Source organism: Haemorhous mexicanus, chromosome 14 (genome assembly GCF_027477595.1).
Source record: "Haemorhous mexicanus isolate bHaeMex1 chromosome 14, bHaeMex1.pri, whole genome shotgun sequence".
In the NCBI taxonomy this organism is placed as follows: Eukaryota; Metazoa; Chordata; class Aves; order Passeriformes; family Fringillidae; genus Haemorhous; species Haemorhous mexicanus.
Window position 1 is genome coordinate 20,735,096 of NC_082354.1, and position 60,948 is coordinate 20,796,043.

General features: G+C 40.2%; 2 protein-coding genes and 1 non-coding gene across 6 annotated transcripts; 2 read left to right on the top strand and 1 right to left on the bottom strand.

Moving 5' to 3' along the window:
• Positions 1-14,202: 14,202 nt before the first annotated feature.
• On the bottom strand, positions 14,203-41,561 carry LOC132333944 (transmembrane 9 superfamily member 2-like). 2 transcript variants are annotated; one of them, XM_059859538.1, is made up of 17 exons: positions 41,349-41,560; positions 40,907-40,974; positions 39,525-39,618; positions 37,827-37,954; positions 37,500-37,629; positions 36,417-36,544; positions 35,231-35,342; positions 33,339-33,418; positions 32,337-32,445; positions 28,999-29,131; positions 27,892-28,011; positions 27,657-27,714; positions 24,553-24,712; positions 23,745-23,896; positions 22,661-22,772; positions 22,074-22,245; positions 14,203-14,840 (listed from the first exon to the last, which is right to left on the bottom strand). In XM_059859538.1, exons 1-17 carry the CDS (start codon positions 41,463-41,465, stop codon positions 14,773-14,775), a joined length of 1,941 nt encoding a protein of 646 aa, XP_059715521.1. In that variant the 5' UTR covers positions 41,466-41,560; the 3' UTR covers positions 14,203-14,772. The 2 variants fall into 2 exon arrangements, with proteins under 2 accessions (XP_059715521.1, XP_059715520.1); XM_059859537.1 differs by lacking the exon at positions 14,203-14,840 and adding an exon at positions 16,761-18,244 and having other exon boundaries at positions 41,349-41,561.
• A 4,654-nt stretch (positions 41,562-46,215) lies between these two features.
• On the top strand, positions 46,216-56,718 carry RBMX (RNA binding motif protein X-linked). Of its 3 annotated transcripts, none has more exons than XM_059859540.1 (9): positions 46,216-46,325; positions 47,590-47,716; positions 47,914-48,020; positions 53,429-53,600; positions 54,653-54,769; positions 55,121-55,235; positions 55,352-55,477; positions 55,554-55,657; positions 56,163-56,718. In XM_059859540.1, exons 2-9 carry the CDS (start codon positions 47,608-47,610, stop codon positions 56,468-56,470), a joined length of 1,158 nt encoding a protein of 385 aa, XP_059715523.1. In that variant the 5' UTR covers positions 46,216-46,325; positions 47,590-47,607; the 3' UTR covers positions 56,471-56,718. The 3 variants fall into 3 exon arrangements, with proteins under 3 accessions (XP_059715523.1, XP_059715522.1, XP_059715525.1); XM_059859539.1 differs by having other exon boundaries at positions 46,231-46,325; positions 47,587-47,716; XM_059859542.1 differs by having other exon boundaries at positions 46,231-46,325; positions 47,587-47,716; positions 55,569-55,657.
• LOC132334056 (small nucleolar RNA SNORD61) lies at positions 47,769-47,840 on the top strand. Its single transcript, XR_009488329.1, has one exon. It is a non-coding gene; the product is annotated as a small nucleolar RNA SNORD61 (small nucleolar RNA).
• Positions 56,719-60,948: the final 4,230 nt, after the last annotated feature.

Sequence of the window (60,948 nt, forward strand, 5' to 3'; positions counted from 1 at the left end):
AACCCTGACTTCTCACCTTACCCTTGCAGATACAGGGAACAAATTACTTGTGATCCCTGCAGCAGGTTTGGATATTTGACTGCCACGTTCTTCTTGTCTGTGTGACACAGGAGACAGGGTGGCAGGAGAGGGAGAATCGCCATCAATGACAGACAATTTTTTTGGCTGTCAATGCAAAGAGATGAAATTCTGCATTTTTGGCAAAAGTGAACTTTCATTAATTCTCCCAGCTGGAGGTTCACCATTTTCCAGAGGAATTTGGCCATTTTCCCAGTGTGCAAAGCCTCTGTGGGTTAGCACCAGCAGGGTTTCATTTTCATAAGATCAGACTCCAAATACACAACACAGCCTATTGTCTAAATACAGTGTGAGCACAGCTCAAGTCACCTGATCAGGGCCTGGTTTCCTGGCATTTACTTTCCCCATCTGTTGGCTTTTAGCACAAATTGAAGCACAAATGCCTACTAATGCTAGGCTCACATATGAACGTGCTCACAAAGCCATATTCTATCATGCAGAGCATTTTGGACCCAGTTCAGTTTGTGTGAAATGTAAGGCATATCCCAAAGGCAGAACTGGAATCGCTTTGAGGGCGTGCTCCTTGCCCAGACCTCTCTCTGCTGAACATACATATGCTGGAGACTGCTTTTGGAAAGAAGAGAAATGCACATAAATGGAAGCTTCCCTCAGGCTGGCTCTGATCCTGCTTCATTTCTCATCTGACCCCCAAACACGTTCCAAATGAGCTTGGAGAAATATATCCTGTTGTGTGAGAGACACAGAGTTTTGAATGATGATGCCCCAAATTTCCTTGCACGTTAACGACTGGGCTGTGCGAAGAAGTGACGCAGGCCCTGCAGGAGGATGGCTCTTGCACAGCCACATGCTATCCTAAAGCCAGCCTGGCATTTCCAAGCTGCCCATGGCTTTTGTGGCCTCCAAGGATCCTCTCTGCACAAGGGCTGCCATAAACCTGAGCTTCTGGACCACATTAAATACCTACCCTCCTAAAAGTGCAATGGATGGGTGCAGAAACCAAGGCTAGTATTTCACCATCAGTCATTTTCAAAGGATACTCTTTAAGCATTCCAGTACAGTGTTGTTTTGGCAAATTGGGAGTCAGAGCAGGGATTTGTCCTGTGCCCTTGACCATTTCCTTCAGTTTTCTGCCCTGTGTCAAAGCCCTGTGGAGCAGGGCCTCTCGCATGCCACCACCCAGCCGCAGGGATTGCCAGTGCTCATCCCCAAACCAGGTTTCTGAAGGTCAGTTCGCCCATAACCCGGGCAAGGAGGGATCATGCCAATTAAGAAGCTTACCAAAATCAGCACCTAGACCTAACCCACAAGGCTTTTCTGGATTTGTGGGCCTGTAATTTCAATAAAGGAGCTTCTTCCATATGTGCACCTTCTCAGCATCCCAGTTTGCCTTTATCTCTTTGATTCATCCTTAAAAACAGTATAAAGTCTTGTGTCACATTTCATCTTCTCTTTCTCAGAAGCGGCTGAGAAAGCACCAGCTCCCTTCTCAAAGATGGGCAGTGTGTGACTCCTCTGATGGAGCTTGCACATTGCCATATCTACTTTTGGTTATATATCCAAGGGCAGCTTCTGGGCCCCTTCTCTTTGAGCATCCAAGCAGCAGCACTGTGCTCCTGATGGATCATGTTCAGGACATCTTTTTGCTTTCTCCACTCCCAAGAAAGTCCTCTATTTTCTACTTTCTATTCCTTGGCAATTTCAGACAAGGTCTGAACCACATCCTTGCATGTAGACAGCAGACAAAACTCCCTTCTGAGCCCAAATCTCCATTCATCTGCTTCCTCCAGTGCCACATGCAAATTTTGTCCTCTGTCGGTGTTGCATGTACATAAGAAGCCAAGCAGGCACAAAGCCAAATGGGCAACAGAGGCCTCAGCAGGAGGACTGGGAGCAGGTTTGATGTGGTCCCAGGAGAGCTGCAGCAGTCAAGGGACAATGGTGACACACAGACAACAGTGGTGGTTGCATCCGCAAGCCAGTTTTGTGGCACTCCCAGGGCTGGGGCAGATGAAACTTAAACTGGAACTTAAAGGGAGCTCCTTCAGAGACTTTTCCCTCCCTTCCATGCTCCTGCCCATGGAAGTGTTCAGGTGTATTTTTCTAGAGGAATTTTCACACTAAAGCTGGAGCAAAAGGAAAAGGCATAGGTACCTCACATCTCCTGAGCCTCTGGCTAGGCAGCTGCTTGCTCCCAGCACCCAGTGCAGCCTTAGGACAGGGTGTTATTTCCCCAGAGAATAAGGAAGGGAACGTGTTGTTCCTCCAGAGGAGGAACAGAGCGATGTGGGTTGGGATAGTAGCACAGATACCTCCCTGTACAGCCACACACAGCCCTGCCTGCCCTGTGCTGCACGAGGCACAGCCAGGGAACCACCAGGAGCATGCCCAGGGCCCCATAGTGAACTGGGAGAAAGCTCCACGGAGCCAGGACTGTTTCCCAAGCCCAGGCAAGCTGTCCCACAGACTCCAGCCCTGCTTCCACCAAGAGCCGTTCACTAGGTGATGCCACATGGACATTGTGCACAATTCGGCCAAGCATTTCTCCAAGACAAAGCAAAGGGCTTTTTGACCTGCACAGGCCCAGGACAGCTCCCCACAGATGGAGTCTCAGCTCTGCACTTCAGCACTGGCCATATCTGGAAACAATCACTGCTTTGCAATGCCAGGAGATTTGTTCACCAGCAGAACCCACCCTGGGGAGCTTTGCAAGTGGTAAGACCAGCCCTGGGAGCACATACCACTTCTGCCCCTTCCAAACTCCTCCTTTAAAGAAAAAAAATTAAAATTCACCTCTCAAAGTACAAGGAGTTGCTTAACAGTGCATCTAACACTATCTTTAATGTAGGCAAATGGTGTGGCTGGGAGTGTAGCCCCACAGTCTGGCCCCAACACTGGTGAGTTTGGAGATGCTGCTGCTCCACTTCCAGAATGGAGAAGAAACCAATGATTTGACTTCCCTCCAACAAATGGTTTTGGTTGAACTTTGTTGATGTCCACCACCTTTCTGACAGCAAACCGAAATCTCAGCTGCTAAATTATTTTTGTTTTTTCCAATGCTGAAGCCATAAATTCCTCCCTCCTGTGAGTTTCTTATGGCAGGGAAGACTTTGCTGGAGTAAGAAGGGGTAAAAAACCTTGCACCACCTTGCAGCACCCCAGACCTCCTCAACTAGAAGAAAGCCACTTTGTCACTTGTCACTTTGCTATTTCAAGATGAGTGGTTTTCACTCCACAACCCATTGTGACAGCTAATGGGCACCACAGCCCACGCCAAGGGCATAGTCAGAAAGAGAAACAGGCTGGGTTCTGGATGCCTCGGCTGTTTCCCACACAGCAGTCCATGCAAAGCACACCACCTAGCTGTCAGCCCTGAGGATCCCAAGTTCTGGTCCAGTCCTGGAAAAGATGTTCTGAGTGTTGGTAAAGATACCTGTATTACCCTACTATGAACAGTCTCTTCAGACTCTGATGTAACATTTCTTTCCAGCACAGCAGGGGTTGTGCCCTACTCCAAGCACTGGCAAACGTTACATGTTTTTTAAATACAAAGTACAGCATCCAGCCCTCAGGTTGATGTTTTTAAAACAGTCAGTGTGATGTGGGCCAATATGTATTACATTTAGATGTATATGTGTCATTTGATAATCAAGACTAAGCAATGATTTTTTGAGTTTCTGGCTATAAAAACACCTTTCAAAGAGCAGCTTTGTCACAACAGCATCTTTCCACTATGGCATAGAAAGAGGCAGCCAGCAGACATGGGATTGAATACTTGAGAAAGTGCCTTTGCACACATAGCGTGCAGAGAACCCGAGCTCCTGGAAAAGCCTGCCTCAGTCAGACAAATCAGGCTTATAAACTCACCCCTTTTGGGGAGGAGGGAGTGCAGAGAGGGGGCTAATGGCTGCTTTATTGCATTAGGCAATATCTTCATTAAGGCAGAAAAGAGTAACCGAGGGGAATGTGCATGTAGCGTGACTTCTTTGCTAGAACCCCACAAACCACCAACTGGCAGCTCCTTGGCTCCTCGCCACCCAAATCCAAGAGACCATCTGGCAACTGGTTCAGTTATCCCTCCCCAGTTAACAGATGTACACTAGATGGTGTGGGAATGGCATTTTGCAGAAGCAATTAGTTTAATCCTCAGATAAACAGTTTAAATTCCAAGTGGTTTGACGAAAAGAAAAAAACAAAGGGAAAAGAAAATCCAAAAAACAAACCAAGTTGTTTCCACTTTCAGTGAGAATAACTAATGAACAGCCAATTCAGCTGGTTTCACCACCAGCATGTGCTCATGGGGCTTGTTCCTATTTCCAGCTTCATGTGCTGGACAACACAAATCGGAGGCTGCAACTGCATGGCCCCCACTCCCATGGCTGTGCAATAGCTGCACCCACTCTTCCACAGCCAAAACTCAGCTGGGTAGAGGCTGCTCCCAAAAACACAGCTCTTTTCTGACTTCAGCTCTTTTTCTGGCCTTGGGCAAATCATTTAACCTGGTTAAATCAATTTGCCTGGCTCACACACCTCTCTATCTCCAGAAAATGAGGTAAATTATGTGGTCCTGCTGCAGGGAGTACTAAGGTGGAATCAATTAGGGTTTGTGAAGCACTTGGAGAGTCTTGAATTGGAGGAATTACTGAAATAGAGAACATCCTTATTAATTACACTAACTGATTAATTATTATTAAATTAGAATAATTTTGTTCTCTTGAGAGGAGAAAAATATATTTTCCAGCCATTTCTCTTGCTCACATCCTTGGAAAAGTGACTTCCAACTGAAGAAGACTGAATGAGGAGCTTAACCCAAATAAAATAAATTGCCAGTAATTTCTGGTATCCCCTATGCCATTATCGAACAATTTGCATTTGAATCAGGGCTTTTTCTATCACAATCCAGTTTCACCTGATCCTGCTCTATAATCACCATCCCCATTTATGAAATCCCAGCATGTTGCCGTAGAAATTATGTCACAAATTCATCATTATGACTTCCCCAGCAGGAGCAATTGGAGCTGGAGATTGGCTGTAAAAGTTGCCTTCTTACCAGTTGTGCTTTAAAGATATTTTAATTATTTTTTTTTTTTAAGGTAGAGAAGTAAGATTAGCTACCATAGGGAATTAGACAAGCATGCCATGAATATCCCAGCGATACAAGATTACATCCATGAGTCACAGGAACCATAAAATATGATCAAGAGATTTTATGGAGGATGATCTTTGAAATTACTTCCTAATTGCTGAGCAGTTTGCATAAAATCGACTATTAGTTAAAAAAAAAAAAAGTAATTCAAAATTCAAAAGTGAACTCAACTGATAATAGTGAAGTTACACCTATTCCCATCAGGAAGGCTTATCTGTCAAGGCACTCCAAACGCATGGCTTATAGGTTTGCACACTCCTTTGATACCATGATAATTGGTCAGGTACTGTGGCAAGAAACATTCAGAGAATAAACTTTTGAGGTAAATTATTTATATTTAAATATTTTAGACGTTTCTTGCGAGGCTACACTCCTCCTGCTGCTGCTTGTCAAAGGCTGGCATGTGCTGCAATTCCTAATGAGAGCTGAAGAACCTTGACACAGGAAAGCCACAAAACAAACACTATTTCTGCTACAAGCAATGCACTTTGCCAGCAATTGTCTTATTATACCTCTTAATCACTGAAAACAACATCAGACGAAAAGCCTCTTTTTATCAGAGTTAAAACAGAAAATAATTCAGTGAAAAAATAGCACCTTATAGAGAGTGTAACACCCAGTCTGAGGGCCCCACACATGAGCTTGGGTCTTGTCTGGATGCATTCACACTTTCCCTCCTTCCTCCCACACACCCATCCCTCCAGGCAGCTGGAGCCCACCCGCTCCTCTCAGTTTTGGCAGTGAAGCCTGGGTGATTTGAGAAGCGCCTGCTCCTGTGGCTGAGGAGATCAAAGCTACCATGTGCCAGGTCCTCACTGCGTCAGCTATTAACTCAGACTGCCATCAGTTCTCATGGGAGCCGACACAAATTATGGCAGCTGGAAAATTACCCAGCCATAAATCACCACCGCTTGGTTGTCAACCAAGTTCTCCAGTTGGATGCACAGAATTCTCCTCTTCTCCCCACCAGCTTTGCACCTTTTCTAAATTTAAAACAAGCAAACTAGGCAGTAGATATATCCTGTATTTAGTTAGAATAAATGTTTTTGTAATGTTGTTGAGCAGTCTGGCAGGTTAATTAGTTCTCTGAGGTATCCTAGAGAACAAGGTTTGACTGGTAAGGGAGACACCATCCGTTTTAAACCAACTGGAGACATTGAGGATGAGCAAGAAACCCAAAATTTTGCAGAAGAAAAACCCCAACCAACAGAAGAAAAGGAAAAAAAAAGTATAATACTGACAGGAGCTTATGCCTCCCCATGTCCCCTGAAGAGCAACCCTACAAGCAGAGAGCAACCACCAACCTGCAGGTAAATAACAAGATCATTTAGCACCAGTAAGCCTGTTACACTGCAATTGAGCCCTTCCGCTCCTCAGCAGCGTTAGGCAATAATTAATTAGTAGCAAACACTCTGATGGGTACTTGGTCCTTATTCCAGCAACTAGACTCTTTCAGCCAAGATGTCTGTCCCAGTTCAGCATAACTCATTAAGAGAAAGAGCAGGAGGAAACTTTGGAGTCATTCCGGGCTGGAATAAGAGGGAAGAAGCAGAGACACCTGGTTCCACGCGTTCTCTGGCAAGATTCTGAGGAGCTGGGTAACTGGATCACGCCAGTGTGTGGTTTTCTACCCAGGAAGCGTGTGTCTGAAGCCTAGTCACCTCTGGTCTGTATGTAAGGAGTATTTTGTACATAGTACACAGGAAAAGTGGTTTAAATTTATTAACAATGTGGGAAGGCACCCTGTGCTTCCTGAAGGATACCTACATTGGGCCAGGAAAGCATGGCTGGGCTTACAAACTACACACTGAAGTACCTGTCACTCAAAAAGGGACCAGAGGAGAAAGGCTACCACTGAATCTGATCCATGCCATGGACCTATTCAGAACCTCAAAGGAATCTTCCCTAGGGTTGAGTCAGAAATCTGGGGGGGCAAAAGGCATCCTCCTCCCTACATCACATAACACAATGCTGTCCTACAAGGTCTGTAGGAGTTCCTTGTGCCCACAGCCACCCCAGTCAGCCCTTTCACAAACTCCAAACACAATACAAACATGGAGCACAGGCCACAGTGTGACAGCAGAGGAACTGAACAGAATACACGCCCTGAGAGCCTTTCTTGGGCAATCATCGGCTGGCCACCCATGGCAGGGACAAGCCTGTCCTTCCATCCCTGAGGGACAAACATAGCAACCAGGGGACAGGGGCCACCCTCCTGGTTTTATACCCAAGGCACACAAAAACCCCAGCTGATGGAAAGATGACAGGGTCTAATTCCCAGCTTTAAATGTCCCAATTCACCATAAAACACTTTGGTCTCAAGCACAGGATAAGTCATTGCCCCACCTGCAGCACCAGAGTCCTGCTGTTTTCCAGACACCATTTATTTGCCAGCTCTTGGGGAGGTACATGGTCTGTGGAAGACAATAAGCTTGCTGTGACAGCAGCATCACAGCCTAGGGGCACAGCCACCATCCTTCCTAGAGACACTCCCTGTCCCAAGAGAGCCTCAGAAGCCAGCCCACTTCTGCCCAGAAAACCTCTACCCCAAGTCAATGGCATAACAATTACTGCCACAAACACTTCTTTTTCCCCCCTTTTCCCTCAAAGAGGGGAAATGCAAAAACTGTGGATTGTTTAACTCACATCTTTCCCTGCTGTTTGGGATCAAGAAGCAGCAGACACTCCAGCCAACAATCCAGAACACACTCCTATCCCCACCTTCCTCTTCACCCCACCTGAAAGCCCTAACAATCCCAGCAAGTCACCAGTTTTGCTGCTTAACTACCCTCAGCTGCACAGGCAACACCACTCAGTTCCCTCCTTTCTCACTGATGCTGAGGTTAGTGGATCTCCCCAGCCTGTCCTGCAGGAAGCTGCCCATGCATCCTCCTGAGACATGTGCTAGACCTGCTTTTCCTCTACCTCTGCTTCAGCTTCCCCAATCCCCATAAGACTTCTTCCCTGAGCATGAGCTCACCCTGCAGGGCAGCTGTTCTGGATAAGGCATCTGCCTTTTTCTTTTCTTCCTTCTTAACCAAAGCTTTCCTGCTGATGTAGCCTCCAAAGGAGGTGTTTGGAGAGGAGAGACGGGAGGAAGCTGGAAGCCAACTGAGGCTCTATGGAGACCAAGGAATCACAGTCAGCTGTGTGCCCCCACTTCCCTGAGTCTGGTAGGGAGCTTCCAACTGCCATCCCATCCACACCTGTGCCAGAGGCATGCCTGGACAGATGCAGACATTTCACCCTCCTTGAACATCACAGGAGCCTTGCAAATAGTGCTTCTCTTTCTGCTCACAGACCATGGCCACTAAGAAACCTGGTGAGATGCTCCTGCTGCTGCCTGGGAGAATCAGAAAAACTCTATTTGGTGCATCCCACATGTCCATGGCATAAGGATGACTGGTCTAGAAAGAGTAGCTGTAACAGGCAGGATGGAGATGGTCCTGAGACACCCAGTGCCAGCAACAGCAGGAAATTTGTTGGAAAAAGTACTCCATGCTAAGCTCAGGGAAAACCACACTTTGGTTCCTTCCATTCTGATGGATTGCCTCTTAATTGGGACAAAGTCTAATCCCAAGTGCACATTCAGGCTGTACAAATTAACGGCATGAGCATCATCTGCCAGATGAGCTGAGTTAAGTGCAGTTTGGGAAAATCCCCTTCTGCTGGTCACCCCACCTCCAAAGTCACACTATTTCCCTACAACCCCTCCCAAAATGCTCAGATGTTACTCACGCTGGAATTGCAGAAACCCCCAAGAGGCAGGGCTGTGGCAGGCACAGGGATCTCAGGACAGTGGCGGGAAGAGGTCTCCAGGCAGAGGGAATGTCTTACTGAGCCAACCAAAACAGCCAGGACACCTAGCTCTGGGATGTCCTCCCCAGGTCCATTCCACTGGCCAGGCTCAGGCCTATTGCTCCCACCTGCTGGGGTCTGATGTGAGCCACCAAGCTCCAGCTTTCCCTGTATAGCCATTCCTAGCTGCCTTCTAAACAGTTTCTTTAGTTTATCTCTTTTTACCTGCAACCATCATCCTTTGGAATGAGCATTTCTAAGGCTGACATCCCACTGAGAGCTCCAGCACAGTCTGGGAGCACCAACTCTCAATCCATCCACTGGGATTTCCTGTATTGCCTTTCTCCCAACGTTGCAGCCTGATCAAGAGCTCACTTGTATATTGTCTCCTCTCTATTAAGAGAGGGAGATAAACATCCACTGGACATACAAATATAATTCTTCTCCCATAGACTCTAAAACCTTTTAACAAAGCACAAAGGACTTTTCTTCTACTGCTGAGCTTGTCAAAGAGCAGCAGGGAACAAATTCAGAAAATACAGGAGACACTTGCATGTCTGATTAACCCAACTTTCTGTGATAAACAGAACAGCTCAAGTGCCCTCTTGTCTCTGTCCCTGTAATAAATCTCCCAGTTTTACTGTTTTGTGATGTAAAACATCTAAGATCTTTCCCCAAGTTGCAAACAGAACATAAATTACATTGGGTAAACTCTGCAGACACTAATGTTATCTATAAAATCCTGGCACTAATAACTTCATAGAAAGTCTGCAGGCTCCCTGTTTGTACGAACCAAGCTAATTAGTGTGTGCAGCCTGTAACTCAGAGGCATCAAGATTAGGAAGATGAAGCACCAAACTAGGAACTCCTGAACTGTAGCTACTTTGGATACCAAAACAGATGGTGACCCTGTCCCGAAGTTTTTGGTTGGGGGCTGTAGCATCTCAACAGAACATGAAAGAAATCCATTCTGCTTTTATCCCAGCAAAGCTAAAGATATCCCACCCGGATGCAAAGAAACCATTTTAAGAAGGATGAACTGTGCCTCTTGGAGGGCTGCATTACTGCTTATTATCTCAGGGAAAGACTAGACTGTTGTTAAGCCTTTTCCAACTGTCTGCCATAAAAAAGTCCACTCTCCACAAGGAACTCACACTATGGGCAAATTATGACTTCAGCATTAATGAAGAAGCCAAAACAGTTTGACCTCTTCTCACATGCATGAGCCCTCCAACACCTGCAGGGGCTGTGCCCTCCAGGAACTGCTCTGGGCTTGGTTCCCGCAGCAGTGCACTGGAGAGCTCTGGGAAATGAAGTCAGATCCTCTTTTTCACATTTTTCTGGCAAAAGGAGCTCTTCTCAAGGCAAAGGAGTTGCATGAAAGTGAAAGGAGAAATGGAGGCCACAAACCCAAATCTACCCACATGGCCCTAAATATCATTTCTAAAAATAATGTACTCCACATAATTCATATTTAATGAAAAATAGAAATATTGAAATAACTCATCTCCACAACATAAGTTTAGCTGACACTATTTTAAAACTTAGATTATTCTATGACTTAGAAAAATCATAGTTGCAGGTGAAAAGCTACAGCTTCATCTCTCCAATCTTAAGCCTGGAAGCATCGGCAGCTACTCTGTAGAAATTATTTCAGTTCTACTTTGCAAGTGAAAATGCAAAGTGGTATCACACTCAGCAGAGAAACAGCAACACCCGTGCTGAAATTTACTGCTCCATTTCCATTAGAGTTAGTGATACAACTCATGGGGATAAGACTGGACAGCCAAACATCTGATGTAAGACTACGGAAGACACTGCACACCCAAGAATCACCCTTCTCTCTACAGTTTGTGACCAACATGACCCAACTTTTTCCACTTGCTTCAGCAGTCATTGGACTTGGTCCCAACTCTTATGATGCAAAATGTGCAAATATTCTTTTCTTTATGTGTGATTTTCACTGCCAGATCTTCACACGGTGAGTGTTGTTAAAGATCCCACTCACAGGTTCCAGAAGAGATCTCATGTCTGCATTTAACTGCAGGCATGTTTGGTTTAGACCCCCTCTCCCAGTCCTTTGATACAGATCTCTGTAAACATTCAAGCTATTGCCATAGCAGACTTAATCAGGAGACAAATTTTAAATGTGAACTTGGAACCAAACAAAAGCACAGTTGCTATAAGGAACATCAGCAAGCCACTGAAGTCAAGCTTATTGCTGCTCATTAAACAACCTTCCATCACAACCTGTCAATGTGCCATATGTTCCCAGCTCCCCCAGAGCAACACTACTCACAGTCCTCAGGAATGTTCACACAGGTGTGGGTATGGATCCCACACACCACCCCCAACTCCCCTCCTTGCTGCACATGTGTATCTTGTTGACATTTCCTTTCAGGAATGATGCTGTAGCTGTTCAACACTGTTCAAGCAAATGGAATGAAATGTAAAACATTGGCACTGAAATCCCCCCATCCTTTGAGGTTCTGTTGTAACTTGTCAAGTTTTACTTAAAATATGACAAAATCGACATTCTACTAAGTCTGCTGGATTTGGGTGGTTATTACCAGGAGAGTCTCACACTGGAGATGCCTTACCTCATCTATTACTGAAAGCATCACAAAAACACAATGTAGGGAACGCTTTACTAAGTCTGTTGTTCTCACAGGAGTAGATGAAGAATGGTTATTTCCATGTGACAGCTATTATGATAGCTATTATTCATAAAATAGTATGAAAGGGATATCAAGGAATCAGTTGCTGGTATCTAAGTACTCAAAACATTTGTCCCCATAATGACCCTTTCATCTTCAAAACCCATCACTGACTCAACACAGAGTAGACAAGACCTTCAGCCATGCTTGTAAACCTCCCAAAGAGTGCTAAGAATCACTAGAAAAAAATCACATTATTACAGTCCATTCTGTGCTCAATAAAATTAAAACTAAGAAGTTTGTCTATTATTTTCTGCCTAGGGTTTACACCACCTTTAAATGACACGTGCTCAGAACCATTCGTATTTAGCTTACAGCCAAGGGGCTTTCTCTATAAGCACAAAGCCAAATGAGAGCTGGCACCTTTTCCATAGTCAAAAAAAAGATGCCAGAGAACTCTGAGGGCACATATTCAGATTCTCTGCAAAACAGCAGAAATCTTAGATATGTGGAAATATACAGGAGAATTATTTAGATGTAAAGGACCTCAGGAGGAAAAATGAGTGGTTGTCTCTTTGCAGGGGGAGAGCAGCAGCAGTAGCAAATCTCACACATACACACACACGAAAGTTCACTGATAACAGTTTAGGAACAAGCAATTGTACTTCATTACTTTGGCTCTGGACTGACTGGCAAGCTTGAGAAACCTGTTCAACCCACTTTCTATGTTTTAGCTCAGTAGTAGTCAAAGTAAAAGCACCACATATACAATTTTACAACCCATTTTACTTTGCCTCTTGTGAAATGCATATTTATTAATCTGGCAAAATTTCCTGCTGGGAGTTTATGGCAATTGTAGCTCCAAATTCTCTCATGAATTAATTTCCCTTTGAACACATAAAATTTAAAAGCAGCTTCATGCAACGTAAGTATCCAATAAAATCCCCCCCAACTTTAAATACAAAATTTAATAGGAAGGACCTATATAAACAGACCAGCACCAATTCCAAGAGCATGAAATCTCTAATAGAATGGTGCTCTTGAACCAGCTGATAACCAACTACAACCTGATTTCTCTGAGACCAATGCTGCTGTTTCCAACCTCTGTAAGGGAACAGAAGGGAAACAGAGGTTTTTTCTTGGTAGGAGGGGAAAATACTTGTGAGGCCAAGTTGCCATCAAAAGCATATCTGAACCTCATTGGGAACTATGTTTACTGTAGCCAGCTCCTCCTGGTACACCAATGCTTGACACTTTTTAAGTTGTCTAAAGCTTCATTTTTATGCCACAGGCACTGTTCAAAAGATGTGGCCTGGCAGTCATCCCACCTGAGCTAGGTGATCTGTCCCAACATTTCAGTAACCTCAAAGGAACAGCTTCTGTAGAGACCTGAAATACTCATACCAAAGACTACACTTTCGAAAGGATAATAAACATTAACTGCAGTCACCTGGTGTTTACGTGACTATGAAAAGATACACAGTCATTTTGGAACTTGTTAAATTGTGGGTTTAGGTGCTGAAAAGTAGCTTCCAGTGATGAACGTTTCCATATGCCATTTAATAAGCTATGAGTATTTCACCCATTAATCTCAGTGAATATCCCCCTACTCATCTCCAACAGCATCTGTAACACAGCCATTGGAATTACACGTCTGCAGTGACTCTGCTCACCTTCCAGGGCCATTCAAGATTTTGGGGAGCCTCTTTAAAACTTTGACATTCCTTAGAGAAGAGCACTTGCCATCTTATAGCTGAAGAGGCTATTAAGATGTTCCATCTCATGCAATCCAGCATTGAAGCTAAGCTCTGCAGAGGAAGAAAAAGGCTTCACCTTTATGAAACACCCATTTCCAACTCCCTAGATTCATGTCTAAACTTCCCAAACAAGCTCAATTAGTCTTCACAGGATGAAGAATAAGGAGACATATGTATCAGACTGTCGCTCACGTGCCGGGGTCAGGGCAGGAACAGGCGAGAGGCCGGATCGTAGCAAAGGCGAAGAAGCGCTTTATTCAAAAGAACCGCGCGGTTTTTATAGAGAGGTACGATAGATTCTATTCTGTTGGCTAACAAACACAAACATCTTTCTCACACACTGTCCTTGAGAGGAACGGAAAAAACAAGGTGGAAAAACAAGGTAGAAAAACAGCACCTGCAAGTTGTTTGTAGTCAACAGGTTATCACATCTTTCCAACTCCCTAAAATCTCTCACAAGCCGCTGTGAGAAACGCTTGCTGCTTCTCTCTCCCTGTCCCATGGCATCCACATCAGATGGCTACAAGAAGAAATAGGGGGTTAATCTTTGATAGAAAATAATGGTTTGCCCAGCAAAAAGTAATTTGGGGTAACCTGGAGAAAGCACAATGACACAAAGGTCCAGAAGCCCATGCCCATCGACAGCTAGAGATTCAAGTGACCCACCAGTCCTTGTGCAATCTGCACCAAAGACACAATCAAACTCCTTATGAACAATATGAAACTCAAAACCAATCAACTGGTCCAACTAATATGATCTGTGTCCAAGTAGTGAAGACCTAATCAACAAGAAAGGAAACACATCAGCTGGAGTTGTGCAGTTTTATTTGAACAAAAACCAGTGTCGATATTTTTAATAAAGTCTACATTACACTAAATGCATGTACATTTGTAAGAAGATAACCTAGCTGTAAAGAAGGTGCAGGATAATATGTACAATCATAGCTTAGTTTAAAAAATTCACATTTTACATAGATTTACTTGACAGTCCTAGGCTTTCATGGTATATAAATGGTAACCAAAAGAGGTAACAAAAAAACCCAAACCCTAGTCACAAGGAAATTCAGCTGGAGGACTGCATAATGCACTCATTTTTTCAAAAACTGTTTCACAGAATTCTTATTCATCCTAAATCAAATTCTGGATATAATTTTTGAACTATTATAGTTAACATGTTCAATGAATATATTGATGTAAACATTTTTGTTTATATCAAAATGGCAATGGTGCCATTTTCTTCAATAAAAATCTGCATTTTATGTTGTGGTCTGGTCTTCCACTTTTACAAATTAGAATAATTACACAGGATGTTTCTCAATACATGGTAAAAATTATCAAACAGCAAGGAGGATATGTTCAAAAGACACTTTGAAGCTTTTCAGTCCACCTTCACAACACTGTAAATCTTACTTACAAACCAGAAGCAGGCAAAAAATCCAATAGTCCCTGAAAATAGAAAGTAATAATGGTTAGTTTATCTTCCAGTTTGCCCTGCGAGAAAAATCTAACGTACTTCCCAGCAGGACAGAATATAACACTGTAATCCACCTAACTACCCAGAAAAACAACACTTCTTAAATTTAACAACACACATTCATCCTCAAGCTAGGTTATTGATTAGGTCAAAGATGACTTCTAGGGTCGAGGCCACTTTACGTACATTTAAGCCACCAATGACCGTGTGGCCACCACTATGAGCAGGGACACAAGCACCAATTCAGAAACTGACTTTTATAAACATGCCAAGCCAGCCCCTGCCTGACTTTTGTAGGTCTACAATACTTCACTGCCACCCATGAATTATGACACATAACTAGGCCTTGAAAAATTTCACCTGTCCCAGTTTTATATTCATGGTGCTCTATTTATACTTGAGAATAGAAATTTCTTCTTCTGTGTGTCCTGTTAGTTCCTTTTGGCAAAGGAACACTCTGAGTGCTACAGCAGCTGGAAGCAAGCAGCAAGTGAAAGCAGCAGTGACAAATCAAAACACTAAATGAGATTAGTATATAATAATTTTCTGTTTTTAAACTGATGAACAAATTTGCGGTTTTCACCGACAGTCACTATTACCAGGCAACCACAAAGACACTGTCCATCACATTTACTTTTAAATTACTTTAAGAACTTCATATGCAAGGAGATAGAGTCCCAATTAATTTAGTCTTCAGCCTCTAAAGGAGGCAATGCAGTACTCGTCACACTTTTACCTAGTTGTAAACTGTCACAGAGATGCTAACCCTTAACAGACAAAAAAAGGAAAGATCTCAATTGCACTGAGTTCCCTCTCAAAAACACAGCTACATGCCAGCCCCAGGACAGCCCTTCCCAGCTCCACTGCAGGCACTCACAAGATCATGCACTCAGCTCCCTCCAGTTTTATATAATCCTTTTTTGTCTGTACAGCCCACATTTAACATCAGCTCCAATCTCTTTCACTACTGTGACTGACTTAATAACTAGAAGATTCTTTATGAAGCATTCGGCTTTTTTACATGAGTTACATTTCTGTCTTTCAGACCACATCTACACATTTCCCAAGCAAGCAACTCATCTTGGGATGCTTATTGTCTGTATGTCAATTCTTACATTCCTCATGCTACCATGTATATTTTCAATTAAAGGCTTTTTGACAGACTATTACCACATGCCACAGATTACCCTTTCCTTCGAAGTTTGCAGTTGTTGTTCTCTGAAACAGTAGGAGACAGCAGATTTATGGCTGTTGATAGGAGATGAGACAGCAACCACACAAGGAATGTAATTCCTTCGTAGGCTTGACATCACTAAGTCTCTGCAGTTCATGGTCATATCCCACTCCTTCCTACTGTGCCAGATATTCCAATACCAGCATTATTACTCTAAGCCTTACTCTCACAGTTTTGTTCTAATAATAGTTCTCAGTCTCTGCTTCCTGGTTGTTTTTATAAAATAGCCAACTCCAAGCTTTTTATGGCTTTGAAAGCAGTGTCTTACAAATGTTTAACAGATTAAATACCTTAAAAATTTATCTGCTGTTCTAGAACAACAGTGTACTATCATAACAAAAATGTACAACTATCCCAAGAATGACAGCTACTGTAGCTTTCTGAGCATGCCACAACTTAATATGGGAACACACTCTAAATCCACATATTTTCCTCCGATCCTTATTAGTCTGAATCTTTATAATACATCAGTTTTCTATAAAACATTGCCTCAGTCATAACAGAACTTGAAGACTTCACACTGTGAACAAGCATTTTATCTATAAACAGATTTTCACAAGTTTCAGTAACATTGATTTTAAACTCTCCCTCTTAAAAAAGTCTGTTTAGCAGATCAAAGACCAAGCACACCCCGCTCATTTTTCAAACTTTATCAAAATTTTTGCCGATGTACTGGAAGCTTTTTAAGTAGTAATGTTTGTCTGATACCAGATTTGAATCATAAATTCAGGAGAGAAAGGCAACACTCATCACCAAGACACAGACTTAGGTAATCAGAACCTTCTCTGGTGAGCACAGATTCCTTCTGTTGCTACCTCTGCATCAATAATTGGGGCTAACCACCACTGTAATTTCTTCTTCCCTCCCATGAACAAATATATACTACAAACTCCATATGTGGATAGCCCTAAGGACTAGAAATATCAAAACCAGAACATCAAACTAAAGACTCCATCGTCTGTTAAAGGTACCTCTCCTAAAGAGCCACTTGATGCGCTAAGATCAGAATGGTTTAAAGGTACTGCCACAAACTAGGTTGAAAACTGGTTTTCAACTAGGTTAGAAATCCAACTGCAGATTTAGGAGTGCAAATGAATCACACCAAATCAACTAGGGGTTTTAGTGCCTTTTTTTTTTTTTTTCCCTAATAACATGGGCCAAATAGACTAGAAGCTTCTAAAGGCTCAGGTCAGCAGAGTTGTGTTGACATTGCAACCAGTATTACTGGACAGAAATTAATATAAGGTAAGAGAACATTATTTATAAGGTTCTCCTGAACAGTAGCTTTACCTACATGATTGCTTATGTTAGTACAAAAAAAAAAAAAAATTGCACAATTTTTGCCTCTATTTTTAAGAACATGAACCACAGCACAGCACCTGGTTCCACTGAAATTCAGTGTGTTTTCCCCCTCAGCCCTTGGGATGCTTGTGATTCCACGAACACTATAAGGCCCAAAAAAGGTAAAGCAGTAAAAATGTTTCTGGTTTCCTACACAGCAATAAATATCCCAGTCAAAGGGATCTGCAAATGAGTAGCAACTGGGGAAAAAAATATCTCAGAACTACTGTGGCTTATTTGAAAATTCTAGCCAGAATGTCTTCCACATTTTCTGTGTTTTAACCCATTTTACAAATTTGTCCCTTGTTCCAGATTTGAGCACTTCATACTGGATCTTTAGACTGGTGCTAACAAGTATCACAGGTTTTCAGATTATCCTTTTAACTACTTTGACTAAAGCCTATCTTAAAATACAGATAACTGCACACTCTGTTTCCTACACCTGTACCTCTACCCAGTAGAATTGCTATTATTAGAGGCACTAGTTAAAATCCAACCTTGCCATATCACATTGCATGGCTTGAAATGTATTTTCTTGAAGAGCATAGGTAGCACTTCAATCTAGACAATTTTTCTAAGCTCATCTTGCACCAAAACGAAAATCAACCCTTATTAAAATGAGCCTCTCATTAGAACAGGAGAAGTATTTAGGTAAGGTTTAGATAAGACCATACCAGGATGTTGCTTTTATTTGTCTCTTCCAAAGCACATTCAAACTGAAACTATCAACAAGAAGCACACCTCTGCAGCTCAGGCTTTTCGGAAGACACTGATGAACACAACATGACAGAGAACAGATTCCTAAAGGTGTTTTTGGAAAAGCTGTTAAAAAAATTCTAACACTAAATACTTAAAAAAAAAAAAAAAACCCACAGCAAAAAACCACAACAACAAAAAAGACCCAAACAAAGCAGCAAACAAACTAAAACCACAAACAAGTAAAATACCGCACTAGTTGCAAGAGTTGAGCCCATTACATTTATTTTCTGATTAGTCTAAACTCCTTCACATTTTAAGGTTTTTACATCTTTCACATGCACATCTCTATCAAATGACCCAGCACCAAGCCTAACACCAATTCCTCCAATGAGCCTTTATAATCTGATTGTTTGGTTTAATCCAATATAACAAATTAGTTGGCTAGTGTTTACTTTACCCAATCCTAACCATTCCCCAACTTAAACTGCATGAAAAAAACACCTGAATGGTTTGCATTGGAGAGCTCACTATTGTGGGATAGATCCTTATTTTTCCCCTAAGCAGGTGACCTGCATATTCTAAGATTCTACCTTTTAAAATAATCCCTACTATACCAGGAAAGTGATGCCATCCCAGTGTACAGCAGCTCACTGCATGTCACTGAACATTCTAGGGAGGTAGAGGTAAAGGATCTTTTGCAGGAGCCATTTAAAACTCACAAATCCAGATATGAAGATGACTCAAGACACTTCTTTATCCAAGAAGCAAGATATGTCCAAAAATCCCTTTATACTTCGTGGGAAGACACTGACACCTTCACTGTTTTTTGATGATATTCTGCTGAATAGTCTGGTCCACAATATATATACTACCACTTTCTGATACAGAGAAACAAGATGCTATACACAAAGCCATCATCTAACTGAGTAAGGGATAGTTATTAGTAAACCAGGTTAAATTCAAAATTAAAAGCAAAGATTATTGCAAAAAATAATGTCTAAATACATTAGGCAGACTCTTCTCCTCTACTCATCTCCTCTAGCTTTATAGTTTAATGAAGAAAGAAGAATTCAAAGCACGAGCAGATTCTAAGAAAGCAAATAAAAAAGCACCCTGCACTTGGCTGATACTTCTCATGTACCTTAAAAGCTCTCTGTATCATACTGGTTTCAATCACCGCACAGTGGTGGGTGCTTCAGAATCCCAGATTCTAAACACAATCTATCCAGAAGATCAAAACTCAATTTTGAAAATGGCATTAACTCACAAGTGAAAATGATGTTCAAAACCAGAGGTCACTGTAAAGAAACATGCTTTGACTATGTTCAGGATTTTTTTGCCTCCACAAATAAAATACATGTAATAATGTAGCTACCCCCATCCAACCACACTTGTTATTTCTTCAAAGATTAGCTGCACTTTGTATGTTAAAATCAAATTGTCTGGTTTGTGTGTGCACACAATCAGATTTCACTGGTCAGATTATATTGCTGTCAGTGTTGGTACACAAGCATTCAGTTCCTATTTACTTATTCATTATGATCCCTTTTGAAATGCCCTGGGTAACGCAATGTGCTGCCGTGGAGGAGGCATTAACACCATCCCTTGTATTTCTGTCAGAATTGCTGAGACCGAGTAGGCAAGAATAGAGAAAACAAAACTACCTAGAGCTAACTTAAGTGGAACAGATCAAGGTCCCATTTTTGGAAGGCTATTAATGCAAGCCATGTGTAACATTACATTAGCGAACTCCTTCACCTCCAGAAACTGTGAAGGACTGAACCCTTATTTTCTAAAATAATGCCTGTTAAGGAGTATTTTACAAAACAAAGCAAAGTTACTGTCTACTGTTTGTGCCATTTCTCTAGAACAGCTTACACTTCAGGCCCAAAATCTATCACCTAACTAAATATGAAAAAGAAAGTTATCACAGCATTTTACATTAGCAAGGATTTATTCTGCACTCCGTGCATCTGTTGTACCCATTAGCCTTCTAGTGACTAGCTGTTCTATTAAATGTGGGAAAAAAAAAAAAAAGGAGGGCCATGTAGTAGCTTTCCTCATGAGCTACAAAAACAGCATAGGGAGCACCACTGTGGGTTTTTTTCAAAAGAAAAAGACGACACCGCAAAAATAACTGCAGCACAGTTTATTATTGTACTTCAGGGACCTCACTGGCCTTCATATCAAGAACTTCAGGATGAGCATAACTGAAGCTTTGAATACCATTTTGGCAGCTGCCATGACAATTTCAATTATCATTTTATGAAAGGGACATTTTAAATTCTATCAATTTGCATATTTTATAAGAGATATTGAAATTGGCAGGATAGCAACTAACCTATGCTAAAACTCAGACACATATTAAAATATGCTTTAGCATAAAAATAATTAAAACATTTTAGACTATCATTTTTGGGGTTTTTAAAAGACAGATCGATAGATATCATAGAAGACATCTGAAGCTTGTCTGTTTCACCACAATTTAAGCAGAGGTTTAACTGGAAATATGCAAATTTCCAAGTTTGCCTTCTAATAATTAAAAACAGAAAAATTAAATCCTCCTTGTTTTATTCCCCTGCTTCTTTTTAGAACTTTTATTGTCCTTCTAAGAAGAAACACATTTCTAAAGAACAAAAATCAGCAATAAGTGACAGCTACTCTTATTTAATATCATTTCTACAGCATAACTGCTTTCCTCAAACACATACAGGAATTTTCTTCAGGTTTTTATGAAGAGTGGTTTTTTTGCCTTGTGTCAACCAGTACTAGGAAAATTAAATACATAAGGATGAAAGAGGTCCTTACACTGACAAACTTGAAGTCCAACATTAAGACTTACCTATTTCAGCCACTCTTTTTCAACTGCATTTAACTAAAACATGCATTTCACAAAGTGAACACAAAGTAATCACAGCAGCTTTCAACAAACAGGCAGAAGAAGTTAAAAAGTAACAATATAAACTACCATGCCATCCGCAGAGAAATCCTCTATTACAAATCTTTGGAGTGACTGTCATGGCTGTTTTTATCAACAGCCCATCATATGTGAACAAGCATTTTCTCTAGTTCTGTCATTGCAGTATTTCATGAAGCCAAGCAGTGACACCTAAAAGATCTGACTTCATGTGTTAAATCTACATATTCAACAGCAGCAGTATGATGAACACCAAGATAAAACACTCATGGCTATTTTTCAAGGCCAGTATCCTTCGAAGAGCTTCTTATTTCACTAACACATGGTATATTTGGCACAGATTTCTCATCAAGTCAGCCTCAAAATTATTGTTTCAGTCAAGTGACTATGAACATTAAAATAATCCTCTGGAAGATACTTTGTTTGAATGAGTTACACCAGAAAAGTTGGACAACACTGGAGAGCCATATTTCAAATCGTTTCCTCCAGTTAAGGTACATTTCTATCATTATGAAGTGGTTTAACGAGCAAGACAACTGCAACAGTACTAGAACTATCTTGTCAACATTCACTTCTTCCCCAGCACCAGCCTCCTTCACTTGCTGATAGTGAAAGCTGAAAATATCTTTTATCCTCTGTGCAGAGTGAAATTATCTTTAACTACAGAACTTGTAGAACCAATTATGAAATCCAGAATCAAGTTAATACTTGATATTACATAAAATTATAATACTTGATAAAATGAACAAAAACAGGCCTTTGAAAATATAATGGCTTGATATTCAACAAAGGAAAATTAATTCTACCATAAATAAATGTAATTTCAAGTTAGGAAGAAAATGTAAAAAAAAAAAAAAAATCTTACTGTGCTGTTTGTGTCAAACCATGTAAGTAACACAGCCTAAAGAATCATAAATTGTATTTAATATTTCATGTAATCTAAATTTCACCTAATGTTTCTCATTTCAAAACCAGAGCCCTCAATATTAATTTTAGTTTAAACATTGTACTTACCTGTGAAAAGGAAAAAAATCAAGACCATGATCATTGTGTAACCAAAGTATAAAATGGTGCTGGCAGTTCCTGTTATCTGGAGTTTGGAGAAGAAGTAATGGACTGCATAGATAAAGAGATAAACTGCTGTAAAGCTGCTGGTCAAGAATGACCTCCACCACCAGTGATAGTCCTGAAAGAAACAATAAACCGCTCGCTAAAAATCATCATATAGGAAATGGAATATAGATAAGATGGTGAAAAATTAACATTGTCTTATGAACTCATTCAATTCTGTAAAATTTAGCTCAGAAAAATTCCAACATGGCATGTAGATATTTTCTTTTTTGCAAGTCAGCTGTATAGCTTCCACTACAAAGATAAAACTACTCTAAGATCAAAGCTGTTTGGTTTTGCTTATCTGTTGCCAGCAGATGATTTTGAAGCAAAAGGCATATTTTAGAAGAGTGGCTAAGACAGGCATGCCAAGGCTGAAAATGCAATCAGTTCATAGTGTCCAGCACTTCACAGTGTATGTGAATACCTCACCTGTATTTCTAACATCTTCCAGCTACAAGTCATATCTACATCAGAACTGCAACTTTTACCTCTGCACACAGGTGGAAGTAGCACAGCAAAACTGTAGCCTCTGAACATGTAATTAGAAGAATTATAAAAACGAGGAACAGGAATCCAAACATATAATACATCTGATGAGACCTAAAATTAAAAACATATAAAAACACAAGTCTCATTTTTGGTTAAAGTTCTGCGTTAATTCACAGTGTCACATTACCAGATTCTGAGACAATTTTATTGAGTTAAGGTGACAATTACTGCAGTACAGGATTTGACAGAGGGAGTATTAGTTACATATTCCCTCCATGCTTCCCTTTCATAGGATAAAGAATGAGGAAATTTAAGAATTTGCTAACTTCAACTACGAAAGTCCACAATATACCTGTTTGTCAGCTGATTATATTTTTCAGCACAGTTACATTACACATTTTTTGAGGACTGATAGAAAAAGTCAATCTAATGTATTTGCATTTAAGAACTGCTTTAGAAAACTGTTCTGTAAGATCTCTCAACCTATACAGATGACACCATAAAAACCTGGCACCTTCAGGATAATACTTCCCATTGAACAACAATGTATTAGACATTTCACGTTTACATTGTGAAAGTAATGAAAGATTGCACTGGTTTAATTTTTCACACACTGCTTGATTAGGTTTTACAAGATTTAGGAGTGGAGTGGATTGTTCATGGGCAGTGGAGCCTTTGTTTTGCAGAACATGGAATCCCAAGATCTTGACCTGATTCTGATCTACACAGTTTAAACTGCTAGGTCACATTAGTTCCATAAATCATAATATAGTTACACAATGGATTAGGCTCTACCTAATGACAACAGCATGCAACCACATCTATGATGTACAGAGCCAGATGTAAAAGGTAAAACAAGGCAACAGGACTCTCGTATAATACTTTGAAGTTCTCCTTAAGAAGAATTAGGTTGGTAAATTCTAAGCACAGAAATAAAGAGTCCTGAAATTCCATAAAATCTACAAAATAATCCAGAACTTTCAAAATTGGTTTATTCCTTATGTTATGTGATTTGGGATGTTCAAACTCACCGTGTGTATTATCAAACCTGTACAAATAGAGGGGAAAAAAAGCGATACTCACCAAATGCTATTCAGAATGAAAAAAAGTTGAATAAAAATACAGCCAAAAGGCAAGATACCACCCATGATGATACCAGGCAATGGCTTTGTGAAAAATGACTGCTCTGGGATTTGGCGAGGAATCTGGTTTGTACGCACTGGATGCTCAATAGGCTGCAGAAAAAAAAAATAATTAAAAGATTAATTATTACATCAAAAAGAAGATTACTTTTCCCTAGTATTACCATATAAATATTTGATAAACATAACTATATTTTCATTCATAAGCCATCACAAGTTATCAAACAAAAAAACCTACAAACTTGATATCCATGACTAGGAAAAAGCAAGTGTGCTTAAGACATTCTAACTATGGGCCAGTAATCAAAGCAGAATGCAAAGAAAATAAATCTGTTCAGTCCTTAACTAAAAACAAAATAAAATTTAAAAAATCAAATAACATCGCCTTTTTCTTAGCTGTCTGGCATTACTTCAAACTAGTAAAGTACAAAACGGAAGCCTCTCTGAAGCACTACTTTAAAACTCAGTAATACTACCAGCAATACTACTACTATTGCTGAAGCACAAAAAGCAAGTAAGAGCTCCAAGAACATAATCAAAACCTGATTCTAGTGAAAAGACAGAAAAAACCAGTTTGGTATGACATTATAAATACATACTCTGTTTCAATATCAAGACAGTAAAATGTCGTTTTACAATCATGGGATCATAGATGTTTCAATCCAACCAGATCCTGTCTAGAACTCTTGCTTCAATGGCTCAATTACAGAGGACAGGTGTATTTCAAATCTGTATTCAAAGGGTCCTACCTTCTCTTTGAAGCCAAAATAGGCACCAACAAAGGTTAGTGGGACTGAAATTCCAAACCACATAGCAAGGATAGCAACTAAAGTGCCAAATGGGATGGCAGCTGAGGAACCTTTCACCCACAGAATGAGATTCATAATGAAGAAATCAGCAAAGACAATCCTGAAAAATAAGATCATAAAATGCATTAAAATATTCAAGAAAGAATGAATATCACTTAGTATTACAAAATGTAAATTAGCTAAAATAAATGTAGCTTCTTTCAATTTTCCAATTTCCCAACAGTCCTAGTTTCTTTCCCCACTGCTGCAGGTAAAGTAAAGATACCTGCACCACCCAATGCTTTTAATGTAGGTACCTATGGCAAAGCTATTATCTAAACAAAGACTCCGTACAGAACATCAAAATGTAAGAGAAACAAAACACTGAAAAAATCTAAACAAAGAATGGAAAAATACAGAATAAATGCAAAAACTTCTTATCTGGACCTTGTTTCCTATTAAAACCATAAATATTTTCTTTATGTCCCTTATATATAGTAAAGTCCTTCTGAATAAATAGAGTGATAGCAAAATCTCCTATTTAGGAAGCCCCATGGACTCTAATGTGCTGCTGCAGTTTGTGTCACAAGGGGAAGGAGGGATTAAAGAGGGCTCTGCTCTACAACAGAAATATTTGTATAAGCATGATAAGCATGAAGTTACACATACTAAATAGCCTGTGCTTCTGGAGAATTTAAATAAAGATTTTAAATAAATTTGTCTCCAGACCTGCTTTTCACTCCCCTCTTAAACACATCTGCCTCATTTTCTAAACATCCTGGACAAAAACTAGAAACAACTCAGAGATGAGAATCAAGGTGCTGCTGAATCAAGGTGAGATGAAGATTCCAAATATCCCATTCTGAAAAAAAAGCAGAATGTTCATTCTACAACGGAACTCCATATAAAACAAGCTTGTACTAATTGCCATTATTTCTGGATTCAAATATACACCACAGAAAATTCAGCCTCAGAAAGGGTCCTATAAAGTGCACCAGTGTCTGGGTTTTGTTAAAAAAGTGTTCCTGAGACAAAATTTAAGCTGCCCTGAAGTGAACACGCACCCTGTATTTAATTTAAAAAGGAAGGAGGAAGGATTGGAGCAATAGACAGACTCCTTTTTTTCCTAGGAGAGGCCTGACACTTGCCAAAACTGCTTGGGGGAACAGACTTGTTCAAGAAGCACATCCCAGCGACCCCTGGTGTAAGCATCTTGTTGAACAAAAAATAAAAATCAAATCCATTTTAGAAGTCTTTCTAATCTTTATCATCTACCCAGGCTCATAACACAGATCTCACTTACCCCCTCCACAATTATAAAAAATACTGCAAATATGAACTCCTCTTAGTCTACTGAGATTAAAAAGGCCTTGGGCTGTTTATGATATTATGCAAATTCACTGAACTAGCACAGTGTAATCAGGGCATCTGTTCATATTCTGTCAGCCTCAGTCATTTTACTTCCTCTGTGAAACTCAATTTATTTGGGAGTTTAAGTGACTAGCACAGTATTCTTTCCATCAATATATATTTTCTTCTCTCTCCTGATAACTTCTAAATGACAGCAAGGAGACTGAAGCACATTCTGTTAAGAAGTAAGATTTCTCATGGAAATACTAGACTTGGTTGTTATCAAGTACATTACCCTTAATTTGATGAAATTCTGCTTTACTTGAACCAAGTCATATTTTATTCATTCTGAGGTTTTGGGGGGTGAAAAAATACCTTAAGAAACTTATAATCTTTTCTTCCACTTTTGCCAAAAATATTTGCCAAGGGATGACTTCATGTACTCCAAGTTGCAACCAAGACACATGAAAGACTTGCAGAAGAAATCAACTTCTGTTCCCTCTCCCCATTAAATCTCAAAAAAGGTCATAAGAGCTATGAGAAAACAAAAGGTTGAAGCGCTGTTGCCTTTCCCAAGCAGGACAGTATTGCCCACACTATAGAGTACAATACACCCTACAGCCACATCCCAAACTGGACACCATCTACATTCATGTAACATTATAGATATATATTATAATATTGGCTTTTTGCAAATATTAAAATGGATTCTATATGTGTGGTGCTAAAGTAACTTTGCTGTAAAGACATCGTTTTTATTTCTGTTGTTAATTAAGCTTAGACATAGTAGTGAAATAGCTGATATAGGTATGAAATAGTGAAATAGCTGATATAGGTATGAAATAGTAGTGAAATAGCTGATATAGGTATGCTTGTGTTAAAATGCCTGCTGGGATGGGATAACATCCAATGCACACAGGATGAGGACACCTGTACAGATCTGCCAACTATCAGCACTCACCATCTGAAGGCAGAGTGGACCAAGGCCCAAACTGGAAGTGATAAAGAGAAGGAGCCAAAACCACAGCCAAGAAACACATATGCTCTAAAAAAGGAGGACCCAAGGAAGGGCCATGTAGAATAGTTTCTGGAACATGTAAACTAGTTTGGGGAAATGTTTACTATGCATAATTGTTTATGAATATGTAACAAGCTGATGCAATAGTAATGGTATATAAAGGGTGTTTTCCAAAATACCAGGTGTGCTCTTGGCTGAGTGCCAAGACACACCCAGCCATAACATCTTTGCTTTATTGTCTTTGTCTCCTACTGTCATCTATTAAACTTTCTAAATTTTTACAGGAAAGTGAACCGTGTTTTTCACATATAAGAAGACTACAACCAAAATTACCCGGTATTGCAGTACCAAACTGGAATTACCCCAGCACTGTGCCCAATGTTCTGGCGCAGTGATTCCCAAAGGCTGTGACACAACCTTGCAAGAGAATTGCCCCATTCCTCCTATCCCTGCACCTGACAACAAAACAAGAAGCCAAGAAGCTGTGTTCTAGCTGCACCAGGCTCCAGCTCCTCAGAATTCACTTTTCTTTATAGTCACAGATAGGCAATGCACAAAAGGAACAGCAGCTTGGGAGTACCATAAACAAAATCACACAGGCAAGCATCATAACAATTGGCTTTTCCCCAACTCCTTCCCACTTCTGATTCGTTTATACTTAAGAATAAAAGAAAGAATAAGGGGAAACAATACTAACCCAGGGCAGAGCAGAGCTGTAAGCAAGACATTGGTCTTCCACTTCTCACCTCTGAATGCTTAGGAGAAAAAGTAAAAACAATTTCAAGGTCAAGACTTTTTCCAACTGTTTTGCAGAATGGCAGCAAGAAGCAGATACATTGTCTGAGACACCAGCCCCAATTGGAGGTATATATTCAGCCCAGCAATTCTGAATTTAACACTTTGTTTCACATGAAATAAATGCATGGACTTACTCTTGTACATTCTAGCAGACACATAACCAGCTGGAGTTCCCAGTAAGACCCACAATACAACTGCACAGGTCATCAGAGCACCACGGTTGGCAGGAGAAAGGAAACCAAGGCAAGCTAGGACTAAAGAAACAAAAAGATTTAGTTATTTGTGGACACATGCCAAAATATCCCCGTAACAGATCACTGTGAGGGTTTATCCCTTTCACTACCACATATTTAAATGAAGGCTGAGTGCCTAAGCTCTTGTACAACCTCATCACATAAACATACCCCTAATGGCACTGTTTCATTCAAAAGCATTATTTTCACCTCATCTCTTGAGCAGAAAACTTCTCATAGCCAAAACGCTGAAAAATAAAATGCTATGATTCATAAAAGCATTTTCTCTTGCCACCAATTTCTTTCTATACTACCAAACTGATTGCACAGGAAGCTATCATTGCTAAGCAAGATACAGAGATCAACACTGACAAACAAGCCTATCAAGAAAATTGTAGTAATCTTAAAGTATCATTCAATAAATAGAAAAAAGCAGCTCCCCTATGAAAGACCAAAATCTGAGTTAAACCTGGATAACAAAATTTGAAAGATTCTTCTTTTGTACTAAGTATCATTCTACTTTCCAATTCTACTGTACAGTAAAAAAAGGAATGCTCACAAACTTTACAGATAACCAGTAATGAAATACCATCTTGTGACAGGTTACAAAATCACATGCATATCCAGCTATTTATGGTAGGCTATCATTATCTCAACATTGTGTTGGTACTACTTCACCAGTGTGCACTCTTGCTCATATTTCTGTATGGCTGCGGCCTCATGTCAAACATATTGGACAGAAAGGGTTGCCAGAACAAAGAAACTTGTAAGAAGAAAGTTTGATTTCTGAATTCATGAAGAATCAGCATTAGCCCAAATATCACAAAGTTTTCAATGGCAACGCTTACAACAGCCTTACTAAAGCCAACTACTGTTATGAAATTGCCTGAATATTTTACACTACTAAAAGAAGAACTTTATTTCCAAAAGAAGGCTTTTATATAATAATATTGCATCTTTCTTACTACTATTACACTACATACACATCACCTTAATGAAGTTACTTACATAAAGTAATAAACGTCATAATGAAAATTTGGGTTCCTTGGCCCAAAAAGACAGACAGTAACATTCCCTTCCTGGGAGGTCTAAACACATCTCCATGAACCAGCTTCCAGCCAAATTCCTCTTGGGCATCTTCCTGTATAAAATCAACAATGTCTTTAGCAGCAATACATAATGCAGTAGTGAATTAACACAAACAAGATGCAAAATACATATTTAAATTTTGATTAGCTTCCAGTTAAGATCCAAAGCCAGACTAATTGCATCTGATTCATCACTCATTGATTTTATAATCCCCTAATGGTTCAGTGAAAAAGGCAGGATTTGTCAAGAAAATTCTCATCTCCTAAAGCAAGGAAAAGAAAATGTAATTAGTCAAACCATAGAACATCGTTCTAAATTTAAACTAAAACAAAGCATTCAGTTTAGTTTTAACTTCAATCTAGTTCATGCATTTATTTTTTTCTGTTTTGATTTCCAAGTCCATTGCTCTCAGTGACAATACTGGAAAAGAACGAAACTGTCTCTGTACTCCAGAAGGAAGTTTGCACCCTGGAATCATGAGGGACAAGTACAAACACTCTGGCCCACTGCCAGAGGCGAATGGATGAAAGGATGGAATGGGGAGGGGGACGCCTCAGTCCAGTGGCTCTAAGGAACCATTGCTGAAGAACAAAACTTTTCAATAAAGTAACTCAAAACAGACCCCTCCCCTGACAAAAAGCAACCAAACAACAAAACTAACACACACAACCCACAGATAATCAACCACACAAGAAGACCCTCTACTCCTCATGAAGTTAAAGCTATAGGTTCCATTCAGTGTGATAGTGAGTTCAGTTCAAAGGTCTGCTTATCAGTAGCATTAAAGCCTGCCAAAAAACAGGGTAAGAAAGAAAGAAGACCACACTAGTGAATGACATAGAGCACCTTAAATTGCAACAGATGATGTAACTTTTCTTTTTCTGGAAGACTGTCTTTGCTTTCCCCACACTGATACCTCTGCTTGCTAGAAATGACTCTTAGAAGGCTGATATATTAATGCAAAAATTGAAAACTATTAAACACAAGATAACACTGATTAAAATACAAAACCGCACCCCAAACCTGATAGAAAATGATACCAGATATCCAGGTATAATTCCAACACATCAGTGTTCTTCCAGTAAAGAAAGATTTGTTTGGTCAAAGAAGCATAAATACAAAACTTCCTGAAAGTCTGAACTTGAACTAATAGTGATAATAACGAGAAAACTGTTGAGGTAAGACAGAAGAAAGGCTTTTCCCAGCTAGTTGTAAGTAAGGAATGAAAGAGTTGCAAAGGTTACCACATGAAGCAAATTTGTTTCCAAAATGGTAAACACTAAGCAGGAATAAATGCTTAGTACTTCACTACCTGACAGAACACAGAAAATGTTTACAGATTTGAAATGACTCGTACAGAACCCTTGTCAACAACTCATCTGGGAAATGCACTCAGAAGACACCTTCTGGTTCTAATGTGAACTTTAAAACAAAAAGCTACATGGTAATTATCTTCATTTAAGAAATAAAAGGAAACCAAGTCTGGCAGATGGAGACCCTTGATTTATCCTGTATAAGCCTATGCTCCACAGTTTGTCTCAAAGCTTTGTTTTTAATTAAGTTATTTTATTACTGGCTAATTAGCTGTGAGTCAGAGTATTTTTTAGACTTCTGTTCAAAAAATTCAGCAGTACTTCATACTGCTAACCTTACAACAAAATGATAAGACCTATACAACTAAACCAAGTAGTAAGCTATATTTTAGAGTTTCAAAAAATATTAGAGCAAAATTACTCTAAAATTTTCAAAGGTGCAGTAATCCTCATATCCTCATCTTACCCATTAATTTAGCTTAGTGCTCAAAACATTCTAACAAAGATTTAAGTCCCCTACATTCAAGCAGTCATTATCAAAGAGATTTTAGGGGCCAAAAAAAAAAAAAGAAAAAAAAAAAAAAGAGTGCTTTACTTCTCACCAGTGAAAACATACTGACATGAGTTCTCTTCAGTTCAGGAATCCTCCTCTCTTAGTCATAAGACCCTAAAAGTAATCTAATGATTTCTGAACACTTCATTAATGAATGTCTCACTAAAGAAGCCACATCACACTAAAAGCCAGCCAGCATCAGCTGAAACATTAAATGCACATTCTAAGACCACAGTCACTGGCTGGTGCATCAATCTCTTGAAGTACAATCACCAGCATCCCCTAAATGTGAGATACTACTTTGCTTCCCTGCATATTCTTCAGCCGACGTCCTCTTTTGCACAATTATTTCACACCTTTTTAAATAAGCTCCTTGAGCTGCAACAGAGCTGTAAGTCTCTCACACCTGGCAAGAAAATAAAAAACTGTGGCTTTCTGAAAGTCACACCTATCCCTGATGTTACTCAAAAAATCTAATCAAGCTTCTACAAGTCTTGCTCTTTATCACATTAAGAATGATCAACTAATAAAGACAACACAGTATAAAATACTGAACACAATTTAATTGAAAGATCAAATAGAAGCCTCACAAAAACTATCAGTTAAAAGATGCGAGAAAAATCATTCCTCTTTAAATCACTGTCTGGATTTACATTAACAAAAAATATTCAATATTAAAACCACAAAGAAGAACAGGAGTATTTTCACACAGAATTCACAGTCAATATGAAACATTTTTGTGCATTTTGAAGTATTTCTTTAACCAGATGGAGAGCAACAAAAGTGAAAATTCAAACCTTTGTTGCATCTGACATTACTTCTCATCTTTGAGTTGCAGATACCACTTTTACCAATGAGAAAAAGGCTGAGTAAAAATTACTCTTGGTCTACTGGTCAAGTCTTTCCGACTTACGATCAGTTATATTCTCTTCCACTATAGAAACCTGCAGCTTTCCCATTTTACGGAGTACATATCTCAAAAGAACTCACAACAGGTTCAGTCGGATGGCAATTTAAACAAACTAGACTCAGTTTAACACAGTGATTACCATGGGAACTGTATTTTCAAATAAAATAAAATATCACTTATGCACATACCAAGTAGCTCTAACACAGCTAGAGGTCAGAAGTTGTGTTGCACACGAACTGCAACATTATGATCTCCTAACTAAACAAAGTGATTCCACCACAGTTTCCAGCCACAGGTAACATCAATTTGTATCAGCCTATGTTAATCAGAATATCTCCAATAATTTTTAACCCCCAGAGATATTAGCATGCATCAAACTCATCATAATTATATATCTCTCTAGACTGCACTCAAAACTAAGAGACAGACATCACTACGGTCAGAAAAATGTGCTCATGTAAAAGCAGTTAATTTTACTCACAGAAGAGTCAATCTGGTTGTATCTTGCAATATCTTTATGCAGAGTCCTCAGAATGATCATAGCCACCATGCCAGATAAGAACAGAACAATTACGAGGGAATTCATTATACTGCAAATAAAGAAAACATCAAACTTTGATTCCAGTTATTCAGGTTTCAGGAGATGTACCAGTTCACACTACATGTACAGCTCAGATCTGAGGAAATTCTTCAGACCTTTCAGAATTTTCCCATTCAGAGAAGATAAAGGTACCTAACTTAAAAGTCTGTGACTTCTTAGGAGACAGAAGTGAGGAAAACAGTATTTCATGATACCTTGCTAATTCTGAATACAGTTACACATTGCTTTTCTTTATTTTCCTCCTTATATAGCTAAGAAGTACTTAACCTGGTGAAACAGCTACAGTTCTTAAAGCAGACTGTCAAGTAGGTTTAATATCTATCAACCAATGAAATTGATTTTGTGCCATTTAATATTTTGTAGAGAATAATTTATTTGGATTAGCCTTTTCAAGATTTACATTGCAAAACATTAATACTTCAACACAAATTATATACTTACTTAGTATAATTCCCATGCTCTGGAGGGAAATAAAATAAGCAAGAGCTTTTCACATACATCTTTTACTCATAAAAAAAGACCTTTTTACTGTAAGCAGCTGCTGAGTACAAAACACGCATTATATATATGTACCCCTCACTTGGCAGTCAAAGCCAGACAGTAACAGAAAGAACACTGCAGAGCTGCAATGACTCAAAACTTCTCCAGAATGGAGATGATAAAGTAAAAAAATGCAAGCTGTTTTCCTTTTGGATACTGTTGATGTATTCCTTTCACAAAATGCAGTAACAATTGCTCCCAAGAGATGAAAACTTAATTCATGTATGAAAGCAAAAAGTTTTCTTGACTGAAAACCTACAGACATTGTTCTATCTCCCTAGAAGTACAACTAAGAAATCTTTGTGATCCCCTGCAAGGTTACTCAATAAATGCAAATCTCACCTAAACCACTGGATGTTTGTATGCGGCATGGACTCCAAAATGTAGTCCCACCTGGAAGCCCACTTAATATTATTCTTTTCCTATAAGGAAATGAAATAGTAATTAATAGAAGCAAGCACAAGTTTGCTGCAGTCTCCAAGAGGAGATAAGCATACCACATCTCTTCCCAAACCTTCCAGTCAGCATTCACTTCTAAGCTTGGAATCAACCCTGGATGTAAGACCTCTCCCTTGCATTAATTCATCTCTAGAGACTAAAGAGTAAATTTTCAATATTTTATATTGAAATCTCCTATCCACATCTTCTAACCTTAAATTAGGCTTCACTAAGCCTCATCTTTCCATGATTTGAGATGTAGCTGCCTGCAGATCCCAACTGTTGAAAAACAATTATGCCATCAGTACAAGATTTTCCCAGCATAGCACACTAATCTTGAAATTTCAACTTTGTCAAACATACTCCAGAGAAAAATTCCAGGGGAAACTAGAAATATGTTTTTCTAATCACTTTTAATGGATTTAGCACAGGCTTCTTCGCTCTCTGCCATAGTGTTGGCTGATACAGACTATTTTCCACTCTGATTCCTGGCACACAACTTTCATTCCCAGATATTCCTGTGATGGACCTTCATGTCTACAACTGAGGACTCTCTGACCCACAAGCCTTGTCCTCTCCATTTACTTAAACTGATGCTTTCCTATTTAAAAACCACTTCTCACTGATAAACACTCCACTTTCAAGTTATTTTGAAACTACTAATAAAAAGTAAAACACACAAGGTATTATTTCAAACCAAGGCTTATGGATGAGAGAGAAAATAAGCAGTTTTGAAGTGCCACCTGCTGGAAGTATCCAAATGCACAGGATGTGAGCCTTACCTGCTCCACATCAGGGAGAAAGCTTGTGGGTACCCAAACACCTCACCCATTGCGTGAGTAACCAGACAAAGTTCACACTGAAGTTCTGAATAACAATTTCCCTCAAGATTTAAACACGAATGTTAATGAAAGAAGGCTCATTCATGTAGGAAAATCAGAGTTGAAAGAGGTTTGGGTGTCTCAGGGGAAAAGTAAAAGGCTACCAAGCCTTGCACCTCAAGGTCACTGGTTCAAATCAAATTCAGTTTGGCAGGATGAAAGCTGTTGCCATATCATGGCTGCTTCACTGTCTGTACAAAACAAGCTTGTGGTCTCAAGCCAAACCCTCTAAGACTGGTGTCTTACATTAGAAAAACAACCACGATTTCAGGACAGACTGGAATAGAGGTACCAAGATTTGAAGTACCTTGAATCAAATTATAGCTACACCCACAGGAGGCTCACTTTCCATGCTGGGGTAAAGACTCATTTGCCAAAAAGCAACTTCCTCCTAACTCATTACAGGCTGAATAAAGCATTAGTGTATTAGTAAACATTAGAGTATTAATTGTAAAAAATAAATTATCACCTACTCAAGAAAAAGCCGGTGAACAAAATAAAAACCACCCAAAATGAGACAAACCCTGCAACTTATGAGATAAAACTTTACAGTAAACATTTAACAAAGAAAATGTCCCCAAATATAAACTGTTCTTTAACATACGACTCTCAGCAGCCTGACTGAAATCTGAAAGCAGAGTTACCTCAAAGACGACAACTCTTCCAGTTATTCAATCTGCTAATTTTTTAATAAAACACAGAGGGGAAAAAAGGCCTTCATTTATATTTTCATAGTGTCACTTAAGTTACAGGAAGAAAAAAACCTGTTAAGATTTTCAGAAAAATACTTCACAAGACTATTGTTACAGAATTTACACTGCTGTAATCCACTTACGGCTATTAGAAAGTTATCCAATTGCTCTGATTTAATTCTTTTGTAGAATTACATATTCATGTAACAGATTTAATACTTACTTCAAATGTCACAGAGTAGGTGTAAACCAAATTGAGTTTATTGGTGAATTCTCCAGGAATCTCCATAGGTGGGCCTTCACAGCTTAAGTTGTTCTCATCTGTATGCTTGTAGCTAATGGGGAAAAGAAGTTACATAAAATTTTTAAAAACTTAAATTTTCTTTTAAAAAAAATAGCATTGTGCTCCAACCACAAATACTCCCCATCAGGAGAGCTTCAAGGTTGAAGCAAAGCACCTGGTCAGAGAATGACAAAATTAAGGTTATGTGCAACCTAACTGCCCCCTCGTGGTCTGCACTGCCAGGGAAAAGGGAAATTCTCATTTTTCAGCCATTCAGGATGCTACTGATAAAGCATTTACGAAAAAATGAATAAGATTGGTAGAATCTTCCTGGCACTCATGGAAGGAATAAACTTGCATAGTAAGTATAATTCACTAAAAAAAACACTCTACCTTCTCAAGAGAAAAACCAAGTACAATCAAATCATGTTGTATCAAGCAGATCCATATGACTTTGGAAACTGTAGTAGTGTAATTTATTAACTTACTTAACCTCTATAGAAAAGAGAGAAAAGTTTAGCTATAAAAAAAAAAAAAGTCTACTTTGAAATTTTATAACTGGGCTGCAATTTTCAAATATAGATAAATATGAACTGTGTATTAACAGATTGACCAGAGGCCAAAGTAGTTATAGCAGTGTTAACATGGTATTTCAACTATACCTCTGCATACAAACTTACACAGGAAAAAGTACACCTGTACATTCAACCAAAGTACAAGTACATTTGGGAGACAGGTAACAGATCTGACATGGGAAACTGTTACTCAGTGAAAGGATGTTTCTCAGCGTATCTGAAAACATGCACACCCAGATACAAATCAACCAAAACATGAAAAAGGCTCCACTGTTTGGGTCAGGTTCTAAAAGTCTGCATAAGCAGCTTTTCTATCACAACGCACTTCAGGAAACACTTTAAAAGCAAAGCTAAATGATATTTACAGTTGTGGAACTGTCCTTGTAAACAGCTCCAGACATAAACCAGCACACTGAAAGCTTTACCAGAAGTCAGAATAACAAGTTCCTCAGAATTTATCAACTCAAATAACATCTCTAAGGAAGTGCTCTCTCTGGAACTGCTGTTAGGACTCCAGAGTACCAGAACCTGATGCTTTAATGCACAATTACCTCTGTGGTCTCAGTCTTGCCATCACCAGTCTTGCACCAGGCCAGTTTTCATCCTTCCCGCTGTGGTACATGATTGTTATGTCAACATGGTTGAAGAGGTAGAAAGTGTTCTTCTTGTTAAACTCTGACTACAAAACATGATCAGGAGACTGAGCAACTTCTCCAACAGGAGAGGGCGCAAGAAGTCAAGAACCTTATCATGAGACTGGTGTTGTATGAAGGAGCAACAAAGGCAAACACTTCAACATTAATATACCTGTATAAAAGATCACCTTCAACAGTCTGGGGAGCCTGAGGAGTAACTGAGTTGGAGGATCACTGTAGACAGAGTAAACTGAACGTGCATGATAAATGAAACACTTCAAAGAAGCATCACACCCGCTGCATACAAATGAACTGACTGCACCGCACGCAAGAAGCAGGTCAACTGGTAGAGCAGAGTCATGGAAAGCTCTCTCCTCACCAAGAAGAGTGCTGTCCCTCACCCAGGAGGGATAAAACTATCACTGTTATCTGTAATTGTACTAGTTCACAATGGAACTCCCAGGATGACTGACACATTTCCAACTGTCAACATAATTTTCTCTGTCACAGCTGTGTTTGTAATCCTTCAGCCACCTGGGAAAACCCTGACACATTTAACTTGTAAACTGTGCTAGACATGACTTTTGCAACTAGAACACAAAGCTCATTTCTAGGACTTCACCAGAAAGCCTCTATCTGATACTGATAAAAGAACATCTTGCACATGAACATGACATAGAAAAAAAATGAACAGGTACTAGAATGGATACACATGAAATTTCAGAATAAAACCTCAATTTTTTTAAGGCTTTTAAACACCCACACCATTCTTTTATAGCTTTATAGAACATATATTAGTCAAAGACCTGTAAGAACACTATTTGGAAAACTATCACTGAATCACTGCACACACTAGCAGCACTCAGCTCTGTCAGTGCCCACAGTCTGAACATTAAGCATGTTTACAAACACATCTGTTCTTTCTCAGGAAAAGAAAGCTTGAAAGTAAAACCACAAATGAAACCACCCTATACTAACGAAGAAAGTTCCACCACTTACATTTATAACACAAGCATCTTTAACTCTACCATCTGGAGTAACAAAACATCCTATTGGAAATCCTGGATTACAGTATTTTTGTCCATCTTCCACATCATAACACCACGTTACAGGCATGTTATCGATAATCCTAGACAGAAATCATCAAAGAACACATCCTCAGAAAGGGGTGCACCTCACTTCACAGTGACATTTCACATTCATGTAATGCACACACTTTTCAGTAGTGCCTACAACATGCACAGTAGAGAGACAAACTTAAAACACAGGTAACAAATGTCCAAAAGCAGAAAATAAACCCAACCTCAAGCGTATGTCTTGGCTTACCAGTGATGCTGATAATTCAATTGCATTCCTTTCTTCAAAAAAGCCAGTTTGCTTTTATCAGCACTGTTTCCTGGGTCATATGATCTTGTACAAACCTTCTTGCAAATTTCTTGCTTTTTAAAAGTGAACTGTTAAAAAAAAGCATACAAAAAAAGTCATTTCAATTTTGCTTGAAAGATTTTTGAGCATTATGGGGTTTTTTAAGGTAAAGTAGGGAGGGTTTTTTTTAGCTACTTTAGCTCCTTACTGTAAGTTTCTGAAGAATAAACCCTGAGGACTGAAAATTGAAAAATAGTAGAAAAGGTATTGCTTTTTATTTTACCAGTTTGTTTTATTTTGATAATTTCATCATGGGCTAAAACAGACTTTCACTACACCATTCTTGAATGTTTCATGTTAACTTTAGCTGGTTTTCTCCACGATAACCAAGTAAGATAAGGCTGCCAAAAGCACAAGCCAAAAGCTTCAAGCACAGACATCAGCTAACACAAACACACTCAAATTTGTATCTCCAACTTCTAACCTGGTTAGTATTTACCTGTTAGTGAGCTTAAAGCATTACTGAAAATTCTAATATTATCAAGGCCCAAATGCTAACCAGGAACAGCACTTCCTAATTACTGTTGTGTACAGCCATTTCAAACAGCTGTTATAACACTTAATCTATTCAATATGTATCCAGTCCAAATAACCCATCATGCTACATATTTAAAAGCTTCTTGCACCCACTAGTCATAAGACTTAAAATTACATTAGCTCAGACAATCAAGGAGATTTCTAAGAGCAGTTCATATAAGGGAGAGGGCATCACCTACTTAACAGACTAATGAAAAGATGTGATCAGGTCCCTTAAGACTGAGCAGCAGCAGACTCAGAAACTGCTGCCACTTTTTCTCACAGAGATTTGGATTATCTAGCAACCATCACACACACATAGCACAATCTTCAGCTTCACTGGCAAATCCAAGTCTGGAAACTGTATTTGAACACCATACAGCTCTCAAAAACCAAGAGCCACTGTTTGACCACAGCTCCTCCACTGCTAATAACTGTCCCAAGTTGATGGCACAACTTTTTGGACATGCTACATTTGGTCATTGCTAATGCAGGGCGTGATAGAGAAAAATACCACATACCCAATCCACAAAATATTTCCATACATTTATTTTACAGAAGGTTCCAAGTGATAGGCATCAACACTGAAAAATTTGGTTTCTGACAGCAGATGATAAGTATGTACAAGCAGAGAAAAGCTCCAAGAGAGCCATAACCTAATTTCCCCTCCGAACTCCGGAAGTTGCCCGATACTACAACCAAGAATACAAAACAGTTCCTGAACTATCACTTTATAGTCTCCAATGTTACATTTAATAAACCAATTATTTCACATCATCTAGCACAACTTACATCCAGCAATTAAATAACGACCTAAGAGATAGTTTCTGGACTCCTCTACCACAGAGCAATAGGCAAGATCACTAGCTCAGTTTCCTAACTGTAATTAACCAACCTAAGATGTCTTTGGGTTGGGAGGAGTTTTATTGGGATTTATTACATGAACTCCACAGTAGCTATATTAAAAAATACAAACAAAAATAATCACCCAGTCATCAAACCTTCAGCTGTCTCTATGGATTACAGCCATCAGAACAACGGCTATCAAATCTAAACAGGATCAACTTCAAGGGATAAAATAACCTTATATGGCGACGATGCTATTCTCTCCCCAAACAGCACTTGTCCAAGATTTTCTGATGGTCTTTTCTCTTCCTTATCTTGACAGAAGTCAAAACTGGAAAAAAGTAACAAAGGTTCACTTTTACTTTTACTTGACATATAACTGTAAATACCAGCCTAAAACAAATTCTTAAATTATATCCTTAGTAGTTTTCATGATTTTTTAAACAGTTTAGCCACCGGTAGTTAAAAATCTGAGACCCTTTGCAAAGAAAGCTGGTATCTATATTAATATAAATTTCAACCAATACACATTCCAGCATATCTTTAACAAAATGCACAATGATTACTTCACCCACCCTTTTGAAATGACAATTTAAACAAACAATAGAATGTTTTATTTTGTGGGAAAAAAAGGCACTGTGCTACAGACTTTTCATTTCTCCTGCAAAAAGTTTCTGAAAAACTACACTCCTTTCTTAAAGGAATATTTCCAAACAGCATTTAACATGAAACACATTTCAAAGAAGGAAAGTGCTTTTAGTCTTACAGTGCCACACTGCCAAACAGCATTCACCAATTCTTTTCAGCTACATACAGCCCGAAAGTGCTGAATACAGGAGTATGAAAAGCCAGAATGGTTACATTAAACATAGGTAGCAGCACGTTATGTTAAAAAACGCAAACATAACAACAAAGAAATCCATACTTATCTTTGGTACATAAGTACTTTCCCTCAATCCATGGTCCTAAATTCACCAGCTTCCATAAAGTTTAATGGAAATAGAGACGGGGGATTTCTCAGTCTTTGGTCTTACTTCTACTGCTGCACTGCCCAGGGAAAGAACTGAAACACCTGCAAGTTTTCTTTTCTGTGCCCAACAGCAAAACTGCAAATCATATTGTTTATCATTGCTTTGTAGGCCTATAAATACCTGCAAAAGCAGGTAGAAGTTTTCATATAAAAGAATCAAAATTAAACAAAACCAAAACCCGCAAACCAAGAATTAGCTACAGAGTTTTGGCAAAAAAAAAGGAAAGTTAACAGTGACTGGTCTCCGAGTTTCTTTTAATTATCAGGGAAAAAAAAGGAACTCAAAGCATCTTATGTCCTAGATTTGCCTAGCAGAAAGAATTTTCAAATATGTCAGTCAATACTAAATCTTGGACTCAGCTTAAAAAAATGCACCCATAAGAAACCCTAAATCCTTTTTTTAAACAATAACTTAGGACGGTCAGGTGGCACAGGTGTGGCCTTCATCCTTCCCACCTTCTTGTACTTCATTCCTGCCACTAAGCACTAGATTCAGTCTTCTATCCCTACAGCCAAAATACTGATACCCTTACAGTAACAGAAAAGCATACTTCCAAACACTTCTGGGAAAGTATTGGGATATACTTACGCATCATATTCGTAAGGCAGAACTGATTCAACAGAGTCCAGCCGGTTCACGAAGAGCTCAATTAGTGACTGAAACAGGAAAGGAGGACAAAAAGCATGAAAATACGGACTTCCAGAAACAAACGCGTGGCCGGTATGAAACGCGAGGCTAACTAGCAAACGCTGCGACCCCATGGCGGAATTACCCTTGGCTGCTGACGGGCCCTGGCCACGCCAGGAACAAGGAGCTAAGCGTCCTCCCAGCGCTGGCTGTGAAGTTCAGTGGGAAAAGGGAATACCAGCTAGGGGTGCCTGGCTTCCTGGAGCAGAGGTTGCAGCCCGCGAGAGGACACCCATGAGCAGCGGGATTGGGAATACCCCGCGGAGCCCCCTCGCCGCGGGAGCCCCGCGTGGGGCAGAGCGAGGGGACGGCCCACGTCGGGCCCGCCCGTGCGGGCTCTCACCTTGCAGCTCTCGGTCTGCTCGCTCTCCTCACAGAAGCTGACAGGCGCCAACCCGGGCAAGTAGAAGGCGGCGACGAGAGGCGCCACCAGCAAGAGTACGGCAACCAGCAGCCTCATCTTGCAGCCTGGACGGGCAAAGGCACCATGAGGCGCAGCTGCAGCCCTTACCGCCCCGAGCAGCGCCTTACGGAGGCGGCCCCAGCACAGTCGGAGGCGGAGGCAGCCGCGTCACGGCCGGGTCGGGGCCACAGCGGCTGCGCGGTGAAGGCGGAGACGCGGCAGGCGCCATCTTAGGGGAGGGCACCCTGAAGAACAGGAGGCGACAGGACAAGGGGGAACGGCTGCCAGAGGACGGGCTTAGATGGGTATAGGGGGAAAATTCCTGCCTAGGAGGGTGGGTGTGCGGCCTGGGGCCCTGGCGCAGGTTGGAAAGAGAAGCTGTGGATGCTCCATCACTGGAAGTGTTCAAGGCCAGACTGAACGGGGCTTGGAGCATCCTGGTCTTGGGGAAGGTTTCCCTGCCCATGGCGAGCGGCGTGGGGGTAGTGAAAACAGGTGATTTTGAACGTCCCTTCCAACCCAAACAATTCTAGGATTCTGTGATACCAGAATCTCTTTTCAGGTTTTAGCCCCCAGCAAAAAGCACAGAATCAATTCGGTTGGAAAATACCTCTGAGATCATCGAGTTTAACACAGGACTGAACACCACCACGTTAACCAGACCACGGCACTGGGTGCTACATCCAGTCTTTCCTTAAACACCCCCAGGACAGTGATTCTACCACCTCCCAGGGCAGCCCATTCCAATGTCTAAGTACCTTTTTCGTGAAGAAATTCCTGCTAATGTCCAACCTAAACCTTCCCCTGCACGACTCTGTGTCCTCTCATCCTGTCACTTGATACCTGAGAGCTGTCAGACCTATTCACCTGGCTACATCCTCCTTTCAGGGAGTTGTAGAGAGTGAGTGAGAAAGGTTTAAGTCAGATATTACCAGCTCAGAAATTAGGGGTGGAAATCCAAGTTTTCATATAGCAATCTGGAAGAATTACATTTGGTGGTTTTTTGATGTAGCCTGTAATGTTTGCAGCCACAACATGGCCTCTTGGTTCAACACAGTCACAGTGTTGCCACAAACATGATGCCAAGCTCCAGTGTCAGCTGTTCAGGTGGTGATGGCAGGAGCAATGCTCTGGGACAGCTGCAAAACCTGTCTGAGGAGCAGGGTAAGTGCAAGTGATGGCTGCAAGCTCTGTGCTGCCACGGCAAGATGGGTGCTAAAGGCATTCCTGTCAATGATACAGAAAGTATCGAGTAGCAAACACCTCAATCTCTCTGTATTTTCCATTTTGGCAAGCTGTTGCCACTCATGTTTCCAGACAATGACACTACATTTGTATTGCCCTGCAAAACATCCATGACCATTAGTTTTAACCAATTCATCAATCTATAGTGAATTGCCCTTACCATAGAACAGCAACAGGCGAAAGGAAAAAGAATAAAGGGATGCACAAGAATTCTCATGTCTTTTCAGCTGAGCCTGAAAATTAGAGTTGTCATTTCAGGCAGGTTCAGCTATGTCTTAGGAACCTATGACCCACTTTGTATGGCTAAACTGAAAGGAGCCACAATGAGATCCCAAATAGGTGATTTGGGAGATGCACAATAGGGACTTCCAGTTTAGAAATGGTTGACAAAGTCTGTGCCATAAACAGTTATTTTGCGCTGTTCTCATCTACTCTAGTCTGAGTTTTACAGAGGAAAATTCCTGAATTTCTATAAACACCCATCAACTGACAGTGCCTAGAAAATTGCTCCTTTTTATAAAACTATTACGCTGATTTTTCAGTTATTAGTTTTTGATTGCATATCTAGAGTGACTAACATTCCCTTTTTTATTAATTCTGAATGAATCCTTTGTGATCAGATTACTTATGTATTCATTAGTCCCCATCCCTCAGCTCTCCTAAACTCTTTATCCAGTTTAAAACTGAAGCATGATGAACTTGGTAAAAGGCCAATATGTTTGATAAAAATGTGCAGCATGGTACATAGTACTTGCATGAACAAGTTTGCAGTGTAAATTGAACAACACTGTTAAACACGCAGGGATTCATTTAAGAGAGTGACATTTTAGTTCAAAGCTGTCACAAAAATCCATAAAATATTACCCTCATTGAATGTTGTCTACCTCTCCCATCTACTAGACTTTTTAGGGTTTTCAATGAAAAGGTAGAAAGAGATCGGCTTATATGTATGTGGGTTTGTAAGTAACATACTTAATTGCATTTCTTCTACTCTCAAAAATGTGATAATGCAAGGGCAAGTATATCTATGCTAGTTAGGGAGTAATTGTCCTCTGTGTAAAGGTTGGTGAAGTTTCCCTGGTCTCTGTTTGCCCAGCTGTCCCATCCAAGTCTGTTTAATATTCCATAGGATTTAGTATAGGACCTCTTATTACTACCTAATTTTCTATCAGAAAATTCAAAGTTTAGAGGTCATCTGCAAAAAAAAGTCATAGCTCTTCAGCCTTGAACTTCTTACTGAAGAGGAATTAGTTTCAATTAATCAGTTCCCTAATGATTTCTGTAGTTTTTCTTCAAAATTTCAAAGTTACAGGGGAAAAAAAAAAAAAAAAGAGGAGAGAAGAGAATTAGAAGAACTAAAGAATTATATATCCTTTAATCCTCTAGGAAAAGATCTGACTGAATTTGGAGCCAGACCATGCATACACTGTGTCGTGAGAGACTGTAAAATACTGTTCCAGTTTGCAATGAAGATGCAACTAAGTTCTGATGAGAAGCCTCATGAAGATACCTTTTAGAACAACAGGCAGAAGAATTTTTGGAACAATGGGTGGCCCTGATACAATTACAGAACTTATGTTCAATGCTGTTTCAAATGTCATTATGTTCATGCTAATCCCACCTAACTACATGTTCAGTACATGTTAACAAAATGTTACTAAAATGAAGCCTGGAGTCATCAATTAAATATTTCAGTCTTTAAATCAGAGGCGACAGAAAAAGAGGCTTTTGTTTGCCTTTGCTTATTTTTCCAGTTGTGTGGCAGTCAATAAATACACCATGGGTGAGAGAAGCACAGAGACCCTACCTTGATGGAGGCCATTTTTAGCATATTTCTTACAGGACTAACAATTTGCTTTAGTTTTCATGATCCATCCCAGGGAGGGTCCTAACTTTAAATTCTTTTGTATTGAAACTAGAATTAGAAACTTTTCTTCATATGATAATTGAATGAGTATCTGGTAATGCCATTCTTTGGCAACTGCATTGATACCACAGGCCGTGCTGTTCCACCTCCTTATAAAGGTCATCTTTCCCTTTCCTCTTCACAGTAACAGCATCCAGAAACTCTGAGCATCCACTCTAGTAAGGTGACATCTTCAGGTACATACTGGAGTTTACAGTAGAGTTTGAGAGCTCCCCTCCTTTGTGTTCTTAACACTTCTATGAGCTTCTCTGAGGCAATGTTGCCTTCTGCTTCCCACAGCACAAACAGCAGCTGAATATCAGTATCTGACAGACTGAAAAACTGAAGATAAGGAGAGTCTGATGTTCTCTTATCAGAAGGTAGAAATTATGCAGCTGTACAACTGCAACAGCAGCGGGCAGTGCCCTTAGAGTCCATAGACTCTGTAGCATCTCCCAGAAATGAAGGTCTGGAGAACTGCAAGCAAGAACTGCAAGGTAGAACTTATAAGACTGTACAGTGGTTAGACTGGGTGGCACTAAGAAAATAGGCCTTGATAACTGATTAATATAAATTTAGATAATCTACAGGTTCAAATAATGAAAGTTTAGCCATTTTTTGCATGCGCAGATTTCCTCCTAACTTTTCCGCTATCAGGTTTAGCCAGCCAAAGAAAATCACAGTTGAACTTCAAGTACAAATAATTAACAAATCGAGTTAGTTGAACGAAAATGGCAAAACTTTGTGCCATCAACAACACATTTAATTTTAAATCACACTTGTTTTAGTTTGCTGTTATTCTCCAAGGAAGGGGTGCTGCCATGCACATCTATTAATCAAACTAATTAAAAATGCCTTTAAGGCTGCTTTAGCCAACTGGGTTAAGCTCCTGCAAACCCCAAAGTTAAACTGATACTACTGTGATTTTCCTTCCAAAGAAGTGATAGATCTGCTGCTTCACAAAATCAGTTAGCACTGGAAGGGACCTCTGGGAGATCATCCAGTCCAATCCCCCTGACAAGGCAGGGTCACCTGGAGCAGGTGACACAGGAACATCTCGAGAGAGGGAGACTCCATGACCTCACTGGGCAGCTGTTCCAGGGTTGTGCTACCCTCAATGCAAAGTTCTTTCTCATGCTGAGGCGGAACATCTAGTATTTTAATTTATAACCATTGCTCCTGTCACTGGGCACCACTGAAAAGACTCTGGCACCATCTGCTTGGCACCTGGTTTTGGGATATTGGAATGCATTAGTGAGATCTGTTATTCTTCTCTTCTTTAGACTGAACAGCCCCAGCTCCCATATCTCTCCTCATAAGAGGGATGCTCCAGACAGCTAATCATCTTTGTGATTATTACTATCTCCCGTAGCTCCTTTCTCGTGTTCAGGAGTCCAGAACTGGACACAGCACTACACATGGGGCCTCAATCCTTCGGGACGAGGCGCAGCCAGCAAACAAAGCTCTAGCCCTCCTTTCCTAGGCCCACTCCCGCTGTTTTCCCGCCCCTCGCCGTCCCCGGCCCGCTCCCGGTCCTGGCAGGACGGGACTCTCCGCCCCTGTGGCCACCGTCCCCTCCGAGCCCCGCTGTCCCTCGGCCGCGGCGGGAGCCTCGCACCGGCCCCGGGGGGACCGCGGGCGCCCCCTACCGGGCTCGGCGCTGCCGCCGCATCCGGGGCTCCGTCCGGCGGGTGACGTAAAGCTATAAAGGCCCGCAGCGCCTTTGTTCGCCCCCATTGCGCAGTTGCAGATCGGCGCGGGCGGAGGTGAGAGCTGCTGCGGGCTAGGGCTCTGCGGGCGGCACCGCGGGACGCTGCGGGGACCCGCGGCGAAAGGTCCGCGGAGTGGGGGCCGCGTGGCGCGCCGCTCGCGGCGGAGCGGAGGCACGGCAGAGCCGGGCCCGGCCCTCAATCCCACCCTGCCCGGCTCCGGTTAGGACGGCGGGACCCGCGCCGTTGCGGTGGGGCGAGGAGGGTCCTGGCGGTGTGAGGCGCGGTGTCCGCCATTTTATGTGCGGGGGTTCTTGAGCATCCCGGGGCACGGCGAAGGAGGCATGGCGGTCGCGCCGCGCCGATGTGTCCGGACGGGCTTGAGTCGCGCGGTGGGTGAGTGCCGAGGAGGCCGCCAGCGCGGGGACGGAGCGGAGCCGCTGCCAGAGGTGGCCGCCATTTTGTGGCGGTGCCTGAGTCCGCGGAGGGTCCGGCGCCCCCCGCGCTCACCGTGCCCGGAGCGCGGCTGAACCCACGGCCCGGCTCGGCCCCGGCGCGGCTCCCTCGGCGGTGCTTTGTCCGCGCTCCCGCGTGTGCCGGAGCTGGCGCGGGCCTTCCCGCCATCGCGCTGGAGACACGCGGGCAGCGCTTGTCCGCAGGCGCCGGGCGGCCTGCCAGGCGCGAGGGGGATTGGCTTTGTCTTCAGCTCTTGGGCATTTTTCTTTTTAAGCCCTCCCGCCCCCGCGACTGTATCTGTGACATTGCTGTGTAGAACTGCAGTGGTGGTCTGGTGTCAGTTAAGTCTCACATGTTGTGTAGGCCAGGAATTTAGCATAGGCTCCATGTACTTTAAACAAAGAATGAACTTAATTTCAAAAACACTGACCAAAGATGCTCTGAAGAGTTAACAATTTTGTATTACATTGACATATTAAGCAAATTACTTGAAACATCCGGATTTAAAGGAAAGGTGTGCTAGGATGGCTATTCAGCACAAAAGGAACAGCACTTCTGGAAGAGTTTTCGCATTCACCAATATTGCTTCATTTTAACAGAGCCTTGTTCCACTGTTCAAAGTTCTATTTAGTGTATTTTAAATGCACTATATAATGTGAAGAAGTAACTGTTAATACTACTTCCAGTTGCCTCCATTGCAAAAAAATTGTAATTACTTGATGTTTTTTTATACCTCATATTTCTTACCTAATACCTTTCTAAAGAAAATTTGGTTGTACATTTGAGGACAGAAGTAATTTATATACCATGAAGTCTCTATTGCAGTCTGATGTTTTGTTAATAATGGCCTCATTCTTTTTAGTAGGTCATTTACAGAATCAAAATGGTTGAAGCAGATCGTCCTGGGAAGCTGTTCATTGGGGGCCTGAACACAGAGACTAATGAAAAAGCCCTTGAGGCTGTATTTGGCAAATATGGACGCATTGTGGAAGGTAAAGAGAACTTTTATTAAGATGGTGATAGTATAAAACAAACAACAACATAGCTGTGATGACTTTTTGGTGTTGATCATCTGAAATGATGGTGCTTACATGTCCTCTAAGAAGTTCTGAGCTTAAAAGGGTAAATAAAGGTTAAGTGTTCCTTAAAGGGAATTACAGGGAAGGCTGATGTGACTTTGTTTCTACAGTCCTTTTGATGAAAGATCGGGAAACAAACAAGTCCAGAGGATTTGCATTCGTCACGTTTGAGAGTCCAGCAGATGCAAAAGATGCTGCCAGGGATATGAATGGAAAGGTAGGAATTAAGATCATGTATATGTTGCAGTTGCTACTGACCAGGACAATTAATCTTTGGGGTAAATCAACTGGTAATAAAAGTTTGAAAGAGAATGGATTAGAAGATTGTGGAGACAAGTTGTAACTTTAAATTTGACAAAATCTCTCTGTCTCCATGAAGCTGAAATCTTTCTCCTGTTCATGGATTTGCTGATAGAAAATGAAGTCTGGCTGGCAATCAGCTATGCTCTTTTCTTATTGTTCCTTAATCGGTGATGGAGGAATCAGCTCTTCATTCTTGCATGCTTCAATAGTGATTTTTGGGTTGGATTTTCCTTTTTGATCATATTTGAATGCAGTACTGTGTAAATTACACTTCAGGGAAGTGACTTTCCTAAAAATTAGTAACTGTTCCTTTAATATGGGTTGACTGTGATTTCCCTTGAGTGCTGGAGCATTGATGAGCTATCTGGTATTCTGTCGATAATCTCATACATTTGTGACTTGCATCATTGATCTGCTTGGTCTGTGAGGGGCATCTTTCCAGTTAATGTGCAATGGCTTTGCTGTTAGCTGGCAACTGAATTTTTTCATTTATGCCCTAAAACACAATGGTCTAGCTTTAAGAGCAATAGGATGTGTAATGTTTTTAAACATAAAAATACAGGAATTTGCAGCACAAGTTCCAAGATAATACCAGGATAGTTTGTCAGAGAATTGTAGGCTGCTGTAATCTGTATCTGTTGTGGCATGTGTTTGATAAGGTAGATATAAGTTGGCAATTTTTTGGTGAACAACTGCTTATTTTCATAGAGGTGCTGTCTCTTCAGGCAGTGAAAGCCATCTTAGGCCACTTGAATTGCAGACTCTGGTTTTCCCTGCATTGTGTGAATGGTTGTGTTTAGGTCACACTGCACTGGCCTTGTAAACAGTGTCTCTTGAGATGCTGTTCAAGTAAAGTGAAGAAACATCAAGTGATTGTGATTAATTGACACTTGGGATTTTGATATGTTTGTCTTGTTAGTTTAAGAAGTTGAAGTGAAAGAAAAGTGTCAGTTACTGCAGTCAGTAAGTGAAACAACTTTAGGAATAAGTGAGCTTTGTGTAGTGTTTGTGAACAAAAATAGTAGAACTTCTTGTATTTGTGCTATAGCAGGGTATGTGTTGTAGAAGGATAGTGGGGTTTCTGCTCCATGTACTGATGTTTCTGGATGCTTCATGACAACCTTATCACAATTAGCATTATTCTCTTAGAAAACTTCCTTCCCTTTTAAGCAAGCTAGTAGTTTTGTCAAGGCAGAGGGTGGCAAATTCAGATTACGTTCTTTCTATACCAGCCTAAACATCTGTCAAGGTGCTCCTTTTATTGAATTTTATTTCTCCACTGTCTAGTTTGCCACAGTTCTGAAGACTTGTTTACTGCCGTGCTTAAATAATTTATTTTTTCTGAAATGGTCATGGAGTCCTCACATAAGGTAATTTCAAGGACCAGTAGGCAATTGTCAGACTGAAAGGAACTCTGTCAGTAATCGGCGTGTTTGTGGAGTGCAGCTTGCAAATCAAAATCCCTCTGAAAATAATCACCAACCGTTCTGCATCTTTACTGTTGAGGCCCGTGTTTGGTCACACTGGAAACATTTGGGAGAATACTGCTTGGTAAAGTAGCTAAATATTTGTGGCTGAGGTTATGTCTGCTTGTTCTGGAATGCACAATCTGCATTATTGGCAAGAAGTGCTAGAAAGGACAGCCTTGTGGATCATCGTTCTCATGGGTTTGTCTTCACTATAAATCTAGAAGGACCTACATCTGCTTTGAAATTGGAAGAGCAAGTAGTGTATGAAAAGAACATCCTCAGATGAGATTTTGCCTAGAATGTCTTCTGGTCCAACTTGCTTTGACCATGGATATGAAAGATACTCATGCGGTAGTCTCTCATTCTCATCTTCAGAAAGCCTTCTGGACAACAGGTACTGCTTGTATTCCAAAAAGACTGCGTTCAAGGTCTGAGGGAAGAGCTGTGTTTGAGGCCTGGTGTGAGAAGAGGCAATTGTCATAATTGGCAATTTGAATTTCTCTTTGTCCGTTTGGAAAAGATGTATTGGAACATTCTTGAGATTTTAATGCAGCTGAGAAGCAGCAGCAGAAGCACTGTGCAGACTGCAGTTCAAGCAGTCTGTAAGGAGTTAGGTGATCTGTCTGGCCGGGGGAAGGATTCTGCATTGCCTGTCTGTTGCTCATTTTGTCATCCCAAAGGAATTTGAAGTTGTAGCCAGTAGAAGAGTCTTGACTCCATTAGATTCTGCAAGAATGAATTTGCATTTGATTTTTTATTTTGCAAATATTTATGAAAATATATGCTGAATTTTGCACCAGTTTGGGTGAGGGCTAGTACGTGAACAACTATATTTCACTCTATATTGGGACAAGCATAGACTAGTCAAAGCTTGCTTGTTGAAGATAAGTTTGTCCTGCAGAAAGAGACCACAAGATAATTGCTTTAGAGTTGGGATGGAGATTTCTCGCTTCAGTTACTTTGTCTTCTAGATTGAATCAATGCTATCATGTCTGAGTAATGCAAAAGAAATGTAGAAGTACTTTATAGCAGCTTACCAGCCTTCCTTAAGAAGAATCTTAATTCATGGCTGTCAAGTCTACATCCTGATGCCACAAAATGCACATGCTTACCTGGACATAAATGTAGATACTCCCCAGTCTGTAATGGTTGTTCGGTGCAGTGGGCTGTTCTCATGACCTTCTGATTCTACATCCTTAAGATGGAATGGATAATTAAAGAGAGGATATGACCTTAAGCAAAGGGTCAGGACAAACCAAAGATTTTATTCCAGTGTAGACCTGCCAAGCCAGCTGGTCTATGTTAAGAGGATGGAAGCAAATGCTGCAATCCCTACAGCATAAACTGTACTCAGCACTATAGAAGATTGTCTGATTGACAGAAAGTGCTTCCTGTTCTTTGGGAAGAAGTGATACAATGTACGGAAGCTTGACCTCTTGAGAAATGGATCTTCATTTCTTGGATATATATGGCAAAAGCAAACTCACTTACTGTGCCATCAAGGAACATGGAGAAATGGAGTCATTGCAGCATCAACAGCAAAGTGATCCATTGAAGAGGAAAGCCCTGTGCGGTGCTAGGACCAGCTTCATGCAAATTATTGTAACAGTTTTTTTAAAATACTTGATTTCTTGCCCCGCTCCCAAAATTAAGCAAATTTCATTCATCTTTTCTATTGAAATGTGGAACAGCTTGCAGGATAGTTCTCTAATTGTGTTTAGTTAAAGTTTTCTATCTCACTTTACAAATATGTACAGATAATTCATTCCACACATAGGAGACTTTGACTGCCAAACTATTACTGTCCTAAATTACTTGTAGCTTAAATTATTTCCATGCTTTTTAGCACCAGGGTGACTTAATTTCTGGTGCTCATATCATATTAAACATGCTTCTATAACACTCTGAATCAAGGTTATAAAAAAAAACTGAGTGTTCATGTTGACAGCTTGTGCTTTGAGCTCATTGAAAAAACTTCCTTATTCTGAGATGGGTTGTGTGACTTTTATGTTTGGCGAGGTAAGACCTTTCTTTGAGCTAAGAAACCATAAAATGTCCCCTCTGCTTTGAAATCAGACTAACTTTGACAAATATTTTCTGGTTAGCAAAAAATATGTTCTTGTATCTAGTGGAAGGTCTTTCTGGACCTATGGAATAGCTTTTTAAGACTGCTTTTGTAAAGCAGTCTGCAAAGAAACAATCTTTTGCCAAGGTAAGATGCTTAAGTGCGAGGCAGAAGAAAATAGGAGGAGAAATTACAAGGAAAACTGTACCTCCTACCTAACAGAAATAAAAGAATTTAAACCTAGCATCCAGGTTTTCAGAACCCATGTTAGCAGAAGGGGACAGTGTTTGCTTTCTAAACTTAAAACAAGCTGTCAAGATTCTACCATGAAATTAAGGACGGCAGTGGCCATAGCAAAGCTTAAGGCTTCACGCCCTCTGTTCCTGCTTGAGAAGGATGAAACTGAGAGATTAATTACAATGGCAAATCAATATGATGCAAGCTGAGAAGTTCCAGTCATTAGAGTGGATATTTCAGTTTGTCATGCCAAAAGGCTTTTTGAGAAACCTTTCATAAGTCAAATATTGCACAGTCAAAGCCAAGACCAATGTGATTTTGCAGGTATTTCTTACTTTTTTCCCCTCACAATGGATCAAATTGAACCTATGTATGTACACACAGGTTTTCAAACAGTCACTACCACTCTGAGCTGGCAAAATACATCCACCACTACAGTGAATTTTCAGAGAGCTAGATTTTGACAGAGGACAAAAAATGTTCAATACTTCAATAAAATACTATTACTAGTAGTCATTACTAGCAGTCTAGCAGTTATGTTTGTTCATTTATTGCAGCAAAGAAGTGCAATGAACAACAGTTTCTGCCTGATAATTAATTAGTTGTCATGGCAGAGTTAAAAATTTAACTGCTAAAAAAGGCAAATAAACCATGTTTGCCAGGTTAGGCACAGAATAACCTAATTTTAGCAGAGCTTGTGATCTTGATTCTGCTATGATATCCTAACATGTGGCATACAGACATTTGATTAACTAGGTTGAATTACTCAGCTTGTTAGTACCTGCTCATGTTTGAGGTATATTAGTTGGCTGCAGAGTTCCTGGTATTGCAGATCTATATTCCAGCAGAAGCTTCTACCTTTTTCATTCCACAAAAAAAAATAAACAACCACACAACAGAACCCACAAGCAAAAATACCCCAACCACAAAGTACCTTCCCTGTGGAAAAGCAAGTAATAAGAGTAAATTGTGACAGTCACCTTGATTGAAAACCCAGCTTGAAACACTAGAAAAAAGGGGTGAATTGTCATACTCAGTCTGCTGTGTAGATGCTGAAATAGCTTCTAAATACTTCAGCGATCACCGTTTTATCAGGACGTCAAGAAAATGTGCTAAACGGCCTCCCCATTGCCAGAAATACCGACTGAAGCTGTTACCTTCAGCTTAATCTTGTAACTACAGGTGCACTCCTAGTTTGGTACAAAACATGGCAATTGAAAGTAAATTGTAGATCATATATCATGTTTCATTTACAGAATAAATGACGTGGGGCTGCTGTAATCATTGGACGCTTGTGTTTTCACTGAAAGTCCTTTCTGATGCTGCTCTGTGGTTTTTTTGCCATCAATACCACAAGAATGAAGTACTGTAGAAATTGAAATTAGGCCCAACATGCTGCTGAGTACTTGGGGACTAATACTGAAGACTGAAATCAGTTCTAGAGTTGCTCTAACTTATAAAATGGAAGCCCTATAAATAGTGAAGCAAGAGGGGCTTGATTTAAGAAATACAAACATGAATGAGCAGTAAGTAAAGCAGCTTCTTCTTTAGTCATTAGATGGGAAGGCAATTAAAGTGGAACAAGCAACCAAGCCATCCTTTGAAAGTGGTGGTAGGCGTGGGCCACCACCCCCTCCCCGAAGCAGAGGTCCTCCCAGGGGCCTTAGAGGCGCAAGAGGCGGAAGTGGCGCGAGAGGACCACCTTCAAGAGGGAGTCACTTGGGTATGTATTGACCTCTCTCATTATACACTTCGACAACACAAGACAATTCCATTGGAAGATGACAATAATCCTACTGGAAAAAAAAAAAAGTCAAACACCTGAATAGTGCACTCCTTGTTCTTTATTAAAATGATGAAATACGATCTCGGCAGTTTAGTCAAATTTTTGATTAGGCAAGTACACCTTAAGAAAAGGCTTTCAGATGTGAAGATTCCTTTCTACAACTAACACTCCACTTGACTTTTGCCTATGAAAGAAAAGCAGAACTCCTGACTTGCACGTGAGAAAGGAAGCTTTCTGGTATTCAAGTTGAAAAAGTGATTCGCTACCACCAGGGAAAGGGAACTGCCTTTCATTCTTTATAGCAAGAGGTCTAAACTGAGAAAGTTGTAGGGCTGATCCTTCCAGATCAGAGTGAGAGTTAGGGCAGCTAAACCTTTTTTGTTAAGTTGAAGCTTTCTAAAGTACATTACTTGATACTGGATATTCATTAAGATACAGCTATTTATTCAGACTTTACAGTATCAAAACAAACTCACTTAACTAGCAAACAGTACCTGAAGTGTAACAGTAAAAGCTGTAATGCAGGAAAAAACCCCCTGGAAATAGTGAAACTTCTGTCTTGAAGAGTCTGTGTAGTAGGTTCTGCAGACTCGGTAGTAGTACCTCTGTTCCCTCTTTGTAGGCTCTTCTCTAGTACATCCTCCCAAGTGGCTCTTCTGAGAACAGTAACTTGTTAAGTATTTAAGCTGTGACTGATTACAGGTATCAGCTGTCTTTTTCCCTTGTGTCACACCCTGTAGCTTTTGGAAAAGCTCTAAAAGACAGTTCTTGACAGGAATTTAGGCTGTGGGAAGTTTGGCTCTTAATTCTGCCAGTAGCATTTAATAGTGGCTAGAAGACAAGAGAAGGCTTTGAAGTCTAGTTTTAGAGGTTTACGGTTGATCATGTAGTGGTAATAATGGCACCTTTAGGTTGTCGTAGTTCAGGCTTTAAGAAAATGCAGGTGAGTATCACAGAAATAATAATTGGTTCATGGCTTCTCCTTCTAGGGTCTTCTCGAGGGCCACTTCCCATGAAGAGGGGTCCACCTCCACGAAGTGGAGGCCCTCCACCTAAGAGATCGGCACCTTCAGGACCAGTGCGTAGCAGTAGCATGGGAGGACGAGGTAAGGACTTCCTGACTAAATTAATTGCTTGTTCAGCTCTAGCACCTTAGTCTTTCCTTAGGAACTGGTGCAAATCATTGATTCTAACTTCAGTCCGCTGTGGGATGGTGTACTGTTTTTCTAACCTTTGGTTCCTTTCATACCAGTATAATTTTGTAGCTGTTGGGAGCAATTTGGTGCAATTTGAATATATTTTGTCTAGTGCTGCTTTAAAACTGTGCAAGCAGAAATGTAAAGTGTTCTAAGTGTAGGCTCCGGAGATACTATTAAATTGCTTTAAACTATTTCCTAGCACTTGCCTTGAATGTTCTGCATGGCTAAATGCTAATTAAATGGACTGTTTCTTTGAAGCTCCTGTGTCACGTGGAAGAGATGGTTATGGTGGGCCTCCGCGCAGAGAGCCAATGCCATCACGGAGAGATGTCTACATGTCTCCAAGAGATGATGGCTACAGCACTAAAGACGGGTAAATTCTTCTACTGTTTCGCTATAGTGAAGTGTTTTTTGTTTAGAGAAGGATCTTGATTCCAGACCTTCTGTATTAGGACATATGGCTAACATCTCAGTTTTTGTTCTTTGTAGTTATTCAAGCAGAGATTATCCCAGTTCCAGGGATACCCGGGACTACGCACCACCTCCCCGAGACTACGCATATCGTGATTATGGTCATTCCAGTTCACGTGATGAATACCCCTCCAGGGGATATAGGTACCTACTGTTGGAGTTTTCTCCCTGTCACTTTATTTTTGCTGTAATGTTAGTGATTTGTACTAAGTCTTAGTAGTCTTTCCTCCTATAGTGATCGTGATGGATACGGTGGTGGACGTGACAGAGACTACTCGGATCATCCAAGTGGAGGCTCCTACAGAGATTCATATGAGAGTTACGGTGAGAATCCATTTTGAGGATCATATGGATGTACAGATGTCATAACATCTGACTTCCACTAGGTTGCTTGTGTTTTAGGGGAAAGTGGCACAATTTTTTTTCCCCTACAGTGAAAGTGCAGTTGTTGGTTTTCATTTGATCGTCTTGTTAATAAGCTATAAACTAAAGAAGCAAAGTCTACAGTTCAGAATGACAGCTGTCTCTGGAAAGTATGGCCAAGTTTCTTCTCTAAAATAACAAGCTGTACTGGAATACCCAGTTAAAGAGCCTGCCTGAATAAACAAACACCGTCTTCATTCCTTCAGAGTCTTTAAATCCACTCACTGCCTGATACGAAATCCCCACTTAAAATACCATTAGTGTGGCAGATTTTATTAAGCCCATCTCAATACATATAAAAAGAGTAGCAGTAAACATTTTAATACAGCAGTTCTGTAAATTCAGATTTGAAATTGTTCTATATAACTTATGGTGTTGCCATATTACCTGACCATTGACCCTGCAGGTAACTCACGTAGTGCTCCACCTGCTCGAGGGCCCCCGCCATCATATGGTGGAAGCAGTCGCTATGATGATTACGGCAGCACACGAGATGGATATGGAAGCCGAGAAAGTTACTCAAGCAGCAGAAGTGATGTCTACTCAAGTGGCCGTGATCGTGTTGGAAGACAAGACAGGGGTCTTCCCCCATCCATGGAAAGGGGCTATCCACCTCCTCGGGATTCTTACAGTAGTTCAAGCCGCGGGGCGCCCAGAGGTGGCGGCCGTGGTGGAAGCAGATCCGATAGAGGTGGAGGCAGAAGCAGATACTAAAAACACTCTTAAACTTTTGGACCAAGACAGATTATTTCTCAAATGTGGAAGCTGTTCTATCTTTACTACCAGAGGACTACTAAAAGGAAAAGTTGTTTTTAACCTTTTTTTATTGTTGCCTGTTAAGTTTTTCCCTCCATGACTTTTATGCTTTTGTGAGAAAAAGTTGAAACAATGTTTAATATCATTTCAAAATTGTTAACATTTCTTTCAGAAAGCAGATGTTAAATGTATAAGCTTGAGCTGTGTACTAGTGTTGTAATTTTCAAAGTAAAGTTTCCCTGAAATGCCACACTTCCATCTGATTTTCGTCATGAATGGAACAAGCTGTTCTTAAGATCTGCACAATATCCAACCATCTAACATGGAGATGGATTGCTCTACATGTTCAGCATCTAATTCTGAAAGTATTGCGTGTGATTTTGGAGGGTGGTGGGAATCATTCCACATAAAGCTCAGTTGTGCCTAGAATTTAAAGTCTCAGTATTCCCAGTTCAAAATGCCTTCAGATCTTTGTGTAAAGAAAAATAGAGGATTTCATTCATTTAAGCCGAAAAAGCAAGTGGATAATACTGTATTCTGCCTTCCTACTGTTTCATGGGGAGTTTTAAAAAGATCTCCCTTGCAAAAAAATCATGTTAATGTAAGTCAGCTATAAAATACTGTTAAAAAAACAACAATCCGCCAACCATTGACCAATTCCATCAAAGAAGCTGCAAATCGATGCTTACTCACACTGTTTCAAATTTTTGCAACTCTGTAGTGTTTCACTTTTAAAGGAACATCTTTGATTCCAAAGGAGAAAATAAGATAAGCAAAGAAGTCTTTCTCTCCAACTTCTGAAAGGCTTATGGCTTCCTAAAATAAGTGAATCTTTCAGCATTCCACAGCTGATTAAGAGCATCAAATGCCTGTGAAACAGCAAAGATGGTAAGCAAAGCAAACTAGTTTTTCAGTCTAAGTCAAAATTGAAAAAAGTTACCTTCTTCTAGTACAGTAAGACAAGCTGCATGTCATGGCAATGGAAGTGCTGTCTAGATTAAAGAAAAAAATGGAAAATAAATTCCCCAATACATTAGAAATTCTCCAAATTCAACAATCCTCGGATAAAAGCATTTATGGCACCAGCTTTGAAACTAAAGCTGTAATGCAGCTCACTGTAGACACAGTATTGCCATGTAGTGTGGGGAGGGAGTATTTTGTGACCAGTATCTCTCAGTGAAGATGCTTAAAGAGGCTGCATATGCAGCATATTGACAAAATTTAAGCCTTGTGAAGTCAGGAATTGGTTTAGATTGAGAAATCTCGGCTCAGCTATTGGGAGTTGGAAGCAAGAAGTGCAGACTTGATGTTTAGTTCGATGCCTAACTATTTAGTTTGACACTGCATTGCAGGGATACCCAGGGATGCATGTGGCAGAGCCTGTGGCAAGTTGTTATAACTTGGGTGAAGCCATGAAGTTCAAAAGATACTCTTGAATATGGTAAACATGAAGACTTCCAACTAAAAAAAAAAAACCAAACCACAAACCCAAAACCTTTGTACTACTGTTTAGTCCTCAGTAAATTTTGTCGTTCCAATTTATGGATTTAACATGGCAGTGCACCATTGAAAAGGAATGAGAATCCATAAGCCATGCAACCTTTCTCTAAGCCATTCCAGTCCATTCCAAGCCAGTGAGTGAATCCTCCACCATTTAAAGAAGTAGTAAAAACTTGCAACTGAATAATCTGCAAACCAGACTTGTGCCATTGTTTTAAAATGGGGGCAATTACTGTAGTTTAGCTTGTGCTGTAAAACATATTTTTCTCAATTTGTTGTATCTTTTCTTAATTGCAGGGGGATGACTTCTAGAAGATACCACTGAAATAGTCCTGGTTCATCTGTTGATGGAAGACGTGAGTGGTGCCTGTACCAATACGTAAGGTAAATATTACAGCAGTGTAATAGCTGCAAGGAAGTTCCCTGGTCATTGTGTTCGTAGGTTTGAATGGATGTTCTGTATGGCTAAGTGTTGTTTTTGACTTCTGTTTAAATTTTGGAGGAGGAGGCTTAAGAAGGCTTGTAAACCGACCAGTTTAGGAATGGTGGCAAGACACTACTTACCTGCAAAAACAGGGCCAATTTGGGTACAGCTAAAGAAAAACATGTTTACAACTGCACTTCAAGTCATGTGGCAGAAAGTGCTGAGTATGAATTTTTATAAGAGCAGACCATAAACATCAGATTTGTAATAATAAATGTTAGTATCAATATTTAATCAGGCTTGTTAAATGTGCAAGATTAGCAATTAGAGTGAGTATAATCTTGGACTGGGAATTGATCTCTGCAGAGGTCCTGGGATTAAGCTGCAGACTTCAGGGGCCTCCAGAATGGTTTGAGACTGTAGAACAGCCGTGTTTCGTGGCTCTAAAGCCTGCGCTATTAAAATAATTTTTCAAGAAGATTCAAGAGCAGCTGTCTTTGGATTTTATGTGAAAGTGTGACTTGCTCCTGTTTCTCTGAAAACTCAGAAGAAAAAAAATGGTAGTGGCTGTCATGTTAATCGAGCTTTCTGGAAAATAAAATTTATCTAATAAATAATTGCTAGTAAAAGAATGGAAGTAACTTAGAGTGTGTGCAGAACTTGATGAAATCTAGTACAGATTAAAGGAAAAGGACAACTACCTTTTCTGAGAGAAGCATTTATGTAAAGAAGCATGTGTACTCTCTTATGTAATTCTTTATTGTCACTGTAAATGTAAGAACCTATTTTGCTGTTAGTTTCAAATTCTGCTTTCAAGAACCAACTTTAAAATTATGAAAAAGAAAAAGCTGTAGTTTGTATAGTTGGTTTTTCTGACAGCTGGTCACTGTTACCAGGGAGATTCTATTTTGTGGGAAGGATAGGTTCTGTTGTATACTGTGTGATGTTTGTAGTCTCAGTTGGGTTACAATTCATTCTCCCTATACAGTGTCAGTAACAGCAATTCAGTAACTGCAATGCCCTTGTCAGAACATGCTAATAATGTTTTATAAATACTCCTGATGAATTGCTGCTGTTACCTTGATATTAAAGGAAAAATATGCTTAGTTTCATGCTACTGGAATGTGTTTCAGTTAAAATACAGAATCATCATGAGTGTTTTCTGTTCAGGAGATGCATGTAGTTAAGCAAAACAGAAGCTACTGCCCTGCCAGATTTTTATTTTTCTGACACTTGATAAAATTTCAAACAGCAAATGCTGTCCTTGTCTTTGTTTCCCTTTTAAGACATGACTGTTGAAATATTTAAATTAGAGTCTTACTGGAAGGACACTTCACAATAGGTTCAGTTTTCTTAACTTTTAGAAACACCTTTTTCATTCAAAAATCGCTGATGTCACTAGTGTGCCTCTAAAGTGGATTAGGGAAGCAGGTCTAAAAGTAGCATTTCCCTTTCATTTTCCCACCCACCTGCAAAAAACCATCAGGAGTCAGTTTTAGAATTTATACTTTGACCCAGATGTGTGTCTTAAATTCTCTAATGAAGAGATGAGATGCTGTCTTTAATGCAGCGTTCCAAGAGACGAGACTTCAAAAGATACTGACCAGTCATCATGTAGGTTGTGTCAGAACGTTTTAAACTTCATGTGTGTACACCTCAGTTCTCTCTGTTGGCTGGGAAGCTGAAGCTTAATTATTCTTGAAAAGTGAAAAAGTTTCCCTTTATAAAAAAAAAAGGTGCTTTTTTTTCAATTTAGTAAATCTGTTGTGACCAAGTTGTAATAAACACAGGTATTAGAGACAAAAGCGCACTCTATCAGCCTTCTCTTCAGTTTCTAAATGTTTCCTGATTCTTAACAGGCATGGTACCAATGTTAAGGGAGCAGTAAATAGATCTTGTGGCATGGAAGGTAACAATAGCCTTGTGGAAAATCAGGGTGCAAATGGAATTGCCAGCTCTATACCTTCCCTTGATTACAAGTTTGATTTTATTTATAGCACATTATTACTTACAGATTAATATCAGTATGTATACTAGTGTATTACAGAACTCGTGAGTAGCATGGTGGAATTTTGTGGTAACTAGAATTTGAAGGGAGAATTCACTCAGGAATTACAGTGCTTAGTACCTGCCCTGGAGACAGTGTTATACAAGCAGTGTGCCTTAATACAAGTTGTCCTCGGGACATTTTGATTATTGTGGTTAGCTATTGATATGCTTTCGTACTGTTGGAACAGATCAAATACAATCCAAATGTATTAACTGTATCTATAAAATGAATGCAAAGAAAATCTAGCATTTTTGTCTCTTGGCTTCTGAGAAGGTACTAACTTATATTTCCTTTTTCCAGTTACGGTGACTAGAAGGTGGCAGTGCAGCAGTGGATGTGCATTGGAAAATCAAAGGATAACAAATCACAACTGATACAGCCTGGCTTTTGAGTGTAGTGTTGCCCACCATTTTCTAGAGGAATGTGTAAGCATTCAGGAGTTGCCTTTAAAAGTAGCACTAC

What these genes read in the sequence shown, in the direction of transcription:
- LOC132333944 (XM_059859537.1), bottom strand. Translation starts at nt 41,465, where the DNA reads ATGAGGCTGCTGGTTGCCGTACTCTTGCTGGTGGCGCCTCTCGTCGCC. An exon ending in AGCAGACCGAGAGCTGCAAG is followed by an intron (nt 40,975 to 41,348) that starts GTGAGAGCCCGC and finishes TTCCTGTTTCAG; the next exon opens with TCACTAATTGAGCTCTTCGT. An exon ending in TAGCATCGTCGCCATATAAG is followed by an intron (nt 37,955 to 39,524) that starts GTTATTTTATCC and finishes TTTTTTTAACAG; the next exon opens with TTCACTTTTAAAAAGCAAGA.
- RBMX (XM_059859540.1), top strand. Translation starts at nt 47,608, where the DNA reads ATGGTTGAAGCAGATCGTCCTGGGAAGCTGTTCATTGGGGGCCTGAAC. An exon ending in ATATGGACGCATTGTGGAAG is followed by an intron (nt 47,717 to 47,913) that starts GTAAAGAGAACT and finishes TTGTTTCTACAG; the next exon opens with TCCTTTTGATGAAAGATCGG. An exon ending in AGATTCATATGAGAGTTACG is followed by an intron (nt 55,658 to 56,162) that starts GTGAGAATCCAT and finishes TTGACCCTGCAG; the next exon opens with GTAACTCACGTAGTGCTCCA.